General features: G+C 46.0%; 1 protein-coding gene across 1 annotated transcript; it reads left to right on the forward strand.

Annotated features, from left to right (window-relative positions):
- The first annotated feature begins 19,218 nt into the window (after positions 1-19,218).
- Positions 19,219-52,430, forward strand: PITX1 (paired like homeodomain 1). Its single transcript, XM_060240440.1, has 4 exons — positions 19,219-19,317; positions 39,260-39,409; positions 44,668-44,873; positions 51,866-52,430. The coding sequence occupies exons 1-4, from the start codon at positions 19,272-19,274 to the stop codon at positions 52,406-52,408; spliced, it is 945 nt and encodes a 314-aa protein (XP_060096423.1). The 5' UTR covers positions 19,219-19,271; the 3' UTR covers positions 52,409-52,430.
- Positions 52,431-71,853: the final 19,423 nt, after the last annotated feature.

The following is a 71,853-nucleotide window of genomic DNA, read 5'->3' on the forward strand; positions in this document are numbered from 1 at the left end:
TAAACTCTGCTCACGACCCAAGTTAAATTCCCGGTGGAAGCTGGGTTTTCAGGTAGCCAGCTTGAGGTTGACTCAGCCTTCCATCTTTCCAAGGTCAGTAAAATGAGTACCCAGCTTGCTGAGGGGAAAGTGTAGATGACTGGGGAAGGCAATGGCAAACCACCCCGTAAAAAGTCTGCCATAAAAATGTTGTGAAAGCAACGTCACCCCAGAGTCGGAAACAACTGGTGCTTGCACAGGAGATCTTTCCTTTTTTCCTCCACTAAATAACACATTTCTCAAGGTCTCCAATAACCTGACAATAGCCCTGCATGACACAGTGAGCTTAAAACAGGTTATCAACCCTTCTAGATTTAAGATTATTTTAAGTAAAAGAAGCAAAATTTCAAGGAAGGAAAGGAGGGAGGGAGGGAGGAAGGAAGGGAGGGAGGGAGGGAGGAAGGAAGGAAGGAAGGGAGGGGGGGAGGGAAGAGGGGGAGAGAGAGAAAGAAAGAAAGAAAGAAAGAAAGAAAGAAAGAAAGAAAGAAAGAAAGAAAGAAAGAAAGAAAGAAAGAAAGAAAGAAAGAAAGAAAGAAAGAAAGAAAGAAAGAAAGAAAGAAAGAAAGAAAGAAAGAAAGAGATTTCCACGTATTTTCCAAGTCTGTTTTTCCACAATGCTTTATAAAATGACCTCTCTTTTTTTGTATTCTGCTATCCTTTTACATATTAAGGTCATAAGAATATTTTTCTCCACTCAGTTTATAACCAGGTATTTGGCTGAAATTGTTCATTATGTCCATTGTTCCTCTGTGTGATGATATGGGATCTGCAGCTGAGATTACCACATCATCAGTATACAGAGTCGTTTTATGTTCTAAATTTATATCTCCTTTCCAAAAAGGCTGTTTGTAAAGACACATTTCTGCAAAAGTGATGTTATGCTCCTAAGGGTAATGAAATCTGGAGAAATCAAGTAACATGTAATGGGATGAAGATGTTTTAAAGTGCCTTTGTTTAGTCGGGAATCACTATACATAACCAAATTCTGGCTTTTCAGAAGTGACTCCAAAAGAAGTGAGAATCCTGTCCTCTTCTTATACTGGATATTTAGCTCAGCTTTCAAACAGAGCTTCTATAAGAACAGGACATCTGGGATATTACCTAATATAAAGGAATTGTTTGATTACATTGCAAAGTTCCAGCAAAGTCTTCCATAGGGAAAACTTGCACCCCACTACTATGACAGTGATCAAATGCATGAAAGCACTAATTATCATTTTACCAGCAGGGAGACTGTCACACACAACAGCATATACAAAACAGAATCTTAGATTAAGGACTAAGAAATGATGGATAATAATGTAGCCATGTAATGCTAATAATATTTAATATCTAACTGACAGATATGAAGGCAAAGACCTATCTCAATATCCATAGTAGCATGTAGTATTGATTTGTTGAGAACCAAATCCTCCACCATGCCTAATTCACCAGTTTTATTATTACATTCACATTTCTTCTTTATGGAATTCCAGATAGCAGTGAAGAAGGCTTGAGTTGTTTTACTGCTTGAGGTGGTGGTAAAAGCCACCACCATGCTTTCACTATGTCTCTCCACTGCTGCTGGAGCTGGAAGAGATAACTTATTTGCTGTCCCTGCTATTCTTAAAAATAGTGCATCAAGTTGTGCATGTCCTGCAGGGCTTCCTGAACTCTTTCAAGATTACTTCCTCTGCTAAGCATTCTGCCATATTTTGTTTGCTCGACAACAGGCAAATAAAAATGGTAGCTGAAGTCTCATGAGAAGGAATCTTGCAAGAGTTCATGAATTCATATGTATGTCTTCCCAGGGGAATCACTTGTGGGGAGGGGAGGCAGACATCACCAATGGAATGCGAGATTGCTGCCCTCCATAATCTGCCCCCACAAAGGTGACTGCCTTAAGTCACCACATTATAGCATAGCCCTGCTGTGTGAAATACACATGGCTTCCTTGTGGCCTCTGCTTCTGACACAGATAAGAACAAAATTTGTTTATGGCAAATACAAAAGGCTTCTTGAGACATTCATGAACAATGAGATATAGTTTAGGATATGTTATGCCTCTCCTATATCACAGGAATAAAAGCCTGAAAGGTCTCAAAATCCCTAGGAAATGCCAACTCTCATGGAATGTAAATTATGGCACATAATGATATACTTAATTCAAGAGCAACCCTTCTCCATCATCTCTTGAAGTCTGCATTCCTTCCAATGTTTGGAAAATGTGGACAACAAAGAATCCAAGTGGCAAGCTAAAAAGCACTGGTGCCTCAGAAGTGGACCAAAAAATACATATTTTGCCTTGAGACTGTTATTCATTGTTCATTCAAGTGAGACTTTGAAACATAATGTATTTGGTCTTTCTCCATGATATTCCTAAACCAATTACATGGAAATAAGTCTCAGTCAATTTAAAATATATTTAAAATATAGACTTCTACACAATTATGACCAGGGAATTACCAATGTAAGGCACTCAAATAATGCTCAAACTATTGTGCTTTTGTTAATTAATTTAATGACATTAATGGATCTTTTTTTTTACAAAAACTTATTATCAGATATATTCAAGCTACATATAATGTTTGATAGTGGTTAAGAAAGACTGTATCCAAATACTATGATATGACATTTTATATAGATAGACAGATCAATGTCTACGCTTGAGTACTTGAGCTAATACTCAAATCCCTCAAATCCTGTTCTTTGTCAGAAAGTCAGCAACATACAGAGATCTGTAAAGTTATTTGCAATGTGGCCCTTGGGATTGTTGGTGATGGGAAATGCGCCATTACTAACAATGTAGCATTTGTATAGCATGTTTCAAGCATTCAAAGAGATTCACATCCAGTATCTCAATGAAGTGCTGCTTCTCTCCTAAAAGTGAGGGACAATTTGTGTTGTGATAACATGTATCCTCAGTTACTCCCAAGTATAATGATCATATGAACATTCACATTATGAATTAGACAATATTTCTTATGCAATAAATGATGCTGCCTCAGAAGTGTGTCATTGAGCTTACTAGAGGGGAGATGGCCCTTGATTTAATCCTCTGACATCCAGGATCAGGCATTAAATGTAGAGGATTAGAATCTGTGCTATCAAATTAAAATATATATCTAAGCGAAAAGGATCCATAAAGTCCAACACAATCATGTTTTTCTCAAAAACTAACTAAAAATAATTTAAAAGAATTTGTTCCTCTGCTTCTCGTCTCTGTCAAGCAACTAGAATGCCTATTTGAATGAAGCAGTACTACCAACACTAAGAACAACAAAACAGTACCAAAACAGGGATTTCTGCAACATGCTCACTTATCACCCTGCAAGGTCCTACCTTTATCAGTACAAACTGGCCTTGACAATTTCAAGCTGCACCACTACTTGCAGTGATTCAGGCTGCCCATATGCTATAAGATTAATAGCAGGTGTGGTTACAATTGTCAGTGAAAAGAAGAAATGCAATGAAAAGATGACAATTGGGAATTACGATACAGACAAAGATCGTTCTGTATTTGTGGCCCATGTTAGAGAGGCACTATAATGTCCTCCCCTGTAGCTTGATATGAATGAACGTATTTTCTCTTTGACAGCCAAGAAAAAATTAACTTCTGTACTTGACATCCACAGTGTTGTTTGTTCCTTGTTCAGTGTGTGCATTTTGTTTCTGTATTTGAAGCTGCAATTCACTAGCAGCGAGGCTTTTTTAAACAGGAAGGCAAAGGAACACAGTTCCGGCTGGCTTGGTGTCAGGAGTGTGTTGCCTAATATGCAAATGAGTTCCTGCTGGGCTTTTTCTTCCCAAAAAAGCCCTGACTAGCAGTTTTCACAGAGTGGGGAGGGTTACACATTGAACCAATCCAGAACCCTCATTCCAGCATCACCTTTGAAAATGCCTTTGCAAATGTGTTGTGTAGCATTCTGTGTAGCATTCTCACTGCTGAAATGCAGATAGATAGCCACGTTGGGTTATAACAACAAAATAAAGCAGAACTCTAGTAGCACCTTAATTTATTCCAGTACAAATTGTGTGTCAGAGCTCAGTTTATCACATTTGTTGCAGTTAATTTAGAACAGTTTATTATATATATATATATATATATAGTTGTTAAGACGCCACTGAATTCCTGTTTTGTTTTACTGAAATATAGAAACTGTTCTCAGCATGTTTTTTTACTTTTTCCAATAATGGCTAATTATAAATAAGAATCTAACTGTAAACATAATCAGAAACTGTTAATGATTATGTTTGGTTTTATCAAGATTTAAACTTGCATAGTCACATTAACCAAACTGGGTGTTGACTGCATTGACTATATTATAATTATTTTTGGTCAAGGTATTTTACACTGTCAGTCATTACCTGCCTCTGGAACAAAACAAACAGTCTGAAAAATGCCATTTGTTGCCTTCCAGTTTGGTGTAGTGATTATGAGTGGCAAGTTTGATTCTTTACTTCTCCACACGCAGCCAGCTGGGTGATCTTGGGTCAGTCATTGTTCTCTCAGAGCTCTCTCAGCCCCACTTACCTTACAGGGTGTCTGTTGTGGGGAGAGGGAGGAAAGAGTGTAAGATGTTCTGACACTGAGTGAAGGGTGGGGTATAAATTCAATCTCCTCCTCTTCTTCTTATCCTTTTTCTTCTCCTCCTCCTCCTCCTTTCCCAAGGCACAGAGTTAGGCACAGCTATGAAGCTCTGATTCTGGCCATTGGATATCGTTAAGTCTCACTTCAGGCTTCTGAGAAGTCAGGAGGCACTACCTGTATACTTTCAAGTATGGATCTGCAGCTTAAAAATATGCTTTATTGGTCAGTTCTATGACTAACAATAGATGTCTGTGAAGTGAAATTGCACAGTTTCAACATACACACAGCCCTCCTCCTCCATCTCCTCTTGAAGTCTGTATCTCTCCAGCACCCTTGAAGCCAGGACCTGATAAAGTACACATTGTATTGATATCAGAGATCAAACCTTAAATCCAAATTAATTTTGACCAGTATGAAAATGGGTGGCATTTATCATAACATTAAGCAATACCACTTAGGACACTTCAAATGGCCACTAGTTTATTGTGCTGTGTACAGTAATCATGTATATATGGGGTAAAGATAAAAGGCAAAGGTAGTCACCTGTGCAAGCACCAGTCATTTCTGACTCTGGGGTGACATCACATCACAAGGTTTTCATGGCAGACTTTTTACAGGGTGATGATATCAATGATATTGGATTTATATCCCGCCTTCCACTCCAAATCTCAGAGTGGCTCACAATCTCCTTTATCTTCCTCCCCCACAACAGACACCCTGTGAGGTGGGTGGGGCTGTGAGCTCTGTGAGAGCTATAGCTGACCCAAAGCCGTTCCAGCAGCTGCAACTGGAGGAGTGGGGAATCAAACACAGTTCTCCCAGATAAGAGTCTGCGCATTTAACCACTACACCAAACTGGATGGTTTGCCATTTCCTTCACCAGTCATTGACACTTTACCCCCAGGAAGCTGGGGACTCATTTTACCAACCTCAGAAGGATGGAAGGATGAGTCAACCTTGAGCTGGCTACCTGAACCCAGCTTCTGCTGGGATCGAACTCAGGTCGCGAGCAGAGTTTGGATTGCAGTACTGCAGCTTACCACTCTGCACCACAGGGTACACAACATTAATTTAATGTGAAGAGCCAGCATGTATTCTGAGTTGCTTTTTTTCCCAACTGCATATATGAAACATATGTAAATAAAGCATGAAATGTAACAACTTTAAATTAACAGATCTTTGGATAGAATCTTTAAAATGTACAGTAGGCATTCAGCTGTTTGAATGTTTACTTACTTGCAGCTTTGCCTTAACAGTTGCACTAAGCACATCACACATTCCCCACTTGAAAATTACCTTAACAACTGATCATTAAGACAGCTTTCCCTCCAGCTAATTCACAGCACTTCCCATGCAGCAGAATCTAGAGAAGAAAAGGTAGAATTTCCACTGGAGACATTAAGGGTCCTGGGGAGAGAAAAGGGATTACATCTCATATTACAGGCAAGAAAAGAAAGAAAAAGGATTATTAAATGGAACTGCAATGCACCCAGTGTGGGTTCAAACTGTATTGTCACATCATCCTTAACGGTATCATCAAACTAAGTACACATTAAATGGGCAGGTTATTAGCTACATAGATTGAGACCAACTCATCTTCTGGATCACTCTAGTGACCGCATCACCAATTAAATAAGAATTACTGAAAAAACTATTTGTTTTAGTGGGGAGGGGAGATCATAGAATGCATGTCTTTAGCAATTCTATAATGTCTGCCGAAAATAGTTTTGCTATTAGAACTGCCTCCTATAAACAGGTACTCAATAACAATAAAATAAAATGGACTTTTCCCAAACATGGCCCCTACTTGCTCAGGAAACCCTGAAATCCCGTGGCAGGGCATAAAGATCCAGGGCCATGTATAGTAAAATCAAACCTTCCTGACTTACACACAGAAATCTATCTTAAAATAAATGACTACGACTGGCAGTGACAATGTAGAAACAGAAAGCAGAGGAAATAGATATGAATGGGGGGTTGAAGATATGAAGCTGCCTTATACTGAATCAGACCTTTGGTCCATCAAAGTCAGTATTATCTTCTCAGATTGGCAGCAGCTCTTTCTCCAGGGTCTCAAGCTGAGGTTTTTCACACCTATTTGCCTGGACCCTTTTTTGGAGATGCCGGGGATTGAACCTGGGACCTTCTGTTTTCCAAGCAGATGCTCTACCACTGAGCCACCATCCTTCCCCAAAGTTGTGTTGTTTTGTTTTGTTTTGTTTTATATTTGTGTGTGTGCGCGCACACGTGCATGCCTGTAAGTCATGGCTACTTCTGGTGACCCCCCCCCCCCCCCGCTACTGGAGCATGGAGGATGTTCAAAGAAGTGACTTGATACAGCTTGCCTCTGACTCCTGCTTCCAAAGAGGTCTCCCATTCAAGTACTTGCCAGGATTAGTCCCGCATAGCTTCTGAGAGCTGACAAGATTGGGCTTGCATGGGCTATCGAGGTCAGGGCTGGACATGGACATATTTTGATTGAAGTGTACCACAAGATATGTCATCAAGATTTTCTACGTTCTAAACGCATTCTCCTGTACAGTTAGGTGGGACCATTTTCACATGCCACTGTCTTCTATCTAGCATGGTAGGTTTTGTAAGTTTCACACAAATATTCCTCCAGATACAATGGGGGTAATATAGCCCTTACTGCAACCATACCAAAAAATGAAATCAGTCCACGTGAAATATGGATTTTAGTGCTTAGCTATGGAAATCTTCAGTGAGAAACTGAGCTAGAACAGGACCCTTATAAGGACATCTCAGTTTCAATCAGAACCAAGTACAGAACTAGAGAGAAAGGTACGTATGTTGGCCATCTTCTGTCTTCTACTGGTTGTTTCTCTCCTGGCATACCTTCTGTCTCACCAAATCCCCGGAATTCCCAAACCACACCCTTCATCATCTCTATGTAAATTTCTGGATAATCTTCTCTTTAAAGGGAAAAAAAGATTTGTAAAGACTTTCTAATAATATGGTATTAAGCACTGATTTAAAGACAATCCTCTTTTGCTCTCTTTAATTTCACAACCTCTTTAAAACAGCTGCTGCACTGCAGAGGAGACTTCCAGCAAAACAGGAAACACATTGTTAGCCACCTGCATAAAACCAGTAGAATGCATTCATTTATGAGCTCTCCAGTGGATTTTTATGATCTTCATATCACCTTGATGTGTTGGATAGGACCTAGTGCCAAAGCCTCTTCTTGCATATTGTGTATGCCATCTTAAAGCAAGCCCAATCCCCTTCCATCTCTTCTGGAGCTCCCTTTGGCAACCTAGAGCAACCTATAAAACACTCTTGTTAGCATTATCATGCCATCTAACAATTGACTAATACGCCACATGTGAATTCCATTTACTTCTTCTCTGTAAAATAACTGGTGAGTGTGCAACTGGAGTGTAACTCATTTAATGCTATTTATCTTCTTGATCTGTTCCATATTGAGCAGACTCATTTGTTTTTATTTGCAGTTCTCTTCAGACTTTGTCATGGAACCTGTGATGTCATGAGAAGATTTTTTTAAACACTCATTTGCCTTTCCTTGGTGAATATCCCAGGCTTTGTGGAGACACTTGAACAACAGTGGATATCTTACATGAAGGATTAAAAAACAACAACAACAACGATGGGAAAATACAAATAGATTAATGAATTTGGTACTTGCTTACATTTTTAAATAGTAGCCAATGTTTGATTCACTGATACAATTTCTGAACCATATTCAGGATCCACAAGCATCTCTGCCTCACACTATTCTCCCAATAACCACACAGGTTCAGAAGGGCAGACATTTTTTTGCTTTAATCTGTCAATTCTCCACACCTAAAATATAAAGCAATATTTTAAATATCTCTGCTACTGAGGAATGCTAATTTCTCTTTACAACCTCTGAAGAAGCTTTACCTACCAAGCCAGATGTTCATGATCTCCATATAGGAACACTGAGTTGCACCCAGCTCCAACTCTAGCTTATGAATCACATAAACTGTTCATTGGAAATCTTCAGCACTCCAAAGACTTAACAGAGCATCCTCCCTCCAGCGTAGTCCATGCAGGTAGGCCTTGCAGTGCTTCCTGCTTGAATTTCTACCAGTTTCAGAGGAAGTTCCATAATTAGAGAAGAGAAGCAGACACCAAAAATGCCTTTCTGTGCACTTTTGAAGACTGGAACTGGTAAAGTTAGCACTGTATTGATTTCAGAGATCACAATGGGGCCCAGGGAACAAAGTGGTCTCTAAGGTATGTTTGGACTTGGAACCTCTAAACTGAAGCATTTAAAGGTAATCCATCCATTTCTTTGTGCATGTAGGTCATAAAACATTTGGTTGCCATAACCAGCTTGACTTGTTGGATCCTGGTAGACTTTAACATTTGCCAATTGATACAAATAGGATTACAATAGATGCTTCACTCAAATTAATGCAGCATCTGCCTACCGATCTTTCTCTGTGCTGTCATGCCTTTAAAACAGATAGCACTTAGCTATAATTATCTGATTATATTGTGTATATTGTATAGCATAAGACATATCTGTTTACCTTCTCTTCCACTGAATTAGTGTGGATGACACAATTGTATTTGTAACTTTCTTCAGATAAAATGACTAATCCAGCTAAATTGCATATGGCAGAAATCAGAAGTCAGTTAAACTTATTTGATTTAAACCAATTTTCACCGAAGTTCAAAATGCACTGGGAACATTCCTGCAGGAATTTCCACACTCTTGATTATGGACATCATGTGTATATTAACATTGTAATACTAAACAGAGTTACATCATTCTAAGTCCATAGAAATCAATAGGCTTAGAACAGTAAAATTCTGTTTAAGATGTCACTGTAAATCTGACTGATTTGACTGTAGGGATGCCAGCCTTCAGATGGAACCTGGGGATCCCCTGGAATTTCAGCTCATCTCCAGACTACAGAGAAAACAGGTGCTTTGGAGGGTGGAAACTATGGCATTGTACCCCAGTGAGGTCCCTGTCCTCCACAGGTTCCACCTCCAAATCTCCAGGGGTATCTCAACTGGGTCTAGCAACTCTTTCCCCTCCCCATCCCCCACTGGTGACCAGGGAGGACCTGGCAACCCTATTTGAATGAGTCTCATTCCTAATTCAGTTCCATGAAAATCAAAGTTTTGCTGCTGTTTCAAGGGGCAATTAAATGGAGTAGACCCATTTAATTCATTGAAAATAAATTAGTTTAAATCTATATACTGTACTTAATTGGGAGGTGGATCCAGAAAAGCGTCCATTGAAGTAAAATCTATTTGCTCTGAAATCTCTTCACCAAAAGGAGAAATCAGTTTTCTTCATGTCCCTGGAATCTTTTTGCCATAACATGGAATGAAGATGATTAAATAGTTTTGTTTTTAAAATATTTTTCTTTAATTGATTTTCAGCAATTGGACCAGCATAAAATAATGCCTTGGCCAGCTGCCGCACTATCGCAGGTACAGCAAATTTGGGCATAAGGTGTGGTTTCAAAACTATTTTAATCAAACAGGTGGCAAAGAGGTTCATTTACCAGCTAATCTGCTGAGCAACCCAGTGCTCAGTATGATTACTCAGAAGGAGCGTTCATTAAGCCCAGTGGAGCTGCTTCCTAGGGAGTTTTTGTTTAGGGCTGTAATCTAGCTTTGTAGACTCTGCTTTCATATATTATATTAATTACATACCATCAACCAACATTCTTTGTATTTGAAGTAATAAAGAACGGCTTGGATTTATAGCAGTGCACAAGTCTTTGTTCACAAAGCCAAAGCAGATAGGTTGCCAATTGAAGCATTCTTCACAAAACTCATATCCTCCAAGCCATTCCATCAGAAGAGAAGCCCCTTTCCTATCTCCTCACCATGGCCCCAATTTCAGATTCAGCCTTTCAGCTTCAGCTTTCAACATCACCCATCTTGTGAGGCCAGCCATGTGATTTACCTCTAAACTAGAATGGGTTGATGCCCTCCTGCAGAAGTGGCAGGAGGCAGTGAGGAAAGGTCAGGTTGAGCAGTCTAGATTTTTTAGACTCTGGGGTTTTAAATGTTTAATAATAATAATAATATAAATTGGTTGCTAAAGTCATCATTATCATAATTGAGGTGCCTCCTCCAAGTAAAAAGGAAACAAATTCTAGCTGCCTGTTTCTCTTTCACACAGATAATCCCCCCAGAGGGAGAGGAGGGGAATTTGGATCAAGGGTTGCATTTAACCAGATCCACATACCAATTATGTTGATCACTAATCCAGAGCAAAATGAGCCTCAAGGTGGAAAGGAGAATAGTCTAGTTGCTCTTACTTTAAGGGAAAACAACCAGCAAACCCACGCACACACATGCTCACCTATTAGGTCTCTGTCTGATGGTATGTACCTATATACTGATTTAGCATGTTCATAAAAAGGCTTGCTAACTTGAGAAACTGAAGGATTAAGTCTAGCAAGAGCAGGGAATCCCCCTCCTGTAAATCCCCAGGCAAGGACCTTATTATCCACTGCCAAGGTGAGGGTCTCCATAATAGTCATTACCTTGCAGGCGGGGGTGGGGGGGATGTTAATGTGTCTGTCACTAGTAATGCTGAGGCAGAGGATTGTGGCAGGAGGGGAAAGGAGGGGGGATTGGAGTGGGAAGGAAATGCAAACAGCCAATTTGTACACCCCGGGGATGTACTAAAAGGAATGTCAGGATTGCCCAGTTCAAACAATGGGAGAGGCTTGACGGACCATTGGAGATCATGGGAGCCATTAATGCCAACTGACTTGCATGGGCTCCTTTGAAATACATTACAGAACAAAAAGATTGCAATGAAAATGTGGAATAGGTTTTCAAATGACATCTCTGGGCCCTGATAGACTGCTCTGGGACTGGAATGACAGACACTGTGAGGAATAGAAGTGTTCTGGGACTTGAATAACAGCCACTGGGAATATCAGAAGTGTTCTGGGGCTGGAATTACAGCCCTTGGAGTGGAATGATGGCCCCTGGGAGTAGCAGGAGTGTTCTTTGTCTGGAATGAGAGCTCCCAGAGTGGAGTGACAGTCCCTGGAAGTACAGAAGTATTCTGGGACTGGTATGACAGCTCCCACAAGTGGGATGATAGCCCTGGGAGTAGCAGATAGGGTTGCCAGGTCCCTCCTGCCAACCGGTGGGCGAGGGGGGACTTATCAGGAGAAAGAGGACGGCCCAGACCACATTGCCAGCATTGCATAGGAAGTGACATCATCACATTGTGAAATTCTGTACCACTCTGGTATTTAGGCAACAACTACCGTATTTTTCGCACCATAGGATGCACTTTTCCCCCCAAAAAAAGTGGGGGGGGGAAGTGTGTGCGTCTTATGGAGCGAAGGTACCTTCCTCGGGGTGGGGGGCGATCCGCTGCCTCCGCCTCTGATCCCGGCACTTCCCCCGCGCCTGCCTGCCTGGCTCCAGCTTCTTCCAGCAAGCGCTGGGATTGCTCCATGCTGCCCCCACCGCAAACCCAGCGCTTCGCAAGCGCCGGCTGCGGAGAGGGCAGCATGCTTCCTCCGTGCCTGTCTGCCTGGCTCCAGCTCTGATGCTTACAGCAAGCACCGGGATCGGAGGGCAGAGGGAGCGATCCTGGCGCTTGCTGTAAGTGTCAGAGCTGGAGCCAGGCAGACAGGCACGGAGGAAGCACGCTGTCCCCTCCGCAGCCGGCGCTCGCGAAGCGCTGGCTTTGCGGTGGGGGCAGCATGGAGCAATTCCAGCGCTTGCTGGAAAAAGCTGGAGCCAGGCAGGCAGGCGCGGGGGAAGCGTCGGGATCGGAGGCAGAGGCAGCGGATCGCCCCCCAGGAGGAAAGTGCATCCTATGGTCCGGAGAGCCTTATGGTGCAAAAAATACGGTATATAGTAAAGAGCAGCTTCTACCATAGAGTTTTTGCCCAGATACCAGTGTCACCCAAACATTTCTGCTGTGATGTCACTTCCTGTGCGATCCCAGACATTTCTGGTGTGATGTTGCTTCCTGTGTAATGCCATTTTAGTCTCTATTGTCAATCTGTAGTTTTAGATTTTATATATTTTAAATTGAGCTTTTATTGTTTTTTACTGTTGATTGTTTTTATGATGTAACCCACCCTGAACCTGTTCTATGGGAAGGACAGGCTGAAAATTGAATAAAATAAAATAAAAATAAATGTTGCCTGGGCCTTCCTCTTTCTCTGGTAAGTCCCCCCGCCAGCTGGCTGATTGGCAGCAGGAAGTGGGGCCTGGCAGCAAGGGACCCCACTCTACAGGGTTCACAGGAAATCAGGATGGATGACATAAACATGGTAACATCTTGCTGCAGCATGTCATCAAACAGCAGGTGTTCTTTTTAGGAGTGCAGAGTGGAAGATAATGTTATGCACAGACACAGTTCAACAGAACAATTCTTATGATTGTGGAATATACTTAGCATTAAATGTGTATAGCATGATTTCAGGAAAAGAGTATGATACCATAGAGTGTACCAGAAAAGGGATAGGAGTAAATGTAGGTTTGCACAGGAATTGCAAATACAGTTCTTTGCTTTTATTTTTATCTGTTTTTTTATCTGTATGTATGAAAAACTGTTAATAAAAATAAATTTTAAAAAGTAACTGCAAATGCAGGAGGAATAGTTAATTAATGAATTTTCATTTATGAATCCTTCTGTCATTGCCATAGTGTGTGTTGAGAGATGAAAGTTGGGAGTGACAAAGGGAAGGCAGGAAGCAGAGAACTGTTCGCTTGTGTCTGACATACTTGCAAGCTGGAAACAGTCAGAGCATTTGTCAAGATGGGCAAATGGTGTGATGGGCTATAAAGAAATCAGGAATTGAAATATTTATATATGAAAGAACACATCACCTAGAGCAGGAGTCCCCAGCGTGGTGTCCATGGGCACCATGGTGCCTGCCAACATTTTTCCTGACATCCACCAAGTGTTTCTAGAAAGTGTGTGAGGCCATGTGGGACTTCTGCCCAACAAGACGTCTGATAGGCTGTGGGGATTTAAAAAAAAAAATCTTCACTGCGTGACTGAAGGCATGCTGAGGTCATCCTTTTGGGCTGGCTCTACCTTCTGCAGCAGTCGTTTTGTGGCTGTGTCACCCACACTGTCAAAATTACAAAAGTGCCCACAGGCTCAAAGAAATTGGTACCCCTGACCTAGAGAACAGGATGGGATTTTTCACTGAGAGACTATGGACAGGATGCTGTGGGTCAGTGGTCAGCAAAGTAGGCAGAAGTGAGCATGAAACTCAGGCAGGGTGTGACATGTAATAGGGCCATAGAGGTCAGGAAGGAAGCAAAACTAGACACTGGAATTTAAAGGCGAACAGGGGTAAGATTTATACTTGTCAATGGAGGAGGTGGCTGACAATGACATCATAGTAAGGAAACAGCTGACAGTACTGAGGCAAAGCTCATGGGTTAGTAGCTACACACTTTCAACAAGAATTAATTAAAATGTAAGGGGATTTCATTCCACTCTATGGTTTGTGAGTATAGTTGCAGATAGAGCATTCCCAGGAGCTGTCATTCCATTATGGGACCAGGCATTCCAATCTCAAAACACTTCTGCTACTTCCAGGGGCTGTCATTCCATTCTGGGGGCTCTCATTCCAGCCCCAGAATATTTCTGCTACTGTCAGTGGCTCTCATTCCTTTCCCAGAACACTTGTACTACTCCCAGTAGCCATCATTCCACTTTGCAACTTGTCATTCCATCCCCAGAACATTTCTGTACACTCAGTGGCTGTCATTCCACTCTTAGGGCTTTCATTCCAGTCCCAGGACACTTCTGCTACTCCCAGAAGCTAGGGGCTCTCATTCTAGTCCAATAATACTTCTGCTGCTCCCAGGGACCATCATTACACTTGAGGACCCATTATTCCAGCCACATAACATTTCTGCTACACCCAACAGCTGTCATGCCACTCTCAGGGCTTTAATTTGAGTCCCAGAACACTTCTGCTACTCCTAGGGGTTGTTATTCCACTTGTGGGACTGTCATTTAATTCTCACAATACTTCTGCTACTCCCAGCTCTGCAACCTGTCACTCCTGTCCCAGAACCCTTCTACCACTCCCAGTGGCTGTCATTCCACTCTGTGACTTGTCATTCCAACCCCAAAACACTTCTGCTACACCTGGAAGCTAATATCCCACCCTCAGGGCTGTCATTCCAGCCCCAAAATACTTCTGCTACTCTCAGGGGCTGCCATTCCACTCAGGGTTGTTATTGTAGTTCCAGAACACTGTTGTTAAATCCTGGGGCTGTAATTCCATTTTGGGGGTGGTCATTCAACTCTCAGAACTCTTCTGCTACTCTCAACAGCCATCATTCCACTTTGGGAGTTGTCATTCTAGCCCCAGAATACTTCTGCTACTGCCAGGTTCTGTCATTCCACTCTGTGATGTGTTATTCCTGTCCCACAACATTCTTGTTACACCCTGGGGCTATAATTCCACTCTCAGGACTTTAATTCCAGTCCCAGAACCTGTCAGCAAATCTCAAAGGCTGTGCTTCCACTCTGTGACCTGTCATTCCAGACCCAGAACTCTGCTGCCACACACAGAAGCCATAATTCCACTCAGGACTGTCATTCCATTCCCAGAACCCTTCTACTACTCCCAGAAGCTATCATTCCAGTTGGGGAGGGGGGCTCTCATTTTAAACCCAGAACCCTTCTGCTACTTCCAGGGGTGTCATTTCACTCTGGGGGCTGTGCTTCCACTCCCAGAACACTTTTGCTACACCCAGCACCTGTCATTCCACTCCCAGAATATTTCTGCTACTCCCAGCAGTTGTCATTCCACTCTATGATTTGTCATTCCTGTCCCAGTACGCTCCAGCTACACCAAGGGGCTATAATTCCATTTGAAGGTCTGTCCTTCCATCCCAGAACCCTCCTGTTACTCCCAGAGGCCATCATTCCACTCTGGGGGATGTCGTTCCACTCTCAGAACACTTCTGCTACTCCCAGGAGCTGTCATTCCAGTCTTGAGGTTGTCATTCCAGTCTCAGAATACTACTTCTGTTCACAGAGTCATTCCATGCTAGGGTCTGTCATTCCAGCCCCAGAGCACTGATTCCATTCCTGGGGACCATCATTCCACTCTGGGACCTGTCATTTCCGTCCCTGAGCAGTCTATTGGTGCCCAGACACCTGGATTAAAAACCCATCCTGCATTTTCAGTGCAACTTTTTTTCTGCTGTAATGTATTTCAAAGGAGCCCCTGCAAGTCAGCTGGCGTTCTTGGGCCATGTTTTCTCAAGTGGTCCTTCAAGCCTCTCCCACTGTTTGCACTGGGCAATCCTGTCATTCCTTTTAGGACATCCCAAGCTTTATCCGTATCGCTGGTGGGTCTCCCTTCTTTCTGCTCTCAGGGGAATAAAGGAAAGGCTCAAGGATACTCGCAGGGCCGCCGGGGGGAGGGGGAGTGGATAAGGCGCGATAAAGGTGATCAGCTTGCAAGAGGAAGGCAGAAGCGGGGTGAGGACTGGATGACTCGCGAGAGGCGAGAGGGAGGCAAGCCGGCCCTGCCCTCCCTTTTGGAGGAAGGCGCATAGCAGCTATGGCTAGGAAGGCAGGGAACGCTTCCCAAGCAGACCTCTGCTGCTGCTGCTGCCACGACCCTCGAAGGTAGGCACGTCCCCCAGGGGCACAGACCTCGGGGGGAGCGGGGCTTAGGCGAGTGCGTCCCCGCAGGCTGCCGAGTGGGAGAATCGTTTGGTCGGAAGCCCTTCTCCACCCCAAGCCGCCCGGACCTGGTGCCTCTCCAGGCTCGCCGCCGTTGGGTACCCCGGGTGACGTCAGAAGGAGCCGGCGGCTCTCCCGAAAGCTCGCAGCCGGGCGGGGGCCAGAGCAGGCGGGGCCAGGCGGCGCTGGGCCAAGGGCGATCCTCGGCGGGAGCGATCGAAAGAGCTCCGGGCGCCGAGGCTCCATGGCAGCTGGCCGGACAAAGGAGCGCTGAGCCCACGCGAGCCGGACCATTGCCCCAGCCCCTCCCTCGCCGCTGGGATCGTCCGGGGAGCGCCAGAAGATCGCGGCGCGCCGGTAAGTGCCTCTCTGGCTTCGCTAATGCCACCGGCTCGGGGGGGGGGGGGGCGGTGGCTCGCAAAGGGCAGGCTAGTCCGCAGGGAGCCGCCGAGCTTCTGGCTCCGGCTCGCTGACCCAGCAGGAGAGCCAAGTTCTTAGTCAACAGTTGGAGGAATCTGCCAAAGTCTCCCCCACCACCACCCCATCCCCACGCCTTGGCTCTCCCACCTAACCCTGGAGGAGCTCCTGCGCTACTTTCGACGCTTGGTCGTGCCCGGCAGTAGGGTGGCTACAGAGCCCGGCGGCGGAGCCTCTCCCTGCCTTAGCGGATGGCTTGTCCGGTGGTTGTCAAGCGGCTGCTCCAAGGGAAGGGCGGCCCGGATCGCTGGGGAACCCCAGCAGCCCCCCCCCCCCCGCCGCCCGCCCTCCCACTGACCGCTTCGGCATCTCCGCGACCGAGGCTGCCAGTTTCCCCGCGGTTTCCCTGATTGCTGCCTGAGCTTAGCCTTGAAGCTGCGAGTCCTTGACATCTTTATACGCTGTATAAATTCTCGAGGGCTCCTGCGCTTCGTCAAATCTGACAAATATGCCCGAAAATATAATTCCAAGGGGGTTACCTCATTTTGCATCCTGCAAGGTTGAAATCAAACCAGAGCTCGGTGCTGACGGCAGAGCCTTGCGGGGGCGAGGAACAATGTCATCTCCCGCACGCGCCCGATCGGCATGACAAGGGACGCCTCGGAACGCCGCTCATAAATGTTATGGTTTTATGGAATTCGATTTTCTTTTTATGACTGCGGCTACTTGATCTCGACGTTTTAAAATATATATATATATATATCCCGGGGATTCCAGTTGCTCTTGGAGTTGAAAAGATTAATCTAATATTTCACAGGTGTGTTTTCTCTAGAGGTCATGTGACAATCACGACCTAAATGATTTTTTTCCCCCAGAGCTCAGTTTTATCTGCCAGATTCGAAGCATGTGCCAAAAGTCTAGAACTTAAAAAAAAAAAAAAACCCTGAAAATACATTACCCAAAAAAAGACGTATTTGGTGCTCTTTTAGTAGAACAAAATCTATTCGAATTATTAAAGGGAAATGAGTAAATAAAAAAGTATGTAGGAAATCCTAAGAAATAACAAAATCAAAATACCATCACTTAACCATGGAAAATGGGAGTCAAGCAGTTCACACACTGCCTTCTTAGGTAAACGCTGGGGAATCATTCCTAGTTTCTTATATGAGCGAATTGTTGTCAGAGAGTGCTATTCGCTATCCACCTACAGTTTAAGACCTGCTCGTGAGGTTTCATCAGATTTGCACCGCTCACTCCTGTGCTAAACAAACACCTCTGGGCAGAAAAGGGACAGTAAAGCTGATTTCCAGTGTAAGCAAGTTTGTTTGTAACTATATTCTTACTTGACAGCAAGTCCTATTTCTGTCAGTGATACTTCTTGACAGCGTTCGCTCAGGACCGCGATTCCTGTTCCCATAATTGCTTTCAATTCGATCAAATGTTTCTCTTTAAATGAACTGTGGATTGGACTACTACTTTCCTGGAAATCAGGGAAGCTCAGCAGCCATTATGTAAGCAATCAACTGTTGACAAGCTGGTGGGGAACTATGACAGCCCGATCCAAACAACAGCCAAAATACCCACAAGCACCTCTGAGTCGAAATCTATGTACGTGTAAAGTTTGAAAAGAATATTTGATGTTTCAGAGGTGCATTTTTGCCAGTTAGCTACCCTGACCATTTCTGACACTCTCGTGGAAAGTGGGGCATGAGGATAATTCACATACATTCACACAGTCAGGGGGCCAGTGAGACTTACTTCTGAGTAAACAGATTAGGGTCATTTCTGCCTACCAGCAATTGCTTGGGTAATAGGCTCTGGGTAGAATGGGCATTGTATAGAAGTTTGTAAGTATTTCATTTAATTTCAAATGTCCACATTCTCCGTGTCTCCTGTTTTGTTCCCAATTCCCCCCTCCCCCATTCTGGACAATCCAGAGTTATACTAAGCCTTAGGAGGGGGTAGGTTAAATGATTTCAGGAGAGACCACCTTCAAAGTTCCTGAGCCTTTTTCGAACCATAAATGCAGCTTCTGCGCAAGAGTAAAGTATATCCATTAGCTATCGATTACAATTTATATTCTTGTAGCTGGATGGATCCTGTAAGTGTCTACATGGAAGCTATGCCCTACTTACTTCAGTGAAGTACGGGTAGAATCGACTCCCTTTACTCAGGTATCGCTGAACTGGGGTGACTTTCCAGTTGTCTTTGGAAAGCAGCGTTCATATCCCCAGTCACTTGGTAGTCTCCACCACAGCGGGGGGACTTTCTTCCAAGCAAATTTTGGCCATGATCCAAGGAAGAGGTGGGAAATCTCCCCTTTAATTGTAATGAGACAGAATTATCCTTTATTGAAAACGAGCGGGGGTGTCTGGGGTAAGGCGTGGGTATTTAGGATGGGGACGCAGATCCCTGGTGGAGGTTCTTCCACCGAAGCATTGGGTGCCGTCGTTTTTGTGCCTAGGTTTTCCTCTGTCGACTCCAAATGGGCACGCATTATTCCTCGGCGGAATCCGCGAATACGGCTTTACGGTTTGTTTTATTGTTCACACAGATTGTACTATGGAACTGAGTCTGCCCAAGAGTATCCCTCCCTATGTGGATCTGGGTAAGTTCATTGGGTTTTGCTAGAGACATTCGGGAAGAGAGGGAAAGGTTCGGGGTGGGGGAGGACTCCTGAGTATTAGATGCGCAACGCTTTTGATTTTCTAGTAAAGTCTGCGGGGGCTTGGAGGGGGGGGGCGGGGTGGGTTCCCGAAGGAACTGAGGGAAATGCGTCCCTTTTATTTGCTCTCAACTTCCCTGTCTGTGACCCTGTGTGTGCTGCTGATTAACTCCCCCTCTCCAGAAGGGAATATTTCACTCCCTTTGACCCAGCCGCTACTGGCCTTTGGGGAGACTCCTTCTTTACAGTAATGCTGCGAAGACATCAGGTTCTTATCTCGGCTCTTTCTGAGCTCTCCCGACCACTCATTGCAGAAGGGAGATAATGACTGGAGGGAACTCCCTAGTACTGACACGCTTCGACTTGGGAGTGAAATAGAGGAGGCGTCGGGGGAGGTGGGGGGTTGTCCTCCTTTCTGCTTAAGGACTGGGCTGTCACTTGAAAGGTGTTTCGGAATCCCGGGTGCGACGTCGCCTCTAGTTTCAGTCGGGCAGTGAGCAGTATGATGGGCAAAATCGCAGAGCCTTCCATCTACAAGTCTGTCCAAAGCAAAAGCCCCCAAGGGATCCAGAGCTGAAGGCAAAAGCCTCGCTTTCAGACTAGTTTCCTTGCTAGACATGCTGACATACAAACACTTCGCTGCAGTTGACTTGGGGATCCAGCTGTCTGGCTTTTGCTTTTATTTATTCGAGGGACGGTTTATGAAATGCAGCTGAAAGTCTTGTAATGTTTAGGAAAATCGTTATGAATATTGGTCGTCGCTGTTCTCATCAGCTTGGGGTTTTTTTTAAAAGAAAGAAAGAAAACATGCGGTTTGGGGAGAGAGGGAGAGAGAGTTGATCTTCCACAAAGGTTAATTACTGGTCTGATTTTGTAGTTCGAAACAGGAAATATCCTGGCTTTAGCAAGCTTCAGAGTTGGTCTGAGCACATTAAAAGCACTGTGCATTATTAGAATACTTCAGCCTTTCAGGAAATGTCCTGTTTAGGGGAAATGTGTTCTCCCCCCTCCCCATCGAAATACTGCCAGCAATTAAGAGGCTGCTCCAATGAACCAAGGCCGGGGGCGGGGGGGGAGAGAGAGAGAGAAAGACATGGAGGGGGGGCCGCCGAGTTAAAAACCCAAATGGAAACATAATCTCCAATGGCTCCGATTGCAGCTTCTTCTCGGCTTTGGAAAGTTTCTAGCGCATGGGAGACGCTGGGGCTTGGACCTTTGATTGCCTTGGATCAGAGGCATCTTTTTAATTCCGCAAACGAGGGCACCCTGTTCAGATGAAGAGATGCCCTGAGTAACATGAGGAGACCGGTTAACGAACTGCTCTGCCCCCTTCTCCCTCAATTAGTCTGACAAGCAGGTTCCCAGGAGGGGCAGAGGAAGGGACGCTCCTGCGGGCGCTTCTTCCCGGCCGGGCTAGGGCCCCCACCTCCCCAGAAGGCTCTGCGCAGAAACAGGAGTGCAACCCGTGGCTCATTATCCTTGAGTATCCCCATTAAAATCTGTGACTACCTCCAAGTAAGTGGCCTGGCCTACCTAGCCGGACATCGTCAGTCAATAGGAATCCACTAAATCCGGTGGGTTTTACTTGGGAGTAAACATTCCTACCGTCTGAGCCCTTCAAGTCAGAATGCTAAGCGTTTTAATTCGATGTCCAGCAGTGTTCCCTCCAAGCTGAGTTAGTGTGAGCTAGCTCAGGTTTTTTCTAGCCTCCGGCTCACGCATTTTTGTCTTAGCTCAGGAAAAATGTCTCCAGAGCAAGTTAATGTATGCAGTAGTTCACAGCTTTAATGGCAGTAGCTCTCGAAGCAGAAGCTTTGCACACAAGACTCCACAGCCTAGAGGGAGTATTGATGTCCAGTCACTAAAAGAAAACTTGCAGCAGTCAAGCGTTATCTGGCTATAGCGCAGTAGAGTCCCAAACATCCCAAAGTTAGACAAAACATCCCAGACGGTTGCTTCCATACAGCTTATTCTCTAATAAGGGCTTAAGATCGCGGCCCTAGGGAAGTCCCAAGAATCTGGGGCGCCCCACTTTCGCAGATGGAGAAAGTGCTTCACTCTCCTTTTTATGGCTTAAAAGCGCCTGACTTTTCCTCCCAAGTCTTCATACCTCTGCACGTAAGTACCATAGACGTCAAGGGGGTCCCCTGTGTTTCCCATCGCCTTCAGCTCTTCAGCTCTTGATTTACAAGCACGTTCCATCCAACTGAATGGGACGCTAATTCTTGCTGCGGCATTCTCTTCTCGGGGGGCAATCTGCTTTGCAGTGATCTCATTTCTTTCCCTCCAGAAAGTGCTAGGAATCAAGATGGAAGAGAGTGCGCGTTAGATGGGAGGGTGTTGTGAAGGAGGCCTGCAAGTGTAGATCAGATCAGCCATTGTGCTTTGGCGGCCTTGAAGCCCTGCAGTTAAACAGGCACTCCTGGAACAGACTGTTGTCCTGATGCCAAGCGGAAAACTCCAGATACTTTCTGGAAGAGGAGCAGGGGAGGCGTCTTTCTTTCCACTTTTAAAATTGGGGGGAGAGAGACAAATAATCACCGTTCCGGCAGCCAGTTGCTACTCTTCGAAAAAAGCCTTTGGGGTGTCATTTGTATCTGTCAGAAAAAATTAAGCTCTCCGTTTTTTAGCTCAAGTTTTTGTCAACTTTCCCAACATTAGTTCAGGGCCGCTGCTTTATTATTAAAGTCCCATCATCTGTTTGGACAGTAATATATTAAGGACTTTGCATCCACCGGGAGCTCTTCGTGCCTCATCCCATTACAGTCAAACTCGCCGGGTTTTTAAAATATATTTTCCTCCAGTCCCTGCACATGGAGAAATGGAATGGAGCTGTAGTTTTTATGTGTGCTTGTTCCTAGATTTGCCATGTCTGAACGAGCCCCGGCCTGGCTTTGATAGATAGAGATGTTGGATGGGATTGTTTAGCATAGTTCTTTCGGGGGAGACAGAAAGAGAAGGTAGGTGGTCTTTACCCATTTACTTAGCTAATCTACATTTTCTAGGCTGAATTTATCCACTTCTGGGGCTTAGAGCTGGAATGTGGCTTGAAAAACTAGATTGCCCAAAGGCAGTTTCGCAGACCAAACTCTCCCAAGCAAGTTCTTTTGTGTGCTTTTCCTTCCCTCCCTCTTATAAAAAAGGAGGAAGACGCCATGATGGTGATTTTGCCTGAAGACAGGGGGGGAGTGCCAGCCAGGCCAGCGCCTAGGCAAAGCCCCACTTTTATGGACTGTAATGACAGCTATGGGGGAGTTACTGAGCTCCATTTATCTGCGAGAAGGTCGATAATTCAGTTATAAACGTCGGGTTGGTTTGATGTAGGAGAAGATTAGTGTTTCTCGCATGCTTCGATCTGGTTGATGGCCTTGCGCACAATCCGGAGGGAAACTTTCCTTTATCTTAGTGAGGAAAGAGGAGGAGATGTGACGAGGAACCCTTGTAACTTTCCACCTTGGTCTGCTGAGCCTGACAGGATTCTCTGGCCGCTGCATTATTTCCCCCCCTCCCCAGTCGCCCTTTGTTCGCCCTTCACCTGGCAGCAGCAACGACTATCGAGCTCACCTGGGTGTGAAATTGACTAGGAGGCGTTGCGCGGCGCTAAAATCGGACTTGTCTGACCGAAACTCGCCGGTTGTAGGAAACTGACCAGTGATCTTTAAACTGTCACAAAACAAGGTCGGGAGTCGATTTCTTTCTCCTGGTGTGTATAAAACACTCAGACAGTTTACCTCAGGGTTAAATGGATTCACTAATAAAGTCGATATATGTAGTCCCATTGGAAGGGGCCTCTTCCTTTTTGCTAGACTTTTTCTCGCCCTTCGCTTTGCCTTGGCACCTCCATCGCCGGTCTCTTCTTTTTTTTTTTGCTGGGGGGGGGCGGTGTAACAAACGGCTCGGGGAGCTGTTTTATTGTCTCACGTAAAATAAAACGCTCTATAAAATCTGCCTGGCCCTGGATTGCTGCCATGGCGGCGGACGCTAGAGGCACCGCGAACGGAGCAGCCTCCGCCCCTTCCTCGCTAGCAGCATCCCTCCGAGGGAGAATCGCTCCGCAAGGACGAAAGGAATGAACTGCTCCCTCCAAGGACAGGCCAGAATCCATATGGGCCTTCCGCATCTCCACCCAGGCCGCGACAACCAGATTAGAAAGGCTGCTACAGTCGTAGAGAGTTTAGAGAGCCCAGGGGAAGGAGTCGACCTCAATTCGGAGTGAGCCCTGCTGGGAACTGGGGGAGGGAGGTCGAAGAAGGAGCCATCGGAACCGCCATTACAAGCTAGTGGCGCACAGACTAGGGACGCCTGCCTCTTCCCACGTCGCCCATCAATGACCCTCTTACCCCAACCAGACAGATTCCGCTTCAGCCGGAACTCCACTTCCCAGCTGAAGGCCTTTAGCAGTCTGGTGGTCGTTCCCTTGGCCCGAGAAGGAGTCGCACCGACCACCCCTCCTCACCACCACCAATTGTTTTAATTTAGCTTCGGTCATAGAAAGGAAGTTCAAATACCAGGAAGTACCTGGAATCGGCCGTTTCTGGGAGCAGTCCTATGCATACCTGGGAAGAAGCCCAACTGAACAGAGTGGAGATGACTTCGGTGTAGGCATGCCCAGGATCGCAGGGTTTTTCAATGTCATTGACATGTGTTTGTGTGGTAGCACACACACACACACACACACACCAGTGCATGCTTGCTTAAGCTCAGTGGACTTAAAAAGGTAAAGGTTAGTCCCCTGTGCAAGCACCAGTCGTTTTCGACTCTGGGGTGACGTTGCTTTACAACGTTTTCAAGGCAGACTTTTTTTACGGGGTGGTTTACCATTGCCTTCCCCAGTCATCTACACTTTCCCCTCAGCAAGCTGGGTCCTCATTTGACCGACCTCGGAAGGATGGAAGGCTGAGTCAACCTCGAGCCGGCTACCTGAACTTCAGCTTCCGCTGGGATCGAACTCAGGTCGTGAGCAGAGAGCTCCGACTGCAGTACTGCAGCTTTACCACTCTGCGCCACGGGGCTCTTAATCAGTGGACTTACTTACAAGTAAAAAAAGCACACGTTCAGCTGCACACGCGGCTTTATGTCCTAATAATATATGCTGCTGGGGGTCGAGATATATATGTTGCTTTGGGATGTAAATTTATATATTCCTTTGGGATGTAAATTCATTTTGCCCGTGGATTTGCGTAAATCTCTTTGGGCACAATGCTGTCAGTGCAATCCATGGAAGAACTGCCTTTCACTACAGTGGAATATGGTTGAGTGTTGCGCATTTGTGTGCATGCCCGACAGACAGAGGCATCCTAAACAAAGTCACACCCTTCGAAACCCTTGGAGGTCAATGGACTTAGAAGGGTGTAACTCTGTTTAGGGTGAGAATAGTAGGATCGTTGTGTGTGCGTCCTTTGTACCTACTATGTGCATAGCTACTAGCTAGCAGGCATAGCTACAACCCGGGGTTTTTTAAAATTCGATTTTAAGGACTTCAACAGTTTTCGATCTTGTGCGAAACTATTACATACTAACTAATCTGGAATTTTGAACTCGATGTGATTTGAACTGAATTGGTTGCAGTCCAGATTTTGGTGGCCCTTGAGAGGACAGAAAGGCGGGATATATACATGTTGTAAAATAAATACTGCCATTTCACCGGAGGAGTACTTCTATGCCGTTTGCGAAAAAGGCAGATCAGAGAGTGACTCAGGGAGCCAAGAGAAAAATACGCAGAAACCGAAACAATTCAAAACAGCAACATATACCAAATCTGTCTGGACAGTAATATACACAGTATTTTTTCAGAGGCACAGCTTATTGAACCATCGTAGGTACACGTGTGGAGAAACCAAAAAATAGTAGGTTGAATTCATGAAAAAATGGGGGGGAGGGGGGTAGATGAAAGAACACCACTAGGCTAGAGCATCGTTTGCATCTTAAACCCTTTGGTCATTAGAGATTTAGGCAGGTGCCTAATTCTCCCATTAAAAATCAATGGAGTTTAAAAGCCGATCCTGCCCCCAGACTTCAGGCTTGCGTGCCATCGGCATTCAGCGCATCCCGACGCAGGTTATTCTGGGCTCAGTGAACGATGGACAACAAGAAAAGTGGGCCTCTAAAATAAAGCCTGCTCTCCTAAACTAGCGAGAAACCGCAGCCGGATGTAAATCCCCGCTCTTTTAGCCGAGCTGGCTCCCCAGGTAGACGCAAACCGCCGTAGCCCACGGTAGGAAAACAAAACAAAGTTCCAGGGGCACCATAAATAAAGACTAAGATTGATTTCAGTATTAGCTTTGCTGAGCTTGTGCACCTCTTCAGAGTGATAGGTGAAGGGCCTTCGAAGACCTGCCCTCCCTGAACTTTCCCCTGTTAATATTTAGATTGCAGGCTTCTCGGGGCAGGGCTTGTAGGTTTGCTTGCACCGGGTCACGCTCATAAATGGCGCTGGATAGAAGAGTGGTAGGGGACCGTGTACAAATCACGCGCGCTTTCTCAAAGCAAACAAAGCCGTCGTCAAGTGGCCGCCTTGTTCTGGAGGATTTTACAACGTTAAGGGTGGAGGATTTTTCCTAGGCTGCTGCACCCGCGAGACGGAAGCCTCTTTTGCCCTCATGGAAACCGATGGTGCCTTGCTTCCCTGTGCGTGTGCAAATTCAGAGGGGATTTATCTTCCTCCCCCCCCCACCACCACACACAAACACGAGATAGAAAAGACAATTGCTCCTCTTTGTTGCCTGGCCGAGGAGAAAGGGGGCCTCGTTCCTGCCTCGCGACATGTCATTGTCTTCTGATAAAACAGTTACCCATTTCTCGGGGGACTCGGAGGGCGGTTTTGCTTAGGGCGGCCGCACACAATGAGCTGGGTCGGGAAGGTGGGGGCTGGACGCGGACGCGCCGCGGGTCGGGCCTTTATGGCTTGATAAGGGATCAGGAGCGTTTCTTCCAGACTCTGCTTTTTATGGCCCGGGTCCTGCGCCCTTTACTCGGGCCTGGTCTCCAGTGGAAGCAATGGAAAGGTCGGTCTTCAGTTCCGCCAAGTTCCTCCCCGGACATTAGTAACGATCGCTTTCGGCGGATGGGGGCCGATGCGATTTTCAGGATTGGGTTGTTTTGGTTTGTTTTAGTGCATTGCTTTATGTACCGTTATACTAGGCGCGTTTGGAGACCTGTGCAAGCAGACTCTATGCAAGGTTCCTCGGGTTTAAATGTCGCTGCATTCGTTTTATTGTGTGTTCCCGAATAGACTGCAGATTAAGGGACAGAAAAGATGAGGGTGTTCGCCATGTGCTGCCCCCAGAAACAAGTCCCTCTGAGTTGAATGAGATGGAGTCGCTTGTGAATGCGCATGTGCATGCACACCAGCGCTTATACCCAGCCAGAACCTTACGCTTATACCCAGGTGCCACCGGGCTCCGACTTTGCTTACTGTTTTCAGTAGGGACATTTCTCAGGGCAAACCAACGGGACTTCGGAAGTTTAACTGGCTAAACTTGTAGTCCTTTTCTCTGCCTCTAAAAGCACAGCAGGCATAGCTGGGAACAAAACGCCCTGGCCTCGATCAAGAGACAAGGAGCACAGGGTTGCTTGCAGAGGTGAACCGACGCCCGGCCTTTCACGCCCTCGGGTCAAAAGCTGGTTCAAATCCGCCTCGTTCACTTCACGTCCCGGTGTGAAGCCATCGATCGATTGCATCGGCCATTGATTGCTCTCTTGGGCACCTGGGCTCAGCTGCCCGCAGGAGTTCCCCTCTGCCCTGCTCTCCTCTCCTCCCGAGGGCCGCCCATCTAGCCGCGATCGGGAACCGCCAGTTAAAAGACATCAGATTGATTGAACATCAAAGCAAACATTTCTTTTTAAGCAACAACAAAGACTGCTGCTGCAGGTTAGCGTCGGAGACGCCTCGGAGCCCTGCCTGGTGTATGTGCAGTGCCTGCTTTTTAATTACTACTTCATTATAACGAGCTTCTCCTCGGAATCCGAGAGGAAATGGTGTCACTTACTGCTTAACGATTTTCAATAATTTATCGGCCAAACGTGAGTCTGGTTAGTGCTAATAAAGCCGCACAAAATCCGGCGAGAACAGGGGAAAAAATGTTTAAAAGATCCAACATGGTGCCGTCTGATGTGCAGCCCAGGTGGCTTCTCAATGAGATTTCAAGTTACGATCCGGCTCCGGTAGAACAAAGACGACGGCCTCCAAAGAAGTGTCAGGGTGACGAATAAATTCCCGTTCGGAATTGAAGCCCCTGGAAGGCCTTGGGAAATTCTTCGGGGGGGGGGGGGGGGCTGTTGGGATGTAGTTGTGGTTGCAGCTTCCTCTCACCAGAGAGAATGAAGTCCCCGGGAACTCAGTGGGGCTGACCTTTGAATCAACCTGGGTAAAATGGGGTGTGTGGGTCCTTGCAAAGGGAAGGGCGGAAAGGCGTCGTTTTCGTTGCCTAGTCAGGAAGGGGGACACTGCCGGGTTCCATTTGCCCCATTCTCCAGTTTTGGGCCCTGCTATGATTCTTGAGCTCCCTCCTAGGTTTGTATACATTTGGAAGCCGCCTTGAGTTTCAGAGAGAAAGGCGGATGATAAATGAGACGAAATAATAAATATCTTTTTTTCACATCTCGGCACGGAAACCTTTCAGTCAGGGCCGCTTCTCTTCTCTCGCTGCCCTGAAACTACGAACATCTGACCGATCTGGCTTTGGCAGGGTGTAATCCCACTGGCACGGGGTTAAAATATTCCGCCCCCAAGACCCGGAGGTGGACTTTCAATTCAGAAAATCCCGAAAGGTCGCTGCATCCAAAGCCGAAGAGATCGGGGTGGCACCTTAAGGAAAGATGGATCGGGGCTTCCTCTTCCCGGTGAACGTTTGTTTGTTAGTTTTCCCGAGTCCCGCTTTGTTTTTGTGTTGGAGAAGAGACGCGTCACTCTCCTGATGCTGTAACACTTGTGGGGAGGGAACGCAACGGCTAATTGGTTCAGGGTAATGGAGGGCCTAGCTGGAATTCCTGCACTCGAACAAAGGCCAGCTTTTAAGGGAACGGGAACTAGTTGCCTTTGCCCTCTCAATGGCTGTGCCCCGCGATCCGGTTGAAACGCTATGTTCACTCCGTTTCACTGGAACGACCTCGGCTGTGCAACCCCAAAGGCTGTGGCTTAATTGTTTTGCGAATCCGCTCAGACGTCTGTGTTGGCCGTGTGGATATTGTACCTCTGTCCTGGATATCGGTCTAATCCTGCACCTCAGTCCCCGGATTATTAATGGAAGGAAGGGGCGAAAAGAGTGGTTTAAATCTGCTTTCAAATGAAGGTCTCCCGGGAGGAATGCTAGCCTAATCGAGATCCGATCTCATCTACGATGAATCATAGAACAGAAGGGGATCTCCATGGTCATCTAGTCCAACCCCCTGCACAATGCAGGAAATCCATAAATATCACACACACACACACACACACACGTCCCCAGTGACCCCCAGCTCCACGCCCAGAAGATGGCAAAAACCTCCAGGATCCGTTGCCAAACAGGCTTGGGGGAATACTGCTGACTGACCCCAAAGAGGCAACCAGCATGTCCTTGGGCGCGTAAGAAAGGGCCCTGAGAACTGACGCAACCCAGCCTGCCCTCCTTCTCATGAATGACTCATGAGGGCTCCAAATAAGTCCCAGTGGCTAAGGGTGCAACAGTATGGCAGCCCAAACATTTCGTGGTGTTGTTGTTCGTTACCTGGAGCACCATTTTAAGCATGCGTGGAAGTCAGGAGGGCCTGGCGTGACTTTGCCCATGGAGTCGCAAAGAGTCGGACTCGACTGTGCGACTGAACAACAACAACAACAAACTCAGAGGGAAATGCCACCCGTGTGCACAGGCTTGCAGGGAGTAAACGACTCCTTCGCGGAAGCATCTTCTCCCTCCCCGCAATCCTCAACGTCGTTTTCGCCAAGGCTCGGTTTCTGGCCCTACTTCCGGAGCAAAGAGCCAGCGTCCAGGAGCGTCTGAAAGACTAACCCCATTTGTGGCAGGGGAGGAGCTTTCCTGAGTCGCTGCTCGCTTCTTCAGGTATCTCCTGAAAGCTCGTGCCCTGCCCCACATCGGGTTAGTCTGTAAGGTGCTCCCTGCCCAGCCCTCTTGTTCTTTTCTCCTGCTAAGACAGACATGGGCTGCGCTCACACGCGCGAAAGAATGCCCCTTCCATTCACTTGCGGTGCACTTCCCAGCTGATCTTTACTGTGTGCATGGAAGGGGCATTCTGTCGTGCGGGATCGCAGCCTCACCGGGCTACCCAGCTTGATCTATGACCCTGCCTCAGGAACTTAAAATCAGGCAAAGGCCCTGGCCCGACCCTCCTTCCAGATCAGGGGGCGGAGTTCCCCCCTTAGAGCCTTGCCAAGAGGTTCTCTCTTTCCTCCCAAGGTCTAACCTACCTACCCGCGTCGCTTGTCAGGGTTTCACTAGATCCGGGCCAGCCAGGCAGCCCCTTCCCCGAGCTCTGCGTATTAAAGCCACCCGCTGCCAACAGAGCATCCTCAACCCGCTGAAGGGCAGCCTGTCCGAGGCGGCCAACCCCGTTTCTTCCCGGGACACTCTAAAGAGAAAGTTAGCCCCGGCGGCTTCCTGCCCTTCGTGCGGGAGAAGAAGCCGATTCGGTGGGGCAGGGAGCAATGCCGGCCTGTGACTTCCGCGGCCTTTGTGGAAACTCCTCGGTGACATCATCAGCCTCCCCAAAGACACGCGCTGCTGCTCCATTGGGGGTGTGCGGGGGAGTGGGGCGCCGAGAGTCACTTCGGGGGTCATCCTGCCGTCGATTAGGGGCCCCACCCTTGACTGCAGCCCTCTCCATTCTGCGCGGGCAACCAACCTTGCCGCGAACCTTCGGGAAGGTGGATTAGACGCTTTTGATAGCTAAAAATGGGAATCCAATCGCCTCGGCAGGTCTGGAGAGCAAGAGTGAGAAGGAGAATAATCGGCGGCCCGTCTTTTGCTAAGAGCAGACGCGAACATGGCTAACATACCTAATGAAAACGTGAATCCTAAATGCTGGGGCTTAAATTTATGTTTATGCATCAGGTCTGGTCTGAAAGCCCCTATTATCCGAACTCACTGCAAATTGTCCGTGCAGCTCGTGAAATCCTGTTTATCCGCAATCCTAGTTATCCCTTTTTTTCCTCTCTAACGGTTGAGATATTCCCACTAGTACGTGAAATATGCTGTACAACGTTACAAAATCTACATCCACGCTCACTTCCATTTATACGCATGGGATCTGTGAGAGGGAGAAGATGCACTTTATTAAATGAGCGCTATAATCCTCCACAAACTGATCTGAAAGCAACTCCCATTGAAATCGATGGGCTTTTACTCCCTCTTAAATGTTTAAGACTGTAAAAGACGCGTGGTTACCTGGGATTAAAGCCCAATCAATACAGTGGGGCTTACTTCTGAGTAGAGGTGCCTCCAATCGGAAAGCAGGTGAAATAAAAGCAGCAACGTCACCGTGCTTACCTGGAAGCGAATTCCATTAGTGGATTTACTTCCCAGTATGCACATTTTTAATGATATAAATCCAGCTGATGGGCGGGGGGTGTTTTACAGGATTGTTTTGGGTTATTATCTCCATGTGACAGATGCGGGGGTGCTGGACTAAAATAAAGCAATGGATTTAATGACCTCGCCCCCCCTCTCCCAGCGGTGAGGTTGGAACCAGCGATTCTCTACCCAGTCCTTTGCTCTCCACCTACTGGGCTACGCAAGCTGTTCTCTGGCTGGCGTAGAAATTGGTCATGGTGACAATTGCAGGCTCCCTTTGTAGTGTGCATTCGGCAAAAGCTGCTAACCAAGTGACGGCGGTTCATTTGCTGTTTGGCTTGGAAAATGTCTCCAAGCCACAAACCCGTCGCCTCAGCTGGGAGATTTCACTGAAGAGCCACTGCGCGCTGCGCTCCTTCCCTCTTCCCCTGCGATGAAGTGGGCTGGGCCGCTTCTGACAGCAGCAGCTCCAAGAGGGGGTAGAGCGAGCCCCGCTGGCACCAGGCTGCTGTCTCCGGATGCCCCCCGCATTTGGAAAAGATGACATGCTGCTGACACTGATCGTTTTAATCGGCGGCGCCAGGAGGGAGAACGAGAGCCAGGCGGCAGAGTTTGGGACCCTCCGAGACGAGTGTGGTGTCACAAGCTACTGGGCAGAGCTCTCTTTCCAAGTCTAGGGTTTCCTTCGCTTGTTCCCTAGATCCTCCTTCTCCCACCCAGCCCATCGCGGGAGGGGGGGGGGGGCGACCTTTCACTGGGGAATCCACTGCCCTCTTTCCAATGGCTAAAGCCTGCTGAAATCAATCGGAGGCATTAATAGGCCACTTTTTATCTTTTGCTTGAGGTTTGGGAATGTATGGAGGACTGAATTTTCAGAGACTCCTTTAGCGTTACAGACCGGGACTTGTTTCTCACAGGCACTTTGAGCATCAAATTATTGGCAGTGGAGAAGAAATGAGAGAGACTTCCAGATGTGGATACCTGGAGAATTCCTTAATGCCCTCGCCCCCCCCCCCTCTCCCAGCGGTAAGAAAGGTCTCCCAGAGCAAACCCGAGTGGATCTGGTTTAGTCCCTCTTCTTTGTTAATAAATTGCATAAACTGACATGCATGGAATTCCAGATGGAAGTCTTTGAGCACATGAAAGCTGCTTTACACCAAATCAGACCAGTCGGCTATCTAGAAGGTCTTTCCCATCAAGCGGTACCTGATCCTTTGCGCTGGGGATGCCAGAGGCTGAAGCTGGGACTTCGGCAGATGGTCTCCCACTGAGCTATGGCCTATTCAGTTGTCTTCGTGATGACTGAGACCAGCAAGTATTTTATCATAATATAAGCTATAGGAGTGCCAAACAAGTGAAGCATAAGGTATCAAGAAACAGAGCAGGAGTAAACGCACTTAGAATTGCTCTTTTAATTACATATTAAAGCTGTTTTAAAATGCATGGTTTATTGCAATAAACAGGCTGTAACAGAAGAGATGCCCAGGCACTTTGCAAAACTACACTTCCCAAGGTACCTCGGGGGACGTTTAAAACGGGTGAAATTGATTATACTGTGCAACAGAGGACTCAGGTGCTGTAATTTGGCTTCACTGACAGTTTTAAACAACCCTTTTACCTCTGGGAAGTCTAAGTAGAGTTTTCACATTTTTTTAAAGGCCAGATTCCACAAGAAAGCGTTACTTTTTGTAGTGGTCCTGAAGAACAATTCAGCAGGCCTCTCGGAAAGAACTCTGCTACATTGTGCTACACAGTATTCAAACATTCTCTTATCGTGGGGCTGGACTAGAGCATCGAGCAAGAATTTGAAGAATTCTTTGAGATACTGGCAAGGAAGAGGGGCAATGTCTTCCCTAAATTCCTGGATTCTTCTTTCTGTAAAGTCTATAATTCCGAACCTATGCCAATGTCAATTAATTCTCGGAATTGTAATTAATGCTAGGAATCTCCAAAAAAAAACTGCAGTGGTCTGTTCTCCGGAGACCCATATCTCATCATACAATGAGAGCCAGTTTGCTGTAGTGGTTAAGTGAGTCAGCTTCTATCTTCTGCAACTGAAGTCCCCAGCATTCTTCGGGGGCCAGCCGTCAAAGTTAAAAACGGACTCGAGAACACAGGAGCTGTGTTGGTTTAGCCTGCGGGACAAGAGCGCTCAGCCAAGAACCCTAAAGGGATGACCGTGAGCCACAACAGGGGTGTTGTGAAGCGACAGTGCGGGAGGGAAGAATGAAGCCACTACATAAACAGCCAGGTACGCCATCTTGTGATCCTTGGTGAGAAAAGGCCAATTGAAATGTGGCAGATTGAAAGGCGCGCTGCGTTTGTATTGTAATGCTGGCTGACCAAAGGCTGTCTCGTTTGAACCGACACCTTCTTCTCAACGGAATCCAGAACCTTTGAGAACGACTGATGTGAAAGCAGAAAAGACCAAGAGAAACTCGTCTCACAAGGCAGAAACCGAGACGCGGGGGAGGGGTATACCAAAGGTGACCAGATGGGAAGACAAGGCTCTTGTGTTTTTTAATAATTGTGTTGAATTGTTTATTTGTGACGCTAGGAATTTGTATAAAGTGAATGTGTGGTGAATACCATTGATACAGGCATGAGTGTCAGATGATTATTTGTGTAGAAGAGGGGCTGAGGGCAAGGATAGCCTTTCTCACGTCTGCTGACACGACGGACCCACCCAAACCCAACTGTTGTGTTCACCCTCTGCCAGGGCACTGTTGAAGGCACAAATTCCCGCCCACCCCATCCACAGCGACAGGGGGCGCCGAAGAGTAAGCACTTGGCCAATCGGCTCCTTTTTAAAAGGCCTTCAAGAGACCGGGGGTGGGAGGCTTTTAAAAATAGTGCCTTGTACAATCACACACAACCTAATTTACAACCCAATAAATCGACAATATCTGGATTGAAATCAATTGGCATCTTGTGATGGTCCGGAAAAGTGGCACGGGTTTCGGTTCAGTGGAGCTTGCTGGTGAACTTTTCAGTTGAAGAGTGAAGGAGAAGAATGAGAGCACAGGAGCTGCAGAAGACCTCTGATTCTTGGCATGCGACGATCAAATTCTAGACCTGGAAATCCAAATGCAGTAAGAATACTGCCTTTGATGATAGTGAGATCGAGTTCCTCCCTCCCTCATCGTTCAGGACTTTCGCCAAGGGCAGCAGAGGACCTCCTACATTCCAATAATGGAAGGAGAGACAAAACCTTTCGCAGGGCAACTATAAGACCAACAAAATTTTATTATAGGTATAATTTTTTCTGTGCAAACACACTTCTTCAGATACAGTCTCATCTCTTACAGCTCGTCTAAAACATGCCAAAGGCTGTGGCTCAAGCAAAGGCTGAGCATCTGCTTGGCATGCAGAAGATCCCAGGTGTTCAATCCTTGGTATCTCCAGTTAAAAGACCAGGCAGTACAACAAAGTAGGAGTCACGTGGCACCTTTAAGACCAACAAAGTTTTATTCAGAATGTAAGCTTTTGTGTGTGCATGCACACTTCTTCAGGCGAGGAATCAGATACAGTGAGCAGAGCTACATATAGCTGGTAAGGAGTGGTTTATAATGCAAAATTGTACAAATTTAAAATCCAATGACAGAATAGTAAAATTAACAAATTGAGCAAACCTTTGATCTGGCTAGCATGACCAGGCAGTGTAGGTGATGTGCGATGTTCCCTCTAAGCTTCAGAGTCTTTTGAGCAAAAATCCTGCCTTATGAGCTACTGGCACTTAAAGTTGTGAGCTACTGCATAGCTTATTGTGCTCTGGGGTCATCCTTCCTGAGCTAAGACAAAAATCTGTGAGCTGGAAGCTAAAAATCTGTGAGCTAGCTCAGACTAACTCAGTTCAGAAGGAACACCGACGATGTGATGAAAGATCTCTGTCTGAGACGCTGGAGAACCGCTGCCAGTTTGAGAGACAATACTCACTTGGATGGACGGATCCAAGGATCTGATTCAGTATAAGGCAGTTTCAGTTGTTCAGCATCATGCGTTGAACTGGAGTTCGGCACACCTGTCTGAAAAATCTGAGGGAAGCCCCTGTACAAAAGTTACAATGAATGTCTGTGCAAGCATGCAAATGCTTTTTCTTTATATAGGCGTTGAGTTATTCTCTTCACCAGATTTAAACCCCAGGTTCGTCTACGTTCTGACACCTAATGTCATTTTTGAAAGAAAGGCGCTGTTGGCTCTTACAACTAGGTATATATCCCGTTCACTGTACAGGGACTTAGTTAATTGTGCTAATGATCTCTAGAGTCCAGGTGTTCGAATGGGAATATAGAAGGTGAGGTGGGGATGACTAAGAAGAGCTTTGCCCCATTGCATTTGCATTGTAAATGATTCCTAGTACTTGGCAGCTGGTGACAGAAATCGGGTCTGGAAATTGAACCTTGACCTGATCCAGGACAGGTAATTCCTCGTGTCTGCTCTAGCTTCCAGCCTGTCTCACCCCCCGAAAAATAGTGTCGTGTTCTGGACTTGGAAGGCCACATCTCTACTCTCTTCTGAAGAATGGACAACAGTGATCTGATTTGCTGGGCACTTAAAGACGGTTTCGTGCAAAAGGCAAGAAAAGCACCTCTTTGACATATAGGGAAACCCACGACCCCTGGGACTCTGGGCTTGACTTAGAGAAATGGCTCCTTCAACCCAAGCTGGTTGCTGCTTCGTATATAATGAACCGTAGAAACGGTCGCCTTTCCCTTCAGTCCTCGGAATCCCTCATGTGTTTGCAATCCTCACAACAGTCTTGTAGAGTCCAGCCAATTTTACACCCTCTCCGTGGTGGGCTGGGAAAAACCTGGCTGAAACTGGGTAGCCGTGTTGCCCTAAAGCAGCACAACAAAGTTTGAGTCTAGTGTGTTCCACCTCTTCGTGCGCCTGCCCAGGGAAGCTTATACCCAGCCAGAAGCAAACTTTGTTGGTCTGCAAGGTGCCACTGGACTCAAACTTGTCTGCTTAATGGAAGTCACTTGCCCATTCTTGGAAGTAAGTCCCATGAAGTCGGGTTCTGGGTAGAGCTGTTTAGCACTGCTCTTGTCGAGAAATCATCGCCACTGAAGCCTTCTGTTGAGACCCAGGCAACCGATACCCACATCTACTTTTAAATTCGCAACAGCCCTCTGGACCGAACCCGCATCAGTTTAGATCGCCCTGTTTGGTTGCTTTATTCATCCCCCCCCCCCCCCGAGCCCCAGCAAGGCAGTGTCGAGGCCGCTCACAAATGGAAGGAGTTCCTTGACTTGGCTTTTCCTACTGAGTTGGCGCTAGTGAAATCGACATGTTGCTTGTTTTGTTGCAAGTCGTTCTTTCTTAAAACCCAAAACAGGCATTTCGAGCCCAGTACCCATTCCATCCAAAACATAACGCCAAACGAAATCACCGACACTTTTTTAAAAGAAAGGAATTATCACTATTTAGTAGTCCTCAGTGTCCTGCGGATGGAAGGATGAGGATGAAAACTGCCAGCTCTCCTCCCGGACAGACTTTGGCGGGAACACACACTACCGCTTGCTTGCTCGAATGGCGGAGAGATCAAATTGTCTGAATAAGGTGAAGGTGCCCGTGCCAAACTCTTGGGGTTATTTATATAGTCACGTGAAGGGACTATAAATTCTAAATTCTATGAGAGTCACCCGCTGGTTTACTGCCAGCCGCTGAAACTCCCAGAAATGTTATATAGTACATTTATGATATTATAGTGAGATGGCGAGCAAACCACAGGGCATCGGCCAAACAGGCCCTGGGGAGAAACATTTCACCTGGAGAACTCTGGTTTGGAGTGGATCTGAAAGTGGCGGAATGACTTGAAGGAGTACCGGGGCGGGGGGCGGGGGGGGGCTGCCTCCTTCTCTCTCTGAGGCGGCTTGGAAAGGCCTGCCCGGCTGCAGGAGATGTCTGGAGGAATGGGGAGGAGGGGCCGGGTGAGCGGCAGATCTATAAACAAGCCTTAAGGAGTCGCCGGAATAGCCTCCGCCCCCACCCCTCCGCAGAGAGAAGCCAAACGGAGAGGGTTTGTCCAAAGGTGGCCGAGACCAGATTGGAGGAAACCCAGCGGGTGGCGAGGCTAGGGTCCTTCGGGAAGGCTGCTCCGGGATGAGCGCCTTACGGCGGTGTCCCTTCCGATGCGCCACCCAGTTGATCTGCAGAGCGAGACCCGGAGTCCCCAGGACGGGCTGCGGCGCAAAGGCCGCATCCATGCCGGTGTGGCTGCAAGGCGCCCCCGAGAGCGCCGGTCGCGGCGTGCCTCTAGAGGGCGTTTCCCGAAAGGGTCACGTGTGCACCGCAGACTCCCTGAGCCCGCAGGCTCCGGGACAGTCCTTCAAGGGAACCGGGGGTTACCTGCTGGGAGTGCAACGCGGAGGAGAGCCCAGGGAGGCTGCGGCCGCTGTTTGGCATCTGGGATTACACCAGCAAGAAATGCAAAGGTTCATGTGGGCCTCCCAAATACAGATTGGAGGTTTTTTAAAAACTGGATTCCAACTGGGCTTTCTCATCAGATTCAACAGCATTCACACGTAAATTCTTCACCCCTTTTGCACTAGACGCTCTGAAGAACTTGGGGCGGGGGAGGGGCAATGGGGAGGATGGTCCTCCAGACACCCGCCCGAAGGTTTCAGAAACAGCCAAGCCAAAGGGGTCTTTTCCAGTAAAAGCAAATCCCTACTCCCCTGATCTCTCTCTTTCTCCCCCCCACCCCACCCTTAAATTAAAGGCCGTGGAGCCACCGGTGCCTTCCCTGAGATATATATTACTAGAAAGTTCAACCAAGCGAAAACTTTCCGATACTCAGTGTTTCCACGCTGCCATAAAACCAGGGCAGGAGAGCGGATCTTGAGGGGAGTGTGTTTTGTTTAGTGCTGGACTTGGTTTCCCAGCTCCACAAAAGGAGAAAGGGGTGGGGGGGGGGAATCATAATTGCAAGAGTTAAGTTTAATTCATTGTTTCTTCCACTTCCCGTAAAGTCACTGTTGCTAGATTTCTGGATGGGCTTTTACACTTGATTTGAACTATACTTTATTTGTATAGAGAAAAAAAATAATGTAAGACATGAAAAAAGTTTATATATATATATATATATATCCCCGCGATATACTGCTTTCAGCACCCTTGATTTCTCCTGATCTGACCCCCCCACCCCATACGGGCTATTATCCCAAGCAGCGTAAATCAATTGGGCAAAACGACCCTCACCCTCCTTCCAGCCAGTCTAACTCGCTTCACCTGCCGTCCTTGCCATCTTTCATTGGGAGTCAATTTCATTGGACCAAATGGGGATTACTTCCGAGTAAGCATTCAGACCGGTCGGCTATTCAGACCAGGCCATTCAAACGCGCCTGTGAGACAAGTGGCGGAACCCGGTCGAAGTGCGAGGCGGTTATCCCGAGGTCTAGCAGGCCGCCCCTGTGCGCCTCAGACCCAAGTCCCCCCAGGCGCCAGGGGCCCATGTGCAGCCGTCAGGAGTCCACTCGAAGCAACTCCGAGCATGCGCTCTGGCTCGCCAAATAAGAGGTGTGATATTATGCCATGCAAATGACTGGGGCGGGGGGGGGGGTTGTCCAGGGCGGAGGGTTTAAGAATGTGGCCCGCGTGAGAAAGATTTCTGGGGATCAGCCCCCCTCCTCCCGCGGGCTTGGAGAATGCCGAGGGGCGCTGCAGCCCAAGGCGGTGATGTCAACAGCTGAAGGTCCCCTTTGCGCTGCCTAGACCTGGGCGACCCCCTCGAGCTGGAAGGGAGGTAGGCAGGCAGTGATGGGGCGAGGAGAGGCACCTGATTGGCTGAGCGCTTCTCCGGGGAGCCCGGCCACCTTCCAGCAGGCTGCATTCTTTAAAGCGAAGGGAGCGGGGCGAGCCGGGCAAAGCCACTGGGGAGAGAGAGCGGCGGCTCCTGCGGGGCTCCGAGAGATGTGTCACGCCAGCCGGGGAGCTTCGGAAACGGCTGGCCGGGCCGGGGACTCGGCAGGCAGCCCCGGGAGGCTGGCAGAACCCGAGACGGCCGCGATCTCCTAGCCGGGGAGGTGCGGAGAGGGGAGGAGCTCCGCTGCCACTTGCAGGCGCTCGGGCGAGGGCAGGTCACTCCGATCGCTGCCGCTCCAAGCTCGCCACCTCGCGCGACTCGCCGGGGCTGTGAAGGGGCGGGGGGGGGACTTTCCTTTTCGGCCACTAGAGGAGCACAGCGAAGCGCCCGGCCTAGAGTAGCCAGCCGAGTGGATTTCACAGTCTTCTTGTCCCAAGCACCCGCTCCCTTCCGGCCGCTGTGGAATAAGAAGTCTTCAAGCCTCCCCCCGCCCCCCCCCCCCGAGGCTGTTCAGGCTCCTGCCTCCGCCGCGGGCGCCCACTGAGCCTTCTCCTTGCTATGGATTCTTTTAAAGGTGGGATGAATTTGGAAAGGCTCCCGGACAGCTTAAGACCTCCCCAGGCTTCCCACGACATGGCTTCCAGCTTCCATTTGCAACGATCTTCCGAAGCTAGAGAGCCGATTGAGAATTCAGCCAGCGAGTCGTCCGATACCGAAGTCCCAGGTAAGAACTTCACGTTTCCTAGAGCCGCTGGTCTCGCTGTGGATGTTTGAGGCCGGCAAGCCCTGCCTTCCATGCGGCAGAGAAGTGAGGGAAAGAAGCCCCGGGGGGGCGGGGGGGGACGAAAGCAAGGAAAGGGGGCAGGGAGAGATCCCAGGGCCTCGCTTTCTGCCCTGCGTCTGACCGTTCACTGGTGCCGATTCCTGCCCCAAAAGCTGGGTTTCTCATTTTAAAAAATATTGTCTCTCTTTGTAGCTATGAATGTCTCTAAATGCTTCCAGTCGGGCTGCGGTTTTACCCGAATGCTTCTGAAATCATGTCAGCTCTGCCTGAGTTTGTTTTCCAGTTTGGATAGTGCAAAAAAAAGATTTTTCTGTCAAAGACGAGAGGAAACATTCATCAAAGAGGGGGGGGGGAGTGTGAATTCCAGACAGGGGGAAAGAAACCCGCGGAGGTGTTATTCCATCGTCTGCAGGTTATCCAGACCTTGGTTTTTAATAGAAGTCTGCGTTTTAGACCTTTTTTAGAAGAGGATGGTTGGGGGAAGGAAGGGTACAGATCTTTAGCATGTTTATTCGAAAGGAAGTCAATGAGCAAACAGGCATGGGTTGTACTGTCAAAGCTACTTCTTTGTAGTTTATTTAAGGGGGGACCTGAATTGCTCCAGCCTCTGCACTGGAGGGATCTCCATACAGTAAAAAGTTCCCCCGGCTGTTGTTGTTGTTTTAAACCCTTCTAGTTTAATACAACATGGCCTCACAGAACACAGTAAAACAGCTGAAATACTGATCCGGTAGCTCAGCGGCTGAGATCCTGCGAGATCTCAAAGACGTCACTGTGATCCACAACCAGATCATAAGATTGTATGTAGATTGGAAAATCAGTTCTTCTCCACTTAGTGGCTCTTGCTTCCTTCGGAGTAGGAATGCTTGGGGCTTCCGTCGGAAGAGCACAATCGGATGTGATGGCCACTGTCCCAAACACGCTTTCTTGGGAGATCCAAGCGGGTAGCCCTCTTGGTCTGAAGCAGAAGGACAAAGGTTGAGAAGCTCATACCGTGAATAAAACGTTGTTGGCCTCAAAGATGCCGCTGGGCTGGACTCAGACTTTGTTCTACGCTTTCTTGGGAGCGAGACTCACAGAAACAAGCCAGAGGCAAACTAGACAGTCAATTCCAGGGAATTAAAATATAGCTATTTCTGCGTAAACATGCAAAAAGACTGGACTGTGAGTTCGAAGTACATGTAGTTTGGGATCACATTATATCTCCTCTTGATTTCAATGGGATCCCAACATCTTTATCGTCTCTGGAATGATTCTCACTGTTGGTGTTAAGTTCCATAGACAGTTGTAGTTTTATCTTATGAAAAGTATGTGAAAAGTCAACCAAGAGGGCAGGCTGCTACTTTTCATAATTCTCAGAACAGCGCCTATTTACTGCGGATATTAGAATTAGTAAGAGATTTTTTTTAAAAAAAAAAGGTAATGGCCACTTGCTTGAAAGTAAAAGCCCAATTGCGGTCGGGGGTTACTTTAGAGTAAACACATCAGGGATAAGGGTGCAAGGCTGTGATCTTATACACTTGGGAGAAAGTAACCTTACTTCTGATTAAATTAAGCGCACCCAGGATCGGGCTGGAAGAGATGCTGCAAAATTTTGGTGGTTTTTTAATGCTGATCAAAAGCAGCATCGTTTGTAGAAGTAACACCCTCTCACACACAAGTAAAAATACTCAACGATTTTGGAATTTACTGTTCGGTCAACAGCTCTGAAATTTAATATCTTAGGGATACGTTCGGTCGCTGATTCTGGGTGTTTTTTTCCGGAATGCTTTAGCTGGACAGTGGGGGAAACCTCGAACAGAAAGAAGGGGGTGGGGGAGACACCATGTATTTTCAAATACCCGGGGAAAGCAAGCGGGCCTCGGCTAACCCGGGGTGTCTGTTGGTGGGGGGAGCAATTGCTCCTCCTGAATGCTGCCCTACGAAACTGCGGCTAGTAAATCCCGGGGAGGCTGGACGAGCAGGGCCCGCGTCACCCGCGCCAAGGCACAAAGTCCCTTTCTCTTCTGGCCAGTGGAAAAATGTGCGAAGGCCAATTAAGCCAGACGCGTGTTAGGGATTGAAACTCTATCGGAGGGCGGCTCGGGCCGGTGAGCTTTTGAATGGGACAGGCAAGTGGGGGGGGGGGGGGATAAATCAAAAGCCAGGACCGCAGTCACCTTGATGGATGAGGGGTGCTTCGAGATTAAGTACATATTTGACTTCCACCCCCACCCTCTTCTCTGGGGTTTTCTTCCCCCAGCTCTCCGTTTTCCCGGCCACGGAAGCCTCCCTCCGCTCCCTCTCCCACCCCCACCCCCCTGCAGTCGCAGCTCCTTCTACAAGCGGTTCAGAAATGCCTCCTCCGCCACTCAGATCTGCGTCCTCCCCATTTTGAGATCTTTTCCATCCACGAAAACGTCCCCTCCCTCCCTCTTGAAACCGCGGCCGGGGGAGCTCCAACTGCCGAAGAGCCGGGGGAGGTTGGAGGTGGGGGGGGGGGGCGCGGACAAACTTTAACGAGGTTCGCTTTCCCGGCCTTGTTTGCTTTGCAAACCGCTTACTGGAAATCCTGGCCGTCGGAACTGCAATAAGGCCGGTTCCCGACTTCCCACTTTGGGGTTTCCAATGAACCGTTTAAACTCGCCTCGCTGGCTTTCTAAGCGCTCAGACCAGCGCCACAAACAATGGCTTGGAGATACGAGAGATACTTAAAACGATGATCCCCCCACCCCTGCAGCCTTTAAAGCCTTTAAACCGCGTGAAAAACAGAGGAGTCTCCGAGTTCGAAAAGAGAGCGTGATTTTGTCCGCGCGGAAAGCGCAACCTGATACTTGAAATGACTTTCCCGAGGACATTTCTGGGAGAGTAAAGCTTCGGCTCGAGTAAATCCCCTTACTTAGGAGAAAGTCCAATTGCACTCAGGCTTACTTCTGTGTAGTCGGCTGCAAAGGCGATGTGTCGGATACAGTCCCCAATTAATCCGACCTCGTTTGCATGCAGCCTCAAAGAATACGGCCTGCCTGTTTGGCCTTCTCTCCGTCCGAGTTTTCCCATAGCTCGAGCGACGATCCAGCCCAAGCGAAGCGCTTGGAAACCCCGTTTGCTTTCAATATGGAAACAAAACACATGCTGGGAATTAGTGGTGCGTAAAAGACCCGTTAGCTCGCTTGTGCCCTGCATTCAATTTTCATATTTCCTCCCCGGCCCTACTGCAATTCCTGCATGGCAAAGACCTACAGAAAATAAGAATGATAAATAAATTCCATCAAAGAAATTCTTCAGCAAATGACAGGTTGGGATTTTTAAAAAGATCTAGCATTCTTAAACGGTTTCCCGCCCCCTTTTACTTCACAATCTTTACCCCAGCAACACAATTCATTTTGCTAGGGCTATGCAAAAGAAGGCGTTTGTGAATCGCCAGACTGCTGCAGCCCTGTGCTAGTATATAGAATTCTAACATAGCTATTCGAATCTGGATTCACACTTTAGAGTATTGTTGTAAGCATCTAAATACAGGTTAATGCCTTTCCCAGCTTTATTTCAAAAGCGTTTTACAGTAGTGGCAATTTAAGAACCGGAATGCAAGACCTGATCCTATGAAACAGGGGTGGTTCTGCAGTAATGAATGGAACTCTTGCAGCTTAATGGACCTCTACAATGAGTTCAACGGGACTTCCCCTGCTTAATATGTACTTGCATAAACCAGATAAGCCGAAGCGTTTGGATGTAACAGGTCTGACATCAAAGCAATACATTGCGAGCAGAATTCTATACACATGGATTTAAGAGCCAGTCCCGCTGAGTTTTGCGTAAAAGAACAAACTGAACGGAGGGATAAAGAAAGATCTGGTCGAAATACCTCCTTTTTTGTATTTTTATGTTTGCCACCTGGGCAACTTCACTGATATTAAATTCGCCAAAGTGTAAGCCTGTCTTTTCCAACAGGCTTGTGGTTCTGGAAATCGCCGTCGACACCCCCGCCTTTGTTTTCTAATTTGAGCCAAAAGATTAGTGTTGTTGCTGTTGTTCATCTAATCTCGCATTCCTGTATACTTTATATATGCACTTTTTACAATGAACTAAATGCACTTTATATAATGAACTAAAACTCCTGGGAGCAACCCACCGCCTGGCACTTCGATTGGGGTTTAGCTTGGTCACGGTCAAATAGGACCTGGCCGGATCCCAGGCCTGCTTTTTGGGAGGCCAGGCCCACTGATTTAAGGGACACAGAAAGCAGAGAGACACTCTCTCCCACTCGGATCTGTTCCGTCAGGCTTACTCCCAGCATGTATGTATAGAATGGCTTCTCTTTCTCTCCTTCTGAAATCGAGGAGGTTTTGGTGTTTCGTAAAACTGTGGGCATCTTACCCTGCACTTTCCCTTTGTTGACTTCAGAGGGTTTCGGACTAAAGCCGCAATCTTCGCATAAAATGAGCATGTCTATACAAGCAAGTGCAAATTGGGCGTAAGCCCAGGAGTAGACGTTTGTCTGTGGCATATATAAAAATACACAGGGCTTGCACTTTGAAAGCTGATGGAATCCTATCTGGATACTTGTTGCAGAGTTGGATGTTTAGATTTAAAAAAAAAAACTTTTTAAAAAGAACACCCTACGTTTCAGCCTATAAAAATGACTAATAGCCCAATAAGCTGTGATTTTAAAGCATAAAATCATGTTTCTTCTTTATTCCAGTTTAATGAAAAGCTAACTCTCCCCCCCCCCCATTCCACCTCCTATTATCTGTTGTTTTGCCTTCTTCGTCTGCCCAAAGTCAGCAACAAAGTCCAGCAATGAATTTCTCCTTGTGTTCAGAGTCATTTTAAACAAAGTACAGTAACGAGCTGACTTGTAAAAAAAAAAAAAGACCTAAAAATAGCAATTTCCACTTTTGCAGTTTGGGAACCTCTGCACAGAGCAGCTAGCTCTGGGGCTGGCTGGATCTTGTTTCTGTAATGGAAAATCCACAGACCGGGGCTGTGTTTTTGAACGATTCTCTGGTGGCAATTCAAGAGCTCTAAGCGCCTCTAACGGCGTAAAACGCAGAGCAAGTTAGCAATTGAGCGGCCTGCGGCTGGGCCGGGTTCGGTTGCGCTGGTTTTTATTCTGGGGGCGGGAGGGGAGAAGCGTTTCGACTTTTCTCCAGTTTGGGGTCGTTTCTGGGGTGGGGGATGTGACTGTTTTGTCTCGGCATCCGTGACTCTTTGTTTTCCAGAAAAGGAGCGAAGCGGCGTGCAGAAAAGCGACGATGGGAACGCGGACGACCCGGCGAAGAAGAAAAAGCAGAGGCGGCAAAGGACTCATTTTACCAGCCAACAGCTGCAGGAGCTGGAGGCCACTTTCCAGAGGAACCGCTACCCGGACATGAGCATGAGGGAGGAGATCGCGGTGTGGACCAACCTCACGGAGCCCAGAGTCAGGGTGAGCCTCTCTCCGCCGCTCGCGTCTCCAAGGAGTCCCCTGTTAATCCAGCCACTTCCCCCCGGGTTGTGGGGCCGCCACGACAAAGCCGCCAGTAAAGTCTGGTCAGTTGCAAACGCCCTCGGGCTGGGCCAGACGCTGCTTTTGGCCAGACGCTGCGCGGAATACACGTTCGCTCGGAAGTAAGTCCCATTGTGTTTAATGGAGCTGACTCCCAAGGCCGCGTGCAGAAGATCTCAGCCCTGTTCCCAGTAAGTGCGTTTAGGATTGCTACAGTAAACGGTTGGGCTTTCCCCTCCCCCCCCCCCACTTCTTAAAAACCTAACAAAACAGGAGACAGGGAGGAAATGGGGAGGGAGAAATACATTTGAAAAGTGTCTGTTTGTTGGGAAGAAAGGAAGTAAAAGAAAGGAAATCCGGGGAAGGGAACACGCGTAGGGTGTCTGGCTTAAACAGCTCTTGTCGCAGGGAACAGTCTTTTGCTGGCTTTAAAATCCGCCAGAGAAGATCTGCGGAGAGCAAAGGGTCCTCAGTATGTGCTGTATGACATCAGGAGGCCATCATGCAACGTCACTGTGGCCTGTGCGAGCTGCACAAGGTCTCCGTGCGGCAGGCAGTCCAAGAGGGCAACTGCTGGGCCGTGTCCGGGGAGGAGGGTGGCGTACAGTCAATCCTCTGCGATTTCTCTGTTTGGCCCCCGGGTTTCAGCCCTTCAGGCAATTCAGGAAAGAGTTGCCCCGCCCACGGTCCAATAAAATCGATGGGGGCCCACAGCGGGTTATAAGTAAATAAATAACCGCGAGTCCATGCAAGTCTACTCGGAAGTAAATTTGCCTGAAACCGCTGAAGAAGCCTGCAGCCCGTATCTGCCCTTCCGTGTAGATTTCCTTGGGGATGAAGGAATCAGTGGGATTTACCCCCGAGTAAAGATAACTAAACTGCATGGGAAAGAGTGGCGAATGGAGGGAGAGCGGGTATGGAATTTGAAAATCTACCCCATCGGAAGGAGTATTTCTCAGCAAACGTCACTAGGGATCGCGGTGTTCTGTGTGTTAACTCGAGTCCCTGGGAGACTCAGCCATGCAGTACCATCTCGGGAAAGGTAGCAAATTCTGCAGAAAGGCGTTGGGCGTGAACGTACTGAGCAGCTACTCGAAGTGGGGCGCTTGGTCCCCCTCCTGGCAAAGGCAGTTGTCAAATGCTAGTATCCTACAGAAGTTGCCCCTAAGAAATTTGGGGAGAGAACTTGGGGGAGCGATCCGCTAAAAAGAGTGGGGCTTAATTCCCACCTCCCCTCCCCCAATTACATTTAAACATAACCTAATATCTGTACGGGGGCGGGGAGTCCAGTTGGGTCGCCAGCCAGTGTCCCTTTCTCTGGACTTGGCTAAGAGAGCCATCCTTCAGGATTTACTGTTCTCTCCTGGATTAATTAAATGCAGCCATTTAATACCAAGCAGGAAATCTATTTTCTCTTTGGGCGATTGTTGGGGGAGAAAGGGACCGCAAGCATCCGGGTAAACACCCTTTATGAATGCGCTCTTTTTCACGGGGCCAAGGGGAAGGAGGGTCTTTTAAAAAAAATAAAAGTTTAATTTTACCAACAGATCTGGAACGCCTGAGGTTCCTACTCGGTTCTGGGAAAGTGAGAAGCTCTTTTCCATTCTTAGTTTTCGGGGGTTGGTGCAGAAGGTTTCTGTGACTGGATGGAAATCAAATCGGGCCACCCCTGCGGGTGAAAGAGCCAGAGGAGAATTGAATGTAGTGTCCCATTTCCTCGCTTCTCCTGCGACTTTGGGCATATGGAAGGATCAAGCCCCAGATTCACAGCACAGATTTCGTAAACTGAGCATGCCCTCAATGGTAGCGATGGACTGAAGGTAGCTATTGTAGGTTACACAGTAGTTACCGGCGTGATTTGCATTTAGGTTTTTGCAAAAAATGTCGCGGTGCCGAATTCAGGAAAACGCTGTAGTTGCACAAGGAAGTAATCGCAGCAGCTTCTAGGACGCCCATGCATGGGCGCGATCCAGCCCCTTCCAAATTAGGTCGAACAAGTTAAGCACCTACTTAACTTTCTTGGATAGCACAACTCTTCGGTGGATGGCGCCTATTGCATGGAAGTAGGTCCTCGGAAAGTGCCGCTTCCGCTTGATGTGCTCCCCACCCCACAGAATGCTGTCTTTGTGTGTGTCTGTGTGTAATGTAGAAAGTACCCTTGAAAGAACCGCGCAGTTGTAGATCGATTTTATTTCGCGCCTTCTATTCTAGTAATCTGCAGATGGCTTTAGTGCCAGCGGTCTGAGTCAGATCTGCTTGTGACCGATGGGCCCCCGATTAGCGGCAGGGTTGAAATTCAGACAACTGGTTTGCACCGTCGGTGTTCAGAATCAGTTCACGGGTTTTGGTTTAAATACATGGGGCCGTATCTCCCCATCCCTTTCCACCAGAAGGACACTCATTTGAAGGTAAATTTGGTTCCAACTCAAAGGCTAATGATCGGTCAACAGGCCGAGGAGGGCTCGGGCAAGGTTGCAGTCGGCTCCAGACCAACAAGCACAGTTTCCGTGTTCGGAATCCCTGGCCTTCAATTGCACACGTTGCGTCTATTTGTTGAGATGTTTGCGCGGTTGGAATGGAATAATAATAATAATAATCTGTCGTCTGGGGGGGGGGGGTTAGCGTATTGCTTGCTTGTTTCTTCTAAGTTTATTATTCTCCTCTGAGGGTCCACCCCCTCGAGTTCTCCTTCTGGGGCCTTTCCTTGCATTGGGCTTTTGGGAGGAAGAATTGACTCCGTTTCAGCGCCGGTGGTGTGCGCGCGTTTAATCCCACAGTTGAGCAGATTATTATTATGCATTTTAGCCCATTGAAGTCAATGTCAAAAAAACGCCCATTGAATCGAATGGTTCTGGTTTAGGGCCTCCTAAAATCTCTTAAAGGTCTCTAAAAAACGACCACCCGCAAAGATACCGTGGGCGGTTGAGGATCGTAGCCTTAACATGCTTGGGAATGGGGCCGCTGTAGGCGGGGAAACATTAGCGACTCGAAGAGTTTTTTCAAGGGGAAGGCGTGTTTCGTGGCTGTCGCCAAAGGCAGCATCACAGAAAAGAATTAGGGACATTATTGTGAAAAGAGCATTACAGCTACAGTGCCGTGCATATTTATTGGGGAGTAACTCGCTGAAATGTGTCAGGCTTTCTTCGGATGAAACGGGGATCTATCCAGCTGCATGCTTCATTTTTTAATAGTTTAGCTTGGTCACAAGCCAACCTAGTTAAGCATAGTAAACCCAACTGATGTCAAAGAGGGAGATTTACAGCAGGATCCCACGTTTATTCCATGGGATTTACTCCCAAGCTCCCCTGCACAGAAATGCAGCTCTAAACACTGTCTCATTGTAATCAATGACACAATTCTTTAAAAAAAAAAATCTGAACTCGTTCAGGCGATCTTCTGAAATTCGAAGGGAAACAAAACAGAACAAGCTCCTAGACTAAGATCTCGAACCTAATACTATTGAATTCTACAGGGAGTGGCCGTGTTAGTCTGCTCCAGCACAATACAACGTACGTAAATCCAGTGGCATTTAAAAGACTAACAAACTTTACTCCAGCATAAACTTTCTTGAGCATCTGAGGAAGTGCTTCCTGACGAACGAACCTTTAAATGGAAATACATTTTGTTAGTCTTCTAAGTGCCACTGGATGCTTTTGTTTTGCTACTAATATTTAGAAGGAAGTCCGGAATCCGAATGGAAGAAAACTGATTTTATTTCCATTTCCCCTCCCCTGTGGGATTAGCAGAGGTCCGTGAAAATGTTTTGAGGACCTAACAAAAATAACAACGGGGCTTAAATTGGGGCCCTGGTGGAAGAATTCCCCAAGTCTCCCAGGATTTCCCCTCAGCCTTCCATTCTTCCCTTGTGATACTCCGTTAAAGTTTTGCCAATCCTGTCATAATTTGCTAGGAGGGCTTTTCTTTAAAATGTCTAGAAGCCATCATTAAAAGCTGTTACCCTCATTTTCAGGAAATTCCTGTCTGGAAGCAGCTTCTGAGAACTGATTACAGGTTTTGAGCAAGTTGCCTTTCTTCGTTTTCTCTTTTACTTTTTTTGCTGGAATTCTTCCCCTGCCGGTATTCTCCCCCCCCCCCCCCCGAAATTCGCCCTGCGCTCCCCCTGCTTAGTAATTGGTTGCTGCTCTTAAAGTCTCCTGAAAAGCACAGGTAACGTGAACACGAACTTCACTTACAATTTCTTCCCTTTGGGACAGAGCAGGGAGAGACTCTGTTGCCAGGAGAATGAGTGGCTGTAAGGAAATCGCTCTCCGGAATTCGATTGGATGGCCTGAGTGTCTCCTGAATGTGGTTTAGCCAGCGCCGACCTAGGGGCGACCATATAAACAGGGCGATGGTGGAGGCTGTTTTTGTTTTTTTCCATTAGATGGGAGAACATTTTTAACCTGAAGGACCAACCACGTGGATCACCCTGATGGATTATACAGACTAGAAAATCAATCAGTTTGTGTCCAAGTTATGAATTGCGGGGTGGGTGGGGGTGGGTTGGTTGTTCATGCTTTCTGAGCCCTGGATTTTAATGAAAAGGAACTGAAAAGCATTTTCCTAAAGATGCACTTTCCCGGGGGGGGGGGGGGGATCAAGGTTTCTATCTTCCCCTTCTTATTTGTTAACATTAAATCCTCGGAGCTGCCTTCCCCTCCTCCATCCAGCAACAAAGCAGTAATTGCTGCTAATTAAGTAAGAAGGCAGAGACTGGATGGATTCAAAAGGCAGGAGATGTAGGTTGCTCGCGTGTGTGTGCATGCACCTTAAGTATCCATGCCTCCTTTCTACGATTTGCAAGGAGAGACTTCCATTACCAAGCATCCCTGTTGGAGAAAGCATGCCAGCCACAACTTCACACCAGGTCCCGCACAAGAAGGCTGACTTTCACGTAAAAGGGCATAGCGCAGATTCAGACCAGAGACCTTCTGCAGGTGGAGGCATGCCAGGCCGATTTAGCAATCTGTAAAAAGAGTCTGATCAAGACCCAGGAGGGCAAATATTAGACACTTCCAAATGGAGGTATGGAGAAGTACAAAAAGAACTTGATCCTGTCTGTATGTGTTTGTAGCTGGAGAGCCATCATGCTTGGAACTGGATAACATCTACCGTGACGGCAGTTGTCTTCAGGGCAAGAAAAAGGCACTAGAGGACCAGGGGGAAAGGGAGACTTTGGGGAGGGGGTGCCTTTGTGGGTCTAGTTTGGTACATCAAGTAGAGTTTGTGCTCTTGCTTTGGTGATGCACCTTTAGGCTTAGCACCAATCATTAAGAGGGGAAGTTATGACACAATTATTACAGATCTGTCTGTCTGTCTATCTATCTGTCTGTCTGTCTATCTGACAAAAGCTTAAAGCTGTAAGGGAATCCTGTTTCTTATACAAGGAAAGGGGAATGGGTCCGGGGGGGGGGCATATCCTCAGCATTTTCGTTCCGATCTGCCTCCAAAGTCACCAGAAAGTCTTCATCTTAGTGCAACACTGCTATAACTGGTCCCTCAGCAGTAAAAATCAAAGGCAATGGGAATCAACAATGCTCAGTTGAAGTCTGTATCACTGTTAGTCTTAATATTTGATTTTATACAATTATGGCTGCATCTGCTTATTCTTGGAGCCATTTTGACTTTCTTTTTTGGTATTTTAGTCCTTGAAGGGGTAGTCTATATTCTGGAACCCTTCATTAATGAAAGTCCACAACCAGCTCAGTCCATTGAGTTCACTGAGTTGAGGTAGGATTCGTCTAAAGACCTCGAAGAAAGACAATGGCTTCTCTTCAGTACACCCAAAGCAGAGGTTCTAGAAATGGATGCACTGATTTGAATGTAACCTACTCGATTAAAAACCCATTAACTAACTAAATCTGTAATCAGCTGGCAACCAGCTTCTGTTTTTTCCCCTGTCTGTTCCCTAGGGAAACCCACAACAGCTTTTATCACATTGACTTTCTTTGGGTGGCAACTTCTCCCTTGGGCGGAACTAAGATGTGTGGGTGCCCTGACCAGGGTAGCGCGCTCTTGTAAACTGGACCTCCAGGGAATACCAGGGGCGTGACGCGGAGGCAGGCACTGGCAAACCACCCCTGACTGTCTCTTGCCTGGAAAGCCCTAAACCAGGTCGCCCTGAGGCAGCTGTAACTCGAGGGCACTTTCCGCCACCAAGGTGGAATGGCTCCTCTGGTCTATCAGATTCTCTTATCCATAGTGAAGTTCCCTGCATTGTGGCAGAACCGCGAAGTCTTCCCTGCTTTGCAGGAGGGAGTCCTTGCCTTTGGGGAAGGCTGGAGAGCAAACGTGCTCGTCTACAGCTCGGAGCGGACCAGGATGAGGCCTCCCCTCGAGAGCCTGGTTTGTTCCTAGTCCTGGTCCACAGCGGCTGATTTTACCAGACGCTTGAGCAAGTGGGGCAGTAGAGGGTGGCTTGTAGGCAGCACAACAGAGCATCTTTTGAACAAAATGAGCGCGACATCTTCGCAGATCTGCCCCCTCCACTGGATGTGAGGCTTCAGGGGTGGAGGGAGGGCAACCGCGCCGTCTGGGATGCGCCTCCATCGCCCTGGAAGGCGGTCACTAGCGGCAACTCAGGAGGGCCCAGTGAGTCCCAGAGCCTATTTTCAGAGCCGTGGGAAGGTTCTTCTGGAGCATTCTCCTGGAGCCGACCGAACCCGTGGGGCTACAACATTTCTGGGGAGCAGGAGGCCCCGGGCGGCCAGCAGCAGAGGCGCGACCCGGGCGAGTGGAGGAGAAGGGGGTCCGGGCGGCGCCCAGAGAGCAGGCGAGGCAGCCGGAGCGCGGCTGGGGCCGGGAGGTGGCGGAGGCGGTTCTGCTGCCTGCGGGGCGGGGGGTGGGGGTGCCGGCCGAGGCTTCCTCCGTCTCAGTCCTCGGGCGTGCTTCTCTCTCTCTCTTCCCCTCCCTGTCCCTGTGCCCGGCTGCAGGTGTGGTTCAAGAACCGCCGGGCCAAGTGGCGGAAGCGGGAGCGCAACCAGCAGATGGATCTGTGCAAGAACGGCTACGTGCCGCAGTTCAGCGGCCTGATGCAGCCCTACGAGGACATGTACGCCGCCGGCTACCCGTCCAACTACTGGCACGCTAAGAGCCTGGCGCCGGCGCCGCTGTCGTCCAAGAGCTTCACCTTCTTCAACTCCATGAGCCCGCTCTCGTCGGCGGCCGCGCAGTCCATGTTCTCGGCGGCGCCCAGCAGCCTGCCCTCCATGAGCATGCCCTCGTCCATGGGGCCCTCGGCGGTGCCCAGCTCCGGCCTCAACAGCCCGCTGGGCGGCTCCTCGCTCAACTCGGCCATGTCGTCGCCCGCCTGCCCCTACGGGCCGCCCGCCTCCCCCTACAGCGTCTACCGGGACACCTGCAACTCCAGCCTGGCCAGCCTGCGCCTCAAGTCCAAGCAGCACTCGAACTTCGCCTACGGCAGCCTCCCGAGCCCCGCCGGCGCCACCCTCAACGCCTGCCAGTACAACAGTTGACCCGCCGCCGCCGCCGCCGCCCCGCCGCCACCCCGGGGCCGGCCCCAGCAGCAGCAGCAGGAGCGCGGCGGACCCACGGGCACCACCCGGCCGCAGCGCCCCACGGACCAGCAGCCCGCGGCGGCGGCGGGGGGAGCCAGACGCCGCCCCGCCGACGGGCGAACCTAACGAACCATGGATGAGTTGCAATTTCTTTTCGTTTCTTTTCTTCTCCTCTGGATGATGCGGGTTTTGTATGTGTGTTTACTTGAACTTGCACAGGACTTTCTTCTATAAGCGTCCACTTTATACGAGGAAATACGGTAACGGTTGGGAGGGAGCGGTGGGGGGGGAGGCGAGGAGGGTGGCTGGGGGGGGAGAAGAGAGGGGGTGGGTGGGGCTCGTGGTGGTAGAGGGCGGGGGGGGGGAGGCCAGGCCCCTGCTGGGGGGGGGAGAGAAAGAAGGCGTCGGATATTACTAATGAAAAACTCTGCAAGGAAAGTCATCGCGCGAAGGGTCAACCACTTCAGCTCGGGTTCTATTTATAGAGTTGCCTTTTCCCTGCGCTTGGCCGTCGCATCCAATGTTGTTTTCAAGTGCATGACTCTTAATGGGACTGTTCCTTTCGCTGAAAGCAAAGAGGATCCAAGCATTCCGAGCACAAAGCAACTGCAAAAGGTTCCTACCTCTCATATTTTTGGTCCCTCCCAAGACTGCAGTAGCCCACTAATCCCCCCCCCCCTTTTAAAGAAAAGGAGCTTAGCCAAAACACACGCCCCTTTCCAAAATTTTACCCTGATAATCAAATTATCGTTCATCTTTATTTAAAGGTGCGTGGCTGTTTTAAAATATTTAAAAATAATTCCCCTAGATAATCTAGGGCAAAAAGAGAGAGAGAGAGAGACTATCCTAAAATCGAGGAGTAAAGTGACCTCACTGATGGGGAAATATTTGAAAAAGTGACTTGGTTTTTTTTTTTTTCCCAGTTCTGAACAAAAATAAATAAATAAACCCAAGGAACCCAAACAAGAAATCTTAAAGGTGTTATGATGTAAATGTAGATAATACTTAAATGAGTTGTTTTTGATGGCAAAAAAAATTAAAAATGGAAATGATAAATATGATCTTTAAATACTAATACGCATACAAAACGCATATGAAGTTTTACTCGCAGGCATATTTGTTGCTTCTTTCTGTCGATACTTATTACCTGTAGATGACAAAGAAACATAATATAAAATGCACAAGGTACTTCTTTCCCAGTGTACTCCCACCTGTGGTAACCGTTACGCTGGATGTTTCAATAATGCTGTTGTGGAGGATGCAGTATATATATTGTTTTATAAGTTATGTTTTTGTGATTTTTTTTTTCAAAATTAAGAGCATGGGAATAATAATAATAAATAACCCTCTTGAAATGTGTCTGGTCTTCCTTTCTAGCTCTCAAACGAAACATATATTCTGGAGGCAATTTAAAAGAGGATACCCAATGCTTATTTTTTCCCTGTATGGGAATGTAAGCTTTAAAAATGGCAGGGTAGTGACCAACTGTATCAAGAAGGCTGGATTTATAACTTTTAATTATAAAAGAGGAGAGGTTCCTTGTTGGGGAGGGGAGCATTTTACTTCCAAACATATTTATCCGCTGTCCCATACCAACATTAAAATTCCGGGATTGTTCAGGATTGGCAAGGGCGACTGAAATCCACAAGATTTCCAGAGGCCGTTTTTAAGAGAGCCCCAATACTTTGAGGGAAGCGGAGCCTGTAGTCAGATGCCTGCGAGGGGTACTGCAAATTACAGGCATCTGCTCCATCAAGGCCACCTATATCTTTTCCTCCCCCCCCCCCCACCCGTTTCTTTTGCTCACCAGCAAGCCTGAAGAGGGATGCGGGGTGTTCTAGCAAGATCTCCTCAGATCTCAGAAGCTAAGCTAAGCTACTTGGACGAGAGACGCCCCCAAGAAGGCTTTGCAGAGGAAGGCAAGGGCAAACCCCCTCTGCTAAACCGCTTGCCTTGAAAACCCCTAAATCCACGGCGATTTGAGGGCACTTTATACACACGAACCTGAACCAGAGTGCCCGGGACCTCAAAAGTTTGCCTCTTTCTTTGGGTCGCGTTAGTTGGCCGAAATGAAAGGACTGCTTTGCTGTCACTGTAGGTTTCTTTTAATGTACCAACACCACTGTCCGCACCAGAGGAAAAAAACCGATTACGACATCATGAGCAGCTACCCCTCTTTCAACCCTCGTCCCCACCTTCAGTTCTGGCGGGGAAGGGAGCTGCCCTCTGGTTCTAGCCCACTTCTAGAACACTCCCTTGGCTTGGAGTGTACCCAGGGCTTGCCTCCACTGGCATGAAAATGACACTGGAGCAAATATGCATGGTCAGCTGTAAGCTTTTGTTTGTTCCTGTTTAGCCCAGACACAAAACTGGTTTTTCCAGACACTAATAACCTGCTGAAAGTAATCTTGAAACACCCTGGCAAATAAGAAATGATGATAAAGCAATTTGTGGCACCTTTAAAGGCCTACAAAGTTTTAGTGGCATGAACATGTGTGGACTGGAGTCCCCTTTGTCAAGTATTGTCCTCAGCAGACACAAGCATGCATGTGTTTCAGATATATTATTTTTCTTTTGTAAAAGGTGGGGTTACAGTGCCATGAAATGCATAGTTAACAATAAGTCTGTGATATTTTGATACAGATTGCAGATCAACAAGATAGAAAGGCTCATTCCTGAAATAACAGTGATGAGTTAATTCAGAGCCATTAAAAGCAGTCTTGTTCCTGATATATTTTTGTGATATAATTATTCTTTGAATAATAAACCCATAATAAACCCATACATAGACAGTTAACATTACTATTGGATATGGCATAACTAGGACAGTGGTTAAAGTTTAGTTGCTGCTACTCTGATCCTAAATACATTTGAGCTGGAAGCCCTGTTGAAATTAATGGGATTTGCTTTCCATCTAAATGTGCAGGATTGTTAAAAGTACAGCAGAATCTTTCAAATGCACAAAGAATTAGGAAGGTGAAATTTCTCAGACACAAGAATCAATATGCCTTCCTCACCCTGGAAGCCTCCATTTATAGTAGAGGGGGGCAGTTTACCTGTAAACATTTTTGGGTTTGGAGTATTTGCTTATATTACTTTTCCAGAAACTTTTAGTTCAAATTGTTTAGAAAGGGTGTCAATTGTTGTTTTAAGCATGTATCATTTCAATTAGCTTTCTGGAAATTGTGGCTATTTTGAGGACTGATTTGTTTGCAGCAAGTATTTACGCCTATTTCCAGTGTACCGTGTGGTGTTCATTGGTTCTACATGGACTACCATGTTTTCAATATGTATCTGTGACCAAGATACATATTTTGGTTCTTTTCTGTTGAAATAGCATGGCTGACTAATTTCTACATAAAGATATAGATGCTTATGTAATTGCTATCAAATGAGCTCTGAATGTTGTATTGGAAAAGAGATTTAACCTTGTTTATCTCACAGGGTTGTTATTATGATAAAGGGAGACAAGAATGCAATAACTTACCCTAAAAGGGGGGGGGGGGGAAATCTAAGATTACACAGTAATTGCAGACAAAGACTGTAGGTAGCAATGCTGGTCCATGGAAAAATTCCAAAAATAAAAGTGATATGATGCTTTTTATTAAGGCTAACTATCAAAAACAATGCATACTCTAGTGTTTGCTGTAACTCTAGTGTTTGCTGAAGGCATTCCCTCTAGTCAGATGCCTGCTAGGAATACTGTTATCATGATCAACTATGTCTTTTTTTTTCCCCCACTTATCCTTCATTTTTTTTTTTTTGCCTAAAAATAAGCCTAAAAGAGAGTTCACTGAAACAATGAAACCTTTCTCTGTTCCCCCTGCCTCTACTGAACCGATATTTATATTTAGAAATGTCACCAGAAATTGTTCATATATCTTCCAGATTTCATTTTCATACCCATAAGAAAAAATTGATTTAAAAATTAGATTCCCATAATTTTTCTGTACATCTATCGGGGTTTTTAAAAAGTTACGCCTAAAAATACAACCACTGGATGTGTATCAGGTAAGTACACTCGGCAGAGAACCCATTTTTGGCTATCGTTTCCTTTTAGATATACACTCAGAAGCAAACCGACATTTGCTGTTTTATAACTGTGTGGAAAAACATAAGTTTCACTTGGATAGAATCACCAGGCTAATTAGATGTTATGTACAGATTAGTTTTAATGGGTCTGAGATAAATTCATGGAGGATATATTCAGGTGGGTAGCCATGTTCTGAAGTAGTAGAACAAAGTTGGAGTCCAGTGGCACCTTTAAGGCCAACTAAGTTTCATTCAGTATATAAACTTTTGAATGCAAGCACACTTCTTCAGATACAATGAAACAGAATTTCCTCAGCCATTACATATAGAGGGAGGTAATTGGCAGAAAGGGTGAATTAGAGTTCAGACAGAGACAGAAACAAAACTGGAAATTACCAATTCATACCTATAAGCAGAGGGTGAGCAGCACATTATCATACAGCATAAATTAAGCATATATCAGTCTCCAGTTCTGACATATTTATTTCCCTCATTGTTTTTGCCCCAGAATTGAACCCAAACAAATGGTTACCATATAAATTAAGCTTATTGTTTCTGTTTGATCGTTGAATCTGTTAAACATCTCTATTATGTTGTATGTTCATTTATTGCTCACCCTCTACCTATATGTATGGACTGGTAATTTCCAATTTTGTTTCTGTCTCCATCTTGACTCTAATTTACCCTTCCTGGCAACTACCCCCTCTATATGTAATGGTTGAGGAAATTCTGTTTCACTGTATCTGAAGAAGTGTGCCTGCACATGAAAGCTTATACCTTGAATAAAAGTTTGTTGGTCTTAAATGTGCCACTAGACTCAAATTTCGTTCATGGAGGATATGTTCATCAATCCCTGACCTGAACGGTTCATGCTAACCTAATCTCATCAAATATCAGAAGCTAAGAAGAGTCAGCTCTGGTTACTAAGGGTTGCTATGCAAAAGCAGGCACTGGAAAACCACCTCTGAATGCTTCTATTACCCCATGAACAAGCTCCTGAATCAGCGCTTATGTACATGGCTGGGATCCCTTCACCAGTCTCCCAGAAGGACTATGCATCTTTTTGATTTTTTAATTTGGCCTCTACCAAAATTGGAATAGTAGATTGGAGTGTATTTCTAATCTGGGCGCAGAAGGGCAACACCACACACTGCACAGCAAGTCACAACATTTCAAAGAAAGGATGTAATGCTTTTCTTCCCTCTGTGCTTGGGAAAAGACAAAGGCAAGCAAGCTCATTCCCCTCTTCCCCAATTCAAAGGTCATAATAGTGTCTTAGTTAATTACAAAACAAAGTTTGAGTCCAATGGCACTTTTAAGACTAACAAAGTTTTATTTAAGGTATAAGCTTTCATGTGCATGCATGGTTCTTCAGATAAAACAAAATGGAAATTACCAGTCCATACATATAGTTAGCGGGTGAGCAGTAAATTAGTATTGAACATAAGATGCCTAACAGATTCAAAGACCATACAGGAATAACAAGCTTAGTTTATATGATCACCATTGCTATTTGATGGATGGATTGGTTCCCTGTTATGTTTGATATCATGCCAATAAAGGTTATTGAATTGAATTGAATATGGTCACCATGTGTTTGGGTTTAATTCTGGGAGGGGGGGAACATAGTGAAGGAAATAAAAGTGTAAAACCTGGAGATTGATGGGCAGATGTATTCTTAATTGTGGGATCCTGAGAGTAATTAACTAAGACTCTGCCATTATGCTCCATCCGTCTCTCCTCAGTAATGGAGGTGACCTTATAGTATATTCTTCTTTGAAGTGGAGCAATTGGCTGTGTAGAGTTATTTCCCCTGTGCCCAGACCAGAGAAATACTTTCCAATCTACCATTCCAAAATACATTACATTCTACTATTCATTATGATACATTACAATCAGAGCCGGCATGTGGGAGTCGGCAACTAGGCGAGGGCTTGGGGCGACAGCTCCCACAAGGGCACAGGCGAGGGTGAGTGCCCCCTCCCCATCCCTGCTCATGTCGTCCCTGAGCCTTTCTCAGCTCTGAGGGGTCAGGGGAGCTTCCCCAATCCCTCAGGGCCCAGAAAGAACGCAGCTTCCCCTGCCCAGCGTGTCCAAACTCGGAGCACACTGGGCAGGGGAAGGCGCCCAGTGATCTTTCGGGGGTCCTCAACTCCCACCACCACCGCCCCCTCCCTTCCCTTCCTGTCCCTTCCGCTCTGCCTCCCACTCACCGGGGGGGGGGGGAGTGGGTGGCAGAGTGGAAGGGACAGGAAGGGGCCCCAGCATGATCAGAGCCTGCCATGTCTCTGCCCCAATAGCGGCAAAGCAGTGTGCATCTTATCCTTCTTCTAAGAATGCACTGGAGGAGGCTTGGCTCCCCCTCCCTTCCAGTTTCAGAAAGGAAGGGGGAGAAGCATCCTCCAGTGCTCTTAGAAGAAGAAGAAGGATAAGATGCACGCCGCATCACAGCTGGTGGGGCCAAGATGCGGCACACTGTGATTGCACGGAGGAGGGAAGCAAAGACATGGGTTTGGATCCGAGGCACATCATAGCTGGAGGGGGAGGCAGGACAGGACTGCTGGGCAGGGGTCATGCCATGTGCCATCATGATGATGTCACTTCTAGACACTGGTGAGTGGCAAAAACCCTAGCTCCAGGCCTGATTACAATCTACTATTCCAATCTACTATTGGTAAGAATACAAATAAGAGATGAACAAGGGTTATGTAGCATATGCAGTGAGATAAGAAACTAATGTCCCTGTTAAATCCTGGGGATTCCATTGTTCCAAGTGATGCAATAACTTGCAACCCAGCCATTTCCCTTATCTGTTCCTGAAGTTCCTTTGCAATAAAACAACTACTTTGAGGTCACCTATTGAATATTTATTGAATATTCTGGAAGGTTGACATGCTCTCCTAAAGGTTTCTCAGTCTTGTGATTCTTGATATCAAGTTTGTGTCCATTTATCCTTTGGCATAGGGCTTGATCTGTTTGCCCTATGTAGAGGACCAAAGAGCATTGTTGGTATTTAATGGCATATACAATGTTAAAAGTTAATAATAATATACAATTTGAGCAAGTTAATAAGCCTGAGATGATGAAGTTGACCTTGTTAGGTCCAATGATTGTGTCATCTGGGTGTATGTGGCAGCCATCTTTGTGTCTGGGTTCATTGCTCTGGTACCAGTGTCCATGTTCAAATTAGATGTTGTATTATTGTGGGTGAGGGGTTGTTTGAGATTGGGGAGCTGTCTGTGCACAAGAAAAGGTTTGTTTCCCAGTAGCTGTGAAAGAGAGCGTCATTATCCAATAGAGGTAAGTCGCTGATAGTGTATTGAACTGTTTTGAACTGAGAGTTGTACAGGACTACTAGTGGTATTCTGTTATAGTCTCTTTTGGGCCTGTCTTGCAACAGGTTTTCTCTGGGGACCATTCTGGTTTTGTTAATCTGTTTCTTGACTTCATTAGGTGGATACTTTAGTTCCAAAAAAGTTTGTTGTAGATTTCTCAGGTGAGAATCTCTGTCTATAGGATTAGAGCAGCTGCTGCAATAGCATAGAGCCTGGCTGTATACAATGTATCATTTGGTATGTTTAGGATGTAGGCATGTGTGTATATTTGTTGGTCAGTAAGTTTCTGGTATAAGGTGGTGTCTATGCATCCATTGTACAGTCTTACAGTAGTGTCCACAAAATGTATTTCTTTCATAGATTGGTTCATTGTCAGGTTGATAGTGATGTGAAAGTCATTGAATGCCTGGTGGAATATACACATCAGGCAATATGGTCCCAATAATATTTGCCCTAAGCACAGGTGGGTATAGGCTTTTGCCCCCTTGGAGTACACTCTTTGGTCAAGATATATGTAGACTTGGGCCATTTGGGTAACAGTTTAATGGGTAATAGTTGGGCCATTTGGGTAACAGTTTAATGGTGGGGAAAATGTGGGCATTGCACATGCTTTCTGACATGATGACTTCATGTCTGTCTGAAAGCATGGTATGTAGGCGGAAACAAATCTGGTGTGACACTTCATTCTGTGAGACTCTCCTGTTTTATAATTTTTATTGATTTTAACTCCAAAAAGAAGAAGCACAAGCATAGATACATTAAAGAGGGGATGGGGTGTATACAGAATGGGAAAAACAAAGAAAAATACAAATATATCAGTTATAATTCTACCTCCAAATAAAATACCCAGTTCTTTCTACCTGCAAGTATTAAGTTCTCCATATATTTTACAATCTTTGTCTTTCATTATAATTTTTTTTACTAACCTATTGCTTGAAATACAAGTCTAAACAATTCTTCTTCGACATATATAAGTATAAAAAAGTCAGAGCAGTCTCAACACAAAACTGGCTGGCTGAGCTTAACCATATTGAAAGCACAGACTAACTTGTTAGTTTAACAATATCATCATTAAAATAAGCATATAAAATCCATATCTTTATCCTTAACAAGCTAAAAAAAATACAACATAGTAATTTATCTATCTCAGTATAGACAGTTTCTCCAGACAAGCGTACTAAAAGCAGACCTGCCAGGTTACAAAGTAATTGTGCTGTCTGCCTTCTTAACAATTGATCCCAATTAACTATTTATTTATATAACATTTTGAAGACCCTTCTTCCTTAAAATTCTTCTCAAAACTTTTCCATCCTTTAATTCTTATATCCCTATTGTTCCAGGAAAAGCAACTTAATATAACCCAAAAATCTCACTTGACCTTTAAAAATCACATATCAGTTCTTATTAAAAAAAAATGTCCATATCCGACTACCTACACACAGAGAGAGCGACAATTCAAAAACCCTTCTTCGTAAAAAATTCTATATCCTTATTTATGGCTAAGATGCACCTTCTCCCTCCTTAATGCAATCTAAGACAAATATCTTTATCCTTAACAAGCTAAAAATAGAACACAATAATTTATCTATCTCATTATAGACAATTTCTTCAAACATACTAAAAGCAGATCTACCAAATTACAAAATAATTGTGCAGTCTACCTTCTTAACAATTGATCCAAATTAACTATTTATTTGTATAACATTTTTGTAAAACTTTTCCATCTTTAAAATCTCACTTACCCTTTTGAAATCGCATATCAGTTCTTATTAAAAATTTCATATCTAATTGCCCACAGTGGGAACATCAATTCAAAAATCTTTCTTCCTCAAAGATTTCCACATCTTAGTTTTACTACTTAATTCAACCATATTCAAAATACGGACTAGCTTGTTAGTTTAACAATATCATTATAAGCATAAGAAACAAACATCTTTATCTACTAAAAGCAAATTTACCAGATTACAAAATAATTATATTTTCTGCCTTGTTAAAAGTTAATCTAAGTTAACTATTTTTACATAAAATTCTTTTCAAAACTTTTCAGTCCTTTAGCTTTTATAGCCATATTACTCTAGGAGAAACAATTTATTATAGCCCAAAAATCTCACTTAGTCTTTTAAAATTGCACATCAGTTCTTATTACAAGTTCCATATCTGACTATCCACGGAGAGAGCGCTAGTTCAGAAACCCTTCTTCCTAAAAAATTTCCACATCATGATTTTTTGGTTAAGCTGCACCTTCTTTCTCCTTAATACAGTCATCCCTTTCAGTAAAAGTAGGAAGAATTCCACAGCCTTTGTTCCTCTCGACATAACTTCAATCAGTCTCGATTTCCAGTCTTTCTTTTTAACTGTGCAATAGGATTCCATTTTGGTTTTCTTTTGTTCATTTCCCAGCAGATCACTCTCTCTTTTCACTTCCACAGACATCACCAGCTTCTCTTTAACACTCTGCTTGTGTAGATTTGAGATTTCGCTAGCTTTCAGCACAAAAGCACCCATTTGTTTCTTAATCGACTCTGTTAATGAACCAAGATCCTGCTTCAGACAATTTATGCTGCTTAAAATGTCTTTTTATAAAAGATTTAGCTTGGCAAAGCCATTTTTCTCTGTCAACAAACAGTCTATTAATCCAAGTTGAAAAGTAGCTCAGAGACCCAGATAGTCCATCTTCCCAAATCTCCTCCAGCTGCGATTTTGAGTGTTAGCATTTCAATTTCAATCAGACGACAAAGAGAAATAATCTCTAAAATATATCTCATTTTTGTTCAGACCATATTGCAGCCAGATAATAGCCTCTTTAATGGATATCCAATTATAGTCCGGGTCGATTTAAGTATCTATATTCAGATTAATTCAAATTATTTCCAATGTTTAAAAATGTTCTTTAACTTTTTGAAGCCTCATTCACAGGGAAAGTGAAGATGTAAACGACCTCTTTCCCTTCCTTTGAACTGACCTGCTTGTTGTTATGTAGAACGACCCATTAGCCAGTGGTATTGAAAGCACACTTACTTGCCACGTAGAATTGTCATGCTTGAGGTAGAGAAGCGATAGATCAGAAGCTTATTGAGAGAAAGAAAAGCAAGCGGTCAGGCATTCACCTCTTTCTGCTGTATTGGCTATCATGACGGGGGGAGCTTTGGGGCATACAAGAACAACAGGAACAGCCACCACTGCACCCCTGACTGTACCCCTGACTTGCTGTAAAAGGAACAGCCGTCGACTGCACCCCTGACTTGCTGTAAAAGTCCCATGCCAAAAGATGACCCCTTCAGGGTCTCTTTGGGGGTGTCACATCTGTGGCACCCCTCCACCTGCCTGATTCAGAGGGGCTGCAGGCGAGACAACCCGCAGACCCTGCTGAGCTCAAGAAAACCGTGACTCTCTACTGTGAATGCGACTCTCTGATGCGTGTAACTGATAGCTAAAAGGCAGAAACTCTCTTTGAAAAGATCCTAGTTTTTGGAGCCAGACTCCTCGGAAGTTAGTTTGGAACAGAAGCTCAACCTTCCCTTTTGTTATAAAGCAGAGCCTCCTTGTTGTCCTCCCTATGTGTGAGCTACAACTTTGAGTATTTTTTGCTCCAGCATGGAGAGAACAGCTGCTGCCGGTCTAGGATATAGGCTTGGAGGAGGAAATCCTCAAACATTTAAACACCCCAGGTCTGTGCACCCAGAGGGCTAGCTAATCAACCAAGGTGTGGGACAGGCACCCTCCCCATCTGCAAGACTAAGATTTATTGAGCCACTTGATTTAAAACCCTACCACCACCATGCTGTAGAATTTCCCTGCAGAGTTCCCAGTTTAGGTTTTAGAACACCTGGATCCTCCCCAAATAAATGACAGCTCTGGTAAAAGCTCACATTTGTTTCACCCCATGGGGTATAGAATCCCCCAAGACTGAGTCATTTCTCAAATTTTAGAATACTTTAGTTGAGTAGCCTGCACAGGCTGAACAATCCCCATGACAGGTAATCAACCTCAGGTTTTAGAATACTTGAAAAGGAACTATTTTGGTGGTGAGGGGTCTGGAGACCAAGTCCTATGAGGAAAGGTTGAAGGAGCTGGGGATGTTTAGCCTGAAGAGGAGGCGGCTAAGAGGTGATATGATCACCATCTTCAAGTACTTGAAGGGCTGTCATATAGAGTGTGGAATTGTTTTCTGTGGCCCCAGAAGGTAGGATCAGAACCAATGGGCTGAAATTAAATCAAAAGAAGTTCCGGCTCAACATTAGGAAGAACTTCCTAACAGAGCGATTCCTCAGTGGAACAGGCTTCCTTGGGAGGTGGTGGGCTCTCCTTCCTGGGAGATTTTTAAACAGAGGCTAGATGGCCATCTGACAGCAATAAAGATCCTGTGAATTTAGAGAGAGGTGTTTGTGAGTTTCCTGCATTGTGCAGGGGGTTAGACTAGATGACCCTGGAGGTACCTTCCAACTCTATGATTCTATGATTTTTTTCTCAAAGAGAGCCATAGTGTCCTCACTTTGTGTTAAGCATTCCTGGGTTTTAGAATTCCCAGAGCAAGTAAACACAAATATGGAAGAAAAAATAAGGCAAGCACCTAGTCAAGATAAATTAGACAAATGGCTAGAAAAATTAGGCACAAACCCAGGAGAACATGGTGCCTTCTCAGGTCCAAACTCAGTGAGATCTCCAAAAGATGGTTTCACTGAGTACTGTACCAAATTCAAAGCAAGAGATGGCAAGAAGAATGCTTGTACTGACTGGGGTTTATAGACAGCTTTGACTGACAGTGTGAAGTATGCACATGGGCAAAAGAGTTTGCTTGAGGATGTAAGAAACTGGAAGCATGTTTGTGTGAAAATGAGAGAATGCAATCTGAGAAGTATGCCTTTGTAACAGAGTAGGGCAATCTGCCCTCCCCTTATAGAAGCATAGGAAGAACCATATCACGCCAATGCTGCTGCAATGGCTGGCCAGAGCAGAATAGTTTATCTGAAACCAAGATTAGAAGAGGCAAGGCAAGCTGCTAAATTTTTAGCTGATCAAGTTAAGACCCAGAAAAATGAAACCAACCATCATGCATGCCTCAAAGAGTCTTTGAAAAGCCAACTTGGTCTGGACAGAAGACTAATTGCCACTATTCACCCAGGGGACTTGTCAGGGTATTTTGTTTCTTCCAGTATGCTTGAGGGTGCCTTAGCAGAACATCTCTACAATCTGGATTGGGTAGGAAATGCTCCAGGCAATTTAGAAAAGAACTGGGAATCAGCAAGGACAGGTAGAAAGATAGAAAATGGAAGAGACACAGTCAAATGGTCATCCTTTGAGGCCAAAGCAACTGCAGACCAACTACACATTTAATACAACCTGGAATATCATGTCTGAGAATATCAGACAAGTAGCAGATCTGTTTAGGGAAACAAGAGCCTTAAACTCCCCCAAATAAACCACCAAAACATAATCCTCCTGAACCTATAATGCCTGTGACTCATGCAAACCAGGGGCCCCGCACTCATTACAGAAATAACTAGTGATGTTCCCCTCAGACTCATAACGGGGGAGGGACCCAAGATTTTGATAATGAAAAGGGAAACCATGTTTGGTTATAGGAACAAAATCAGACCAGACTTACCTAAGAATCAACAGTCAAATCATCATAACAACAATAATGTTCCTTCTGGCCACCTTAATTACTCCCAGAATCAGCATAAGAATTACAATGGTTTTATCCTCCAAATCAGAATCAACAAAATTGCCTTGAAAGCTAAAATAAGAATAAGAATAAACTAGGATTAAACATCCCAAAGAATAAGAATAAACTAGGATTAAACATCCCTTATAAGAACACAGAAGAACACAGAGCACACTTGTAGAGTGAGCTCAAGAAAGCAGGTTTTGACATGCTGCAATTTGACCATAAACCCACATGTTTTGGTTTCTGCCTTCTTTAAGCACATTAATCCAAGCACCTCAGATCCCAGCACTCCAGTGGTAACCATGGCCAAGACCAGCTCAAATCCTTCTCCCCCACCCCTAGTCAATAATTTCGAGGAACTCTGGTAGGAAGGGCCTGGAAGTCTGTTCTTCTCCTCAGGTAACTTCTCTCAGAAGAAAGGAAAAGGTCAAAGCTAGCCTTAGATGTGCAGGAAATCAGCATAGCAACATCTCCCCCTGCCCTTATGGTTGAATATATCTGATTGTGCATGTCTGTTATGTCTTTGTTTTATGTTATACTAGGAATAAGGCCCATTGTGAGAATAATTACAATGGACTCTAGAAAGAGACTCTGGTCAAGTGCCCCAGCTTTGGGCACTCAGCATCAATCATAGCATAATGACGTTCACACAAACGCAGAAGCACAGTATTCCTTTAATCTGCAGTGCATTGTTAACATCTTTTTCCTGTCATATTCAGCCTTGTGGTGTTTAGCAACAGCATGTGCTTGGGACATTATCTGTCTTTTTTGGCCTGGCATTGTTGTGCTATGGTTTTCCATGCGCCTGAAGACAGTCATTTTCTATAGAGAATTTATCTTACTTCAGCTTTCCATCACCTCCCCCCTACCTAGAAAAAGTGCAGTCTTTCTCCATAGCGAGGACAAAAGCAGCTTACATCATTCTCCTCTCCCCCTTTTTATCTGCACAACAACCCTGTGAGGTAGGTTAGGCTAAAAGTCTGTGACTGGTCCAAAATCACCCAGTCAGCTTTGACATTAAGAACCTGGGTCTGGCAGACCCTGCTCTGAAGTGCTAAGTGCTATGCCACACTGGCTGTCATGGTGGGGAGGGGGCTCCTGCTGAACAGTAGCAAGCAGCCAGGCCTAGTTAAGTCATGCCAGTCACATGGCATCAAGTCACCCTGAGGGTGCTGCTAGGCCTAGGGTAGCCAACCTCCAGGTGGAGCCTGATGATCTCCTGGTATCACAACTGAACTCCAGACAGCAGATCTCTCCCCCCCCGGAGGAAATAACTGCCTTGGAGGGTGGACTCTATGGCATTATATTCAGTTGAGGCCTCTCCTCTCCCCAAACTCTGGCTTCCATAGACTCCACCACATAATCTCCAGGAATTTCCCATCCTGGAGCTGGCAACCCTAGTCAGAACTAGTCCCAATGAGTTCTCCCTCCAAGGCCAAAATAAGCCTGGAAAGGGCCTCCCCACCCCCGCTGCCTTTTACTGACCAGAACCAAGGTTGGAATACTATGGTTGCCTAACAACAGCCACTGAGGGAAAAGTGAGTTGCCGGCGAAGGTAGCTTCCCCAGTGGCCCAGCTCATCTGTCTTGGAGTCGGAGGGTGGGGTTGCTCTCTGTCAAGACTGAGTAACATATGGCTCAGCCAATGGAATGTGAGGTGAGACATCAGCAACACAGCTTGCCTTTTATAGAGAGAGATGGTGAAGGCCTTTAATGTCTCCCCACAGAGAGCAAATTCCTCTTTATGGTTAAGATTTTTCCCCCAAAGGCTTTTCCTCTTCCTTGCCTCCTGTTTTTACATTATGACTTATTTTTGATTTTTTTTAAAAAAAAATCTTTCCTTCAACCTATAAAAGATGGGAAGTGTTAGTCTGAGTCAGCCTCCCAATGCAAAGAACATTTTTGTTCTATTTTTTTATTTTCAATTCTTTTATCCATCTCAGCCTCTAATTTTCAATGCATAGCTTTTTGGAAGAAAAACACAACCATTTAAAAATAAAGTTTGGTAATTAGTCTTGTGAACTATTCTAATGTCTCAAGATCCTAGATTCCTTGGCCTGACTTCTAGAGAAAGGAAAGGACCCTCTGTGCATATACGGACCTCCAACCCACTGCAGATTGTTTTTAGTCCATATGCATGAAGTCCAACATCAAATTCAGTTAAAAGTGCATGGGAAATCTGAGCCAGATCCCATTTTCTATCTCTTTTATACTAATTTTGAGCACAAAAACAACCTTGTAATGCAGAACAACTACCCTCAAAGGTAGAACAATAGCTACAACCCTGCAGTGCAGAAGCAAAGATTCCTAGCCATGCAGAGATGGCACAGGAGCCATCAAAGGCAAGCCTCATTGTGTCTATCCAGCACCAAGAAACAGTGGTCATCATCAACAATAACTGAGTCTCAACAACCTGAATTCCAGCATACTGAGCCTCACAAGGTAGACAGACTTCTCTCCAAGACATCTCATAGAACAGAGCATCAAAGCACCATTGTGACCAGGCCTTTGCTGGGCTTCATGCTAAAAGTCACTGAGGGGAGAGGGTTTTCATTGAATTGTATGGATTGTCAGCATCAGCAGTCTTCCCATTTTTGCAGGTTACGTCTTCTTTGCCTTATTTAAAAAACAACACTGTTTAAATGAAAGATCCTATCCATTGAACTGCATTTACCAGTGAAAACAACCAAGATCCAGACATTGGACTCTAGGTCTAAAAGAAGCTCTGACTTTATGATCAGCTTTGTTCATGAACTGTAAATTGTTTTGTATTGTAACCATATCTAATAAGGGTAAAGGTAGTCCCCTGTGCAAGCACCAGTCATTTTCGACTCTGGGGTGACATTGCTTTCACGACGTTTTCACGGCAGACTTTTTACGGGGTGGTTTGCCATTGCCTTCCCCAGTCATCTACACTTTCCTCCCAGCAAGCTGGGTACTCATTTTACCGACCTGGGAAGGATGGAAGGCTGAGTCAATCTTGAGCCGGCTACCTGAACCAGCTTCTGCTGGGATCGAATTCAGGTCATGAGCAGAGAGCTCCGACTGCAGTACTGCAGCTTCACCACTCTGCGCCACGGGGCTTATTATACCACATCTAATACCTCATTGCAGAAAAAAAAAAATCATGTTCATTGTAATTGCATTTTGTTCTACAACCTCAAAGTCAATTTGGACACAATATGATACAGATGGAATATTAACAGAAAGTGAAAATAGAAAACTTTTGTATTGTTTTAGTTATGGTAGAAAATCATGATTATAAAAAGCTGCATAGCTATTGCAGACTTTAAAAGACAAAATAATAGGATGTCAAATTGCTACAAGCAGTTAGAATTGTTTCATTGTGTTTTACAGACCTGATACTAGAACAAAGCAGGAGTCAAGTTGCTCCTTTAAGAAGCTAATTACAATGAACATGATTTTTTAAAAAGCTTACATGCTGAATAAAACTTGGCTGGTCTTAAAGGAGCAACTTGACTCTTGCTTTGTTCAACTGCTTCAGACCAACGCGACTGCCCACTTGGATCTATATACCTGATAGCAGATAGTAGGATATTCTTCCATTATCTTTTAGGAAAATGTTTTAGAATACAATTGTTAGAGATAGTTGCAAGAAAACATTATAACCTCTCCTTCAACCCACCAATCTCACATTCTTTCCTGCTGACAGCAATATTTAAAAAGGGATTTAGACATAGTGCTTTCCTTTTCTCTTATCTCAAAAGCCCCATGGTTTCTTGCCTTGAAAAACCCATGGGGTATCCATAAGTCAACTGCAACTTGAGGGCACTTTTCACCACCACCACATTCATCAATGGCTATATTAGCCATGATGATCCAGGAAGCCTTCCATGTTCAGAAGCAGTATACATCTGAATGCCAGTAGCTTGACAAGCACACCAGGGGGCAGCTTTAACATCTGTGCCCCTGCCATGTGCCTTTCAGGGCATCTGATTAGCCAGTCTGGGAAACAAGATCCTGGACTAGATGCAGCATTGGTTTGATAATCTGTTCCACTAGTGCCCTACTTGAGTTATTAGGCATATGACATTGCTCTAACAACCATTTTCAAGGAGATAGGAAATCATAGAACTTCCATTGCCTGCCAAAGAGCCAAGGCTCAGTCCCAAACAGTCAAAGATCTTAAGTAGCTAGAGCTGACATAGACCTCAAGTGACTTTTTCCCTATGGAAGTTCTAAATGTTTGCCTCATATACACCCGAATATATATGTTTCTCATGGTTCCTTTGACATGCTGCAGAGTTTCACACCTGCTTGTGACTTGCAGGTTGGAATGTTGGTGATTATCTAGAGAATTTAATAAATGAAAGGTTCTATTTTAGGGAAGTGGTTCAAGCTTTAGGATAGGGAGAAACCCAACCTCCACATCAACACAAAGACTACTTTGAAGGGTTTTTTTTAGCAAAGCTAAAGGGTGGGATTTTAGAAATGTATTAGGAAGGGGGGAACAATCCTTTTAAAAACAGCACAAGAATTCAAATAATAATAAAAAAAACCTGAAGAAAGCATAGTCTTCTAGCAAGTTAAGGATAAGTGTATACAACTCAAGTCAGGAAGGAACCTGAGGAGCTATTAGCTAAAGACCTTCAGCACAATCAGCAACAATAATGTTGTTAAGGTCTCCCCCCTTCAAAAATAAATTAGAGGAAGCCAGCCAAAGTATCACTATAAGCCTTTCAGACCACCCAGGTGTGAACAAAGTACTTAAGTGTAGTGGGATATAATAAAAAGCTCAGAGAATTCTTAGCTTCTAAGACTCTTCACAAAAGAGGTCTTTAGTATGGTACCTGCATCTCAGCCATGCTTTTTGTTGAGCAGACCTGAATAGTCCTCCCCAAAATCTGAACTGCCCATAAAATGGATTTTAGAAAACATTAAGCTATGCAAGCTATGATGAAGAAAAGCTAGGCTTGCACAGAACTGTATGGAATTCAGGTTTTTTAAAAAAAATTGCATTGATATTACATAAGAAGTTAACTAATATAGCAGCATTTTTAAAAAAAAACACCAAACAAACCAAAAAAGTACTCCAGATCCTGGGAACTAGTAAATTCCATACCAGGTAAGCGGACAGAAATGAACAAAACATTATACATATAGATACAAGTTGCATTGGACAACAGGAAAAATGCTCACACGTTTTGAGAAGCAGAAAGCAAACCTGCAAGAATTTTTTAGTATGTATAAAGACAGGATCATCCAGTAATTAATTTCAAATAAGGGATATGCTTGGTTTGAAAGTTCTGCCCTCATCCCTATATCCTGGAGCTGGGTAGTTTTTCAATGATGCAGAAAAGACACTCTGCACATGCTCTGACACACAGACCCTTTTTGAGCGTCAGCTTTGAATCAAGATAGATTCTCTGGCATTGAAACATAGCAAACTTCAGTATTCTTGGGTTTTTTCAAAAAGCTGTGGAATATTCTCCCCACGAGGAATGCCTTAGTGAATTCCTTTCACCTATCAGCAAATGACTAAAAGACAGTAGGAGAATTAAGTTAAACTGACCAATTAGTGAATCAATGAAAGTCAATGCTGGAACCCTAGTCATTTAATGAACTTATTAATTATGCTGGAAAGAACTGCACACAGTGCAAAATTATTCAGAATCATTCAGTCCAAAGCAGAACTACAAAAGGATGACATTGAAATAGCAATGGGAAAATGAGCAACAAAATGGCTGATTAAATGTGATGTGGACATGGCATTCAACAAAATAGCTACAATTATACAAGGTTGGGCTGGGCCATAAATTACCTGCTACAATGCAGGAGAGACATCTTAGGCAGAGTTCCACGTACTATTTGGATTGATATGGCTTGCTTTCTGAAAACATGTAAAAATTCTGCTACTGTCAAAAAGATGAGAAAGTATTTGAGAGAGAGATACCTTTTCTATGGATATACTAAATGGCCCTTGGCAAGTCAGTATCTGGAAACAGTGACTTGGTTGGGGTGAGTTCAAATGCAATAAAAATTTCAACCCCATGCTGAAAACTGCAGTGTACTTTTATTAGTAAATCACTGTAGAAACCTGCTGTCAGTATACCCGTAATTTGAACACCCCCCGTTTTTGGGTAGTGCTTTTCTATTATCATGGAAGACACTGAATTGTCTCTACTGGAAAACCTCCAGCACATCTGCCAAGGAAGCCCTGGGTGTTGCAGGGGATACTGAACTCTAGTACATTCTGTCTGTTCATGTAGGGCACTGTTTGGACCTGTTGAGCCTCAGTCGCTCTGCATGAACTATATGGAGAACTCCCTTGCACCTGGCACAATGTCAGGGAAGACTGATAGTGGTGAGCAAGCTGTTTTCCCCAAGGACGCTTTTCTGCTATTACTG

This window comes from Heteronotia binoei, chromosome 5, assembly GCF_032191835.1.
Source record: "Heteronotia binoei isolate CCM8104 ecotype False Entrance Well chromosome 5, APGP_CSIRO_Hbin_v1, whole genome shotgun sequence".
NCBI classification, from domain to species: domain Eukaryota; kingdom Metazoa; phylum Chordata; class Lepidosauria; order Squamata; family Gekkonidae; genus Heteronotia; species Heteronotia binoei.

What these genes read in the sequence shown, in the direction of transcription:
- PITX1 (XM_060240440.1), top strand. Translation starts at nt 19,272, where the DNA reads ATGGAACTGAGTCTGCCCAAGAGTATCCCTCCCTATGTGGATCTGG. An exon ending in CCCTCCCTATGTGGATCTGG is followed by an intron (nt 19,318 to 39,259) that starts GTAAGTTCATTG and finishes ATTCTTTTAAAG; the next exon opens with GTGGGATGAATTTGGAAAGG. An exon ending in TCACGGAGCCCAGAGTCAGG is followed by an intron (nt 44,874 to 51,865) that starts GTGAGCCTCTCT and finishes GCCCGGCTGCAG; the next exon opens with GTGTGGTTCAAGAACCGCCG.